This window comes from Dermacentor andersoni, chromosome 1 (assembly GCF_023375885.2).
Source record: "Dermacentor andersoni chromosome 1, qqDerAnde1_hic_scaffold, whole genome shotgun sequence".
NCBI classification, from domain to species: domain Eukaryota; kingdom Metazoa; phylum Arthropoda; class Arachnida; order Ixodida; family Ixodidae; genus Dermacentor; species Dermacentor andersoni.
This window is the reverse complement of record NC_092814.1, coordinates 106,856,779-106,928,867: the sequence shown is the minus strand read 5'-3', so window position 1 is coordinate 106,928,867 and position 72,089 is coordinate 106,856,779. Positions and strand designations below refer to the sequence as shown.

Here is a 72,089-nt window from a genome sequence, read left to right as displayed (position 1 = left end):
GTCCCTCTTATCTGAGGTCCTGCCCAAGCTTCTGCCTCTTCGCAGTTCAGCGCACAACTCGCTACACCCCCTGTGTTGGCTCACTTCGACGATTCTGCTCCCACGGAAGTCCGCACAGACGCCAGTGGCCATGGTATCGGCGCTGTTCTGGCTCAATCTCAACGGGGTCAGGACTGTTACTGCGTATTACAGCCGCCTCCTTTCCACCGCTGAGCGGAATTATTCCATTACAGAGAGAGAGTGTGTATGTGTGTTTGTGCCTCGCTCTTGTTTGTGCCGTCGCAATATCCTACGTTGACCATGGATACATTGGTGCATTCTTCCGCGTGCCCTTCTACCGAGTATGCTCGAGAGAATACATTGTCCGTGCTGATAATGCCCGTCAGGTTGCCTGCGCTCGATTCAACGAGCCGCAGATCCGCCAACTATATCGGTACAATAGTCACCACAGGACTACCCACCTGGGTCCCTTGTTCTCCTCTGGTACTCAGCGTGCCATGTCGGGCTTTCTGAAAAGCTGCTGTTCCCGTACACCGGCCCATATCGAGTATGCCGCCAAGTGACCGAGGTAACGTGCAAAATTGCTCAATTGTCTTCGTATCCATCGGATCAGCCCCGCGCCTACATCGGTCACGTCGTCCGCCTGAAGCCCTATCATGTCTAAGACACTGATCAACCCTATGTTGTGAACCTTTTCCGTGCTTTCATATTTCGCCTACAGCGAGTCGGTGCTTTCGGCACTGAAGGGTAACGTTATGAGCCAGCTATCCTGCGGACGAAGAAGTTGTATAGCAGACGAGAAAGAGGACGAGCTGGGCCCCGGCCCGCCATCATTGTTGTTGTGGCGTTACTGGCGGTCGCTTTGTAAATATTGTATATAAACCTTTTTGACATCTCCCCGTAACAATATTAAAGCATAACTTTCTTTGGGAACCCTCTCGGACTCTCCTTACCGTGGCTGCTGCTGCGTTCTTGCCGAATAGCTCATACTTAAAAAACGAAAATTGAATTACATGACCGATGGTGGAATCTAATCTGCCGTCGAGCACAGTAGCTCGGTGCTCTAGCCATTACGCTACGATCACATGCATACTCCTCTCGTTCCAAAGCCATCCAGCTCTTTGTACCTATGTGCTGTTACGGCTGCCACCAGTTGTTGCGGGGACGGGGTTTCGGCGACCTTCAACAGCGTCTGCTTGGAGCTCGAACCAGGTTGACCATCGGAGAACCAGGGAGAACGAGATGATGTAAAAACAAATAAAAAAGTTTAAGACATCATCATGAGTGAACGGTGCCCTCCCAGACAAAACGTACAGAAGCGCTCGGCGTGCGTGCTACCCTACACCATCCGGGCAACCTCATCCTCTCTTGCTGGTAGAGGGCCTTGTGAGCGCACTGGTCAGATTACACAGAGGAATTCAGAGGGAAACCACCCCAGGCCTAGAGGAGGTGAACGAAGGACAGAAGAGAGTAGGATTTGCCCTGGGGCATAATCCCGTCGCACACACCCGATGGACCAGTCTTTTCGTGTTGGCTTGCGTGACGATTAGGCACGTCGTCTCTCAGGCATTTGGCATCTGTACCATTCATGGCAGCACAAAGTGAACCGTAATAGTAGGTACGTACACGCGTACGTATTTATGCGTACCATCGTACGTACCTACGTTCGATGGTATAAGACGATGGTAGCGCTGTCTTGTGTCTCTGTCACGTTCCTGTTAACGCTGTCCTGTGTCTCTGTCACGTCCCTGTCTTTTTTGAATTGCACTAAAGGCTTTGCCATTATGAGTATGATACTTAGTTGCATATTATGTTACAATCGCGTTTCTCTCGCTGCGGCCTGTTGAATACATATATGTATAACCCAACTATCGGCATGTATGAATTTGCGTCGAACGGGCGCCGTAGAAATAGTGTCATTGACGCGATACGATCGTCGTCAACGTGGGCGCCGTCCTGCTGCTGTCGTCACACACTGAGGCTTTCGTGTCGCACACACACAACTGCTCGATTTGCACAAACACGGTGGTCCACGTTTCACGCTTTGCGGAACCCCAAACAATCTTGTGTAGCTAGGTATGTTCAAAATGTTTCGCGGAACACCGATTCCCTCAGTACGTGCGTGGGATCTGTACAATTCTTAATGCCTCCATATTTACTGTCCTTTTTAAATCAAAGGTTTTCCTAACTAAATCAGCCTCTTTAAAGTAGTCTGTTTCAATATTATTTATACAAATCCCGCCTTATCTTCGCTTTCTACCTCTCTTTTTAAAGCAAAGCTTTCTTTGCCTCTTCATTCGACTTTTCCGCTGCTGCTGTTGCTGTCTTGCACGTCGCGTCGAGGAGTGGTTCAAAGCGTGTACATACACGGTATCAGCGTGGCAGAGAGGAAAGACAACGTGAAAAACTTGTTCGAGCCTTTCCATCGCGTCGCATGTGCACAATGCCCTCTGTAGCTGCCTAGGCGTCGCGACATGTAGCCTCCTAACAGCAGAAATTATCCGTGAACCTCCGCAAAAGCATTGCGGAGCGCTTACCTTTCTACTAACGTGAAAGTCCAGAGGGTAGGTATGGTAGGTTGACAAAATGGTAGAGAGGAGGAGTGCGAGGAAGCAGAGAATGCGTAGAACCAACGCAGTCGCGAAACGAATGAATAACAGCCTAGCCACTCTTCGCTCGCAGTTCCGATATAGGAGCGGGGAGGGTGGCGAGGGAAAGGTAACGCGAGAAGGCAAGGGTACGCTAGTATACTATAGGCGTGACAGCAGTTGCGGACAAACTGAAGGCACGGTACGGTACGTTTCTGCTGCTTTTGAAAAATAGACACCACGCAAATTTGTCAAGCGGACAACTTACGCAGGGCGTGCAGACGCAAAGACGCACTAAATCCCCGCTGGTTCTAGGCGACATTACAAAAGCAGTCGCACGTCAAATCACCGCTTCTGTGCTCGCCGTAGTAGCATCGCGGCTATGGCATTGCTCGAAGTGGCGGGTTCGATCCCGACCGCGGCAGCCACATTTTGACAGGAGCTAAATACACAGACGCTCGTGCACTTATATTTAGGTGGGCGTTAAAGAATATCAGGGTGTCAGAATTTATCCCGAGTCCGCCACTATACGGTGTGCTTCATAATCCGAATGTGGCTTGGGAATGTACAGCCCCATAATTCAAATAAATTTTAACACTTCTGCCACGATGCAATGGGCCATGCGAAGCAGTGACAATGCCCAACCCTCTCAGAGCTTATGAACAATGGCGGACAACAACGCCTCAAGCAAACACGTCCCCCTGTGTTTTCTGTGTATTACGCAGACAAACAGCAGTGGTGCGCGTGCGTTTAGCGTCAAATCATCGCTCTCGTATTGGAATAAATGTTGAAGAAATTAAGCGTTCGCCGTCAACATCAGCGCCCATTATCGTCAATCAAAGCCAAAGCACAGAAACATTCGCTTACATTGATTTCCACAGTGCACGCAATCCGCATGTTTTTTAGTTATCTCCCCTCCTCAATTTAACTGTTGGTTTCTTGGCCAATATTTCATAGTGGGTAAGCGCCATGGTTGAAGGAGCGAGCGAGCGAGCAAGCAAGCAACCAAGCGAGCGAGCGAGCAAGCAAGCAAAATCAAGCAAGATCTAGCAGTCAAGGAAGGAAGCAAGCAAGCTAGGATGGAAGCGCAAGTAACAGCGAAACGCTTCAGCTATGCGCCGCGTCCATCGGCCACTCGCCGCAGAAGTCGCCGAACCGAAGATAAATCAGCAGCCGATACAAGGAAATGCTGGCGCGAGGTCTCCCCGGTAAACGCGACTAGAGACGTCGTAAGCAGATTCACGCTCATGTGTTGGGTGGACATTGTCCTCAAGCGCCGGACTGGCGAAAAGAAGGTAGAAGACATGGCGAGCGGCACTGAATATTGCCATTTGATGAACATGGCATTTCCGAAATGCCTGAACACCTCAAAAGTCAAGCTGAACGCCCAGAGTGAGCCCGACCGATTGCACAATTTCAAGCTATTGCAGCAAGGTTTCGAGAAAGTGGGTGTCCGAAAACACATCCCGGTGGACCGGTTGATAAAGGGGCGTTTCCAGGACAACTTGGAATTCTTACAGTGGTTCAAGAAGATGTTCGACCTCAACCACAGCGGTCATCATGAGGACTTTTCGGTTCCGCCACCGTGACACTTCAAAGCGGCTAAGCAGCCACAACAGGTTTTCGTCCCCTTACTCTGTTCTTCGATTACTTTTTACTTGACTCTCAGAGACCTCGCAATTACCGCTCTATTTTTATTTATCCTTCATTAAATAAATACATACATCCGCGCACTTAAATTTTGATGGGCATAACTTTGGTGGGAATTGTTTGTGAAAAGTAATTAGAAGCCCTCCCCCCCGCTATACGGCACATTTCGTAGCTGACGCGTCCTTATAGGTTTCGATTTAACGCCTGGGAAGCCACCTGTGTAAATATTTGCAACAGGATTGCGTCATCACTGACACACATTTGAAAAGTTCTCATTTAGCTGAAGACAGTCTATTTATGCCGAGCTACCGTAAAAATGCTCATCACGCTCAGAGAAGAGCGAAACGAGTTTTACCTGTTGTCCTCGTTGTTCCTATACACTGCCGCACTCTGTTCCTTGTCGTTGCATTACTTTAGCCTTTGTCATCTGTCATCTTATTTTCGTTCCTCTTACCTTCTTCCTATCTTCAACTTCTGTTTCTATCGCGTCCTTACTAAAGAGTTAAGGCTGTTTCACATGCTGCGACTGCAACGACGAAAATCGGTGCTGTCGCACGCGTCGCAATGCGATTTTTTGAGGGCTCATTTCACATGATTGCGATTTCAACAATGCGACTGGTGCGACGCCCAGGGTTGCTTACTGCCAGGCTTCGTGGCACACGCTGCATAATTCTTTTATTGTAGTGAATAAAACGTTTACACTATAATATTATTGACTTTTCTTGATTAGAAGCAAATAATATGTACGTTTACTAATTTAAAAACGTTAGTTAAGATTTGTCTTGGGGTGCGCGACGGCGGTTTCTGTAGTTCAGTGCGACATCGTGCACGTAAACAGCTGTTCGCAGGTGGTTCAGCGCTGTGTGTTGTCTTATCTACATTCTATGACCGTTTCGTTCTGCCTGCGCTACAACAATCTACAAGATGACCTATCGACAAGTTCATATATCTACCCTCACCGTATATGCAGTATTCGGTATTCGGCTGCCACGAAGTTGTCGTGTCAGCCCAACAAGATCCTCGCGCTACCCGTGCTCGGCGTCAGCTTCTGGAGAAATGATGCGTGTATATTGCCCGTCATTGCGCATATGTGGTGCCTGCTCCTAGCCATATTCTTACGCCAAACGCAACAAGAAGCACCAACCCGAACGCCCGCGTGTGCCCCTGAACGAAGCCTCAAACGATCTGTGTGATTACGACGTGGAATGAAAATCGTGTTGTGAAATTCAACCTTAGCGCTAGCCTGGTTCGTCCATCGCCGTGCTTGCGCTGCGAATATATATATGGGAGCCCTCTCAAAATATTTCTAAAGGCGCAAAAGCCGACGCATCAAATGTTTCGAGCAGTTACCGTCACTTTTGTAGAAACCTGTACGTTGTAACATAGCATTCTAAAAGACACGCTTCTCGTCCACTTTGTTGTCCCGTGTCTCGCGCTGGTAGTATACTCGGAACTTCTAACAAGAAGACCATATCAATACGCGCTATTCGTAATGCAGGATCGTAGGCCCACGGCAGGCGCACTTGCCGTAGAATTTTTCAGCTTTCTGCTCAGCCTCGCACGCCTCTCACGGTTAGCCTGTTTTGTGGAAATAAATATTATTATTATATTATTAATGTTATTAGATATTATAGTTTCTTCACTGTAATATATAGCAATCATCCAGATTTCTTAAGCTAGTCATGCATTTAACCTGTATTAGATCAACATTGTTACGACATGCTTATGGGAGTCATTTCAAACTAGATTGCTCAGCCAGAGAAAGTACAAATGCAAGCCTCAATGTTTATTCCAATTTGGTATTCCTAAACAGATTATATTGGCAGAATTTTATGCCTGCTTGCATTTCCTTCAATTCAATGTTCAGAGCTGGAAAAACTGATTCCTTTTCTAGCTGTCGAAAGGCTGCTTCAATGTCGATAGCAAGCTATAATTATTCATTTCGAAAGTGTGAAGCAATGACTATATGTCTAAGCTTATCAATGCGTTTTTGTTCCACGCACAAGATGAATGCATGACGTGCTTATGTACCTATTTATTTATATACCTCGCAGGCTGCAAGGTTGGAGTATTATGCAAGGGGGAATAAAAAAGTTGTTACAAAAGGAAGAAGGGCACAACATTAAGAAAAAAAACCAGCAAAGAAAGCAGTACCAATACATTGCACCAACTAGCCCAACGTGTTTTACTGGCACAACATTATACAATACTTAACAAACAATAACAGAAAAAGTTACTGCCCATGCACCCTGTAGAGACGGTGAACCAGCAAAGCTGAAATGTGCAGCCCCGGTGTTTATCACTGGGTTAATTCCAATGGTTTATTCAAGTCTTTCTATATTATTGGTTATGTCTGTGTTTCTTAATGAGGTTATGCACATGTTTGGCTTGGGTTTATCACATTCTTTATTTGGAATGCCACACATTGCACTTTGCAAGAACACCATCAGAGTAAGTGCAATGGAGTAACCAGGTTCATTGTGTTAATCCAGCGGGTCCATCAAAGTCTTTCTGAATTATGTTACGCACTTGTGTTTTGTAATGCATTAATCATAATGTTTATGACTCAGTTATGCACTGTAGTTACGAAGTGACACACTGGGGCTGCACATTTCATTTAATTAAATACAGGGACACATTTTCGAACCTATTGGGAAGTCGGAGGGACTGCTGCACGCGCGCTCTGCTGCTAGAGAGAAACGACGTCACTATCTGTCTAGCCAATGGCCCACCACACCTTTGCTGTGATAATAATGACATCATGATCTTGTCTTAACCCCATCCCCCTCTGTGTCCCTTCCCTGCAATAATACCCAGATATAATGTATGTTTGAAATGCATAAGCATTTCTATGTCTACCCGACAAGAAATGTCTCCGTCCATCATGCAAGACGAATGCAATGGCTCATACCCCTACACTAGGGTTTTTGGGATCGGACCATGAGTGTTTCGCCTAGGCATATACAGCTTCACTGTAAAAAGAATGAACGCCTTTCTGCTAGAGACCAAGACAATCATGAGGTGTATTAACAAATGAAAGTTTATTGAACATGCCGAGTAAATGCTGTTCGACAAGCAATAAATCGAATTTACACAAAAAGCAGAAGCAAGATCTGATGTGTGTCCATACAGATCCCAACAGGAAACGCATCCATCTCTGAAAGTGTAACAGCGGCCATGCTGACACAAGATTCTCCCAGTGTATTTGCATCTACAGCATCCATAATTTCTCTAGGCAGCCAATCTCCACAGAATGCCAGCTTCTTCCTCTACAATGCACACTCCACATCTGAGCGTGCATTGTAGAGGAAGAAGCTAGCATTCTGTGCAGATCGGCTGCCTAGAGAAATTACGGAAGCTGTAAATCTAAAAATGCTGGGTTAATCTTGTCAGCACGGCCTCCGTTAGAAATGGATGCATTTCCTGTCAGGAAACGCACATGAATTTTTGCTTCTCCTTTTTGTGTATGTTCAGTCTATTGCTTGTCAGCGAGCATTTACTCGGTGTGTACATTAAACTTTTGGTTGTTAGATCATCTCGATTTTCTTGTTTCTCCTATCTGTTCTCTGGTGCCATTTGCAGCCAGGCTATTCATTTTTTTTAGACTGCAACAAGTCACTTTAATGGCCCTCATGATACCTTATAAAATCTTTTATTTGGCCAATGTAGCAAGAATGTACAGTGTGAAGCAGTAAGAACAGGGTATGCTAACTTCTAATTAAAAGGTTTATTGTGAAAATGCAGTGATCTATAAAGGTTACACAAAGTAGTACAGCAATAAAACCTGATAAAGACTAGTGCTTGATGAAACCGAACATAAAAGCGGGAAAAGGAGAAAATACATATAGATATACAAGTCCAGGGGAAAAAAACATTGTGATCACCAAGTGTGCATGTGGCTACCTTCCAGGAAACTCATTTTTTTCCCAATGGCATGGAACTGGAAGAATGTGCTTGCATAAGCAAGCTGTCAGTCTGTCTATTAGAATAACAACAGTGTTTCTTGAAAGGTGCCGGCATGCAGGATTGGCAATTGTAATGATTTTTTCCTGCACTTGGAATTTTTCTCTATTTTCTTTCTGTAACATATTTATTTATGTTTGGCTGCATCAAGCACCAATTTTTATCTATCCTTCAAAGATGTCTTTCTTTTTCTGGGGAAAACTCGGGGAAGGCAGGAGATGGAAATTCAAGACGATGAGCAACATGAGAACAAGGTGAAAGTAGGAGCCAACGTTTCCACACGTGGACCTTGAAGAAGACAAGTCCACTTGTCGAAACGTTATATGGGGTTTAAGTTTATGTAGTGTCATACTACTGTTACACTGCTATTGCCAGATCAGTGTACTATATGTGCCTTATCTATGGCGTTAGGCTGCTGAGCACAAGGTCGCGGGATCGAATCCCGGCCACGGCGGCCGCATTTCGATGGGGGCGAAATGCGAAAACACCCGTGTACTTAGATTTAGGTGCACGTTAAAGAACCCCAGGTGGTCGAAATTTCCGGAGTCCTCCACTACGGCGTGCCTCATAATCAGAAAGTGGTTTTGGCACGTAAAACACCATAATTTTTTTTTATATGTGCCTTATGTTTGCTTGCATCTTCATGATTAGCAACCTCCTCTGTGTGTTTGGCAGTTGCATACAGCCTCCTGGCCTAATTGTTTGCCCCCATATTCCACGGTATGGGCCTGTTATGTTTCAAGTTCAGGTACTCCCGAGGTTGTGTTTCTGAAGGGAGGGGTAGTCGTCTTTGCATCTCATATGCTAGCTGGCATAGTATCTTGGGACGAGGTTCTGAGCTCTTGAGACAAAGAATTTGTGCTGCAGGCTGCAACTCTACTCTGTCTAGGTGCTTGTTCATTAGCTCTTTCTCATAGAGGTCTTCAAGCATGGTACAGTTGGAAAGACCTGTTATTACTACCCGATGCCTGTATTCGATGAGTTGTCTTTTTTGTGTGCTGCTGATAATGCATACCGTACCACACCTTGGACACAAGCACAGCATCTGCGATTTTCTATAGTATCCACTCGTCCACCCCCATTATTTCGAGATTATTCTTTTCACCAGGTGTGGAAGTTGCGCCCAGGCATTGCATAATTGTTTCACCCACGTGCTGGCTCTGCCGTCATGGGCTTACACTAGCTGAGGATTTGTGGATGTTGACTTGCGGGCATATTTGTCCAGCTATGTGGATCACAATGTGCAATCTGGGGTAGTTCTTGATTCTAGTCTTTCTTTTTTTTCCAACGTCGATATGAGCTGACTTATCAGAAAGCGAGAGGCCGGACTTGCCAAGAAAGTCTGCAGTGTTGTCGAGGGCTTGTTGCATCATTCTTGATTTCTGTATAAGATAGCTTTCCAATAGACTGTAATACACCATAGGCTGTAGTGTTTCTTGTAGTATGCCTGTGTTGTTGGTGTGTGTGGGCCTAATGTACCTCCAACTCTCACCTGGAATTTTCTGTCTTTCAGAAAGTTACTGTTTAAGTGTTCTACCAGAAATGTTTTTGCTCATTGTTCCTCTTATTAGAGCAGCATGAGCTACTGCTGTTAAAAGCCTCTTCACTCTCTTCATTCTTTCATAAGCGGTATTACACAATGTCCTGCAATAAAGTTTCTGCTGCTTATGGCCCACTCATATCTGCCAGAAGGGACAACTCTTGAAAAAGTTTTTTTTTGTGCTATGTGTGCGACGTAGTATGAGCATTCATGCCTTGACATTTATACATCTGTAGAACCAGCTTCCTGACAGAGTACTTGCTATACCTGATCATGCTTATTTGTGCAGTGCTGTTGAACAATACATATTGATGCAATGAATATTTACACACTCGAATTATCACGAAAGATGGTTGTTTTACAATTCTGCCCTTTGCTTTCTATTGGTGTTAGATATTGCATAAGCATGCCCCCCTATGCAATAGCATTTTGAAGTGTAAGGGTTCAATAAAAGGTGAACTAAACCTAAGTGCAAGAGCTTTTTTTCTCACCTACGACTCCCATCGAAATGCGACTTCCATGGCTGGCAAATCAACCCCTCGCCTTGTGTTAGCAGCAGATTGCTATAGCCACAGTGGCAGGTGAACAAATTGAAGAACAATATTTCTGTCTATAATTTTTTTTCTTCCCTATATGTAAGTAAAGTTTGGAATAAGTTTGTCATTGCAAAAAAAGCCCAGTTTGTGGTCTTTTATTGAATAAACAACATATTGTGTATAGTTGAAATGCAGAAATTTGTTCTAAAATCCTCGGGTGATGTATGTTCTTGCAAGTAGCATGGTATTTCATTACTTCTAAAGATAGTAATCGCAGCGGATATCGTTATATGGGTTTACACACTAATATATGTGATCACAAACTTATTGGAAACTTACTAGAAACATGTAAGGCATGAATGTTTCTGCACACTTGATCAGCTGTGAACATGCAAGAACTGCTTGTACTGGCTGACTTCACTGCACAGTTTTGATTTACTTTTCTTCAGCGTGTCGTTTTATACTGGTTTATCCCCACAAGAACAGGCCGTTTGCCTGCTTTTCGCATTGTTGCACGAGTTCTACATAATTGTGCAGGAGGGTACGTCGTCACTTTGCCACTATAGCAAGCAATTTAATTAATCTACTAGCTGTACAGTTAATTACCTTGCAGAGCAAGTGTTCATACAGATGCAGTAAGGATACAAAGTCCGCAACATAGTCTATGTTTATTGGTTTCTGTGCAAGAAAAAAAAATTCTCCAGAGAAGAGGTGCAACTTAACGTGCATGTAATATTTTATTCAAGCCACGGATTTAATGCTATCGTAGCAAATTCATTACGATAGCCTACACTTTTGCTCTGTCAAATTTAATAAGAGGCAAGATAAGCTTTCAAGATGCATCGGGAAATTCATGCTTGAAAACCGACAAGAAAATGCAACTGAACGGTACCGCGTTCAGCGCAACGTTGAAACTTCGGGTACTTTGCTGTCTTGTCATTTGCCCTTGCCGAGGTTGAAATAATTCAAGCTGCTCCGTAAGCGCGATTTTACAAAAGAACATTGTGACGACCTCGTCGTCTGCTGGGGATCGAACACCTCCTAGCACTGACAACTCTCAAAGGCGTCCGAAGCAAACGTGAAAATGCACTTCATTTGCTGTGTAGCGTGTCAACAAACGCATAGCAATCGGAGAATGCAATCTGCGGTACAAGTTTTTTTATTCTCCCTTCGCGTACGTACCGAATTCGACGATCCACGTCTCCGCGCATTGCACTTGTCGTACGAGACGCCATTTTCCAAAACAAACCGGCGAAATAGCTCCGTTGACAGCTCTCCGCGCAATTTCGACGGAAAATCGCAGCGATCGGTGCGACGGTGCGACTGTGCGACCAACCGGTTGGTCGCAGCCGAAAATCGGGGGGTCGGCATTGCGACTGCGATTTTCATCGCAAACGACGGAAATCGCACTTCCGGTGCGACGAAAATCGCATCATGTGAAACATTAGGCTAGTGTTCCTGTATATGCTCCCGCAGGGAGCAGAGTTGCGCATACCTTTTCCGGCGCCGCTCGCACCGCTATTCGCCGAGCGCTATCACGTGGTACAAAAATGACGTCAAATGATCAACTGCGCCGCTGCGAAGCCAACTTCACGGGCACGGCGCCTGCTCGTTTCTGTCAGTGACATCGAAATTGCAATCAGCGGACCGTCAAGCGTGCGTTGCACCGATCGGCTCCTGGTTGCAGGTACGGTGTTGGACGATATTAAATTAATAACTTTGGTGAAGTGGTAAGAAACACATCATTTTGAAACTTGCATTCCAGTATGACGGGGTGCAGCGCACCAAACCGAACAAATCGCACTTAAGGTGCAAAGCTTATTACGCGGTGCCGTGCGGACCGACGAGACCGGCCAGCTCCGAAAGGGACCAGGATATGCGAGGTGCGCTCGCCTTGTTTACAGAGGTGAGTTCGGCTTGTTTACACTAAAGCAGCATTTATCTCGAGTAACACTCCTGTACACGCTGAAATGCGTACGTCTGGCATGAGTGGTTGTTCACTTGTGCAATTTTTGGAGTATATGTGCAGCGCGACACAGACGCGGGACAAAGAATGGACGACACTTCTGTGTCGCGCTGCACATATACGCCAACAATGTTGGCTTACCAACTAGCCCAATTCGCTGTGTAGCTTGTACAATTGTTCTGACTATGCGGCTCCATAACAGTATGTTCAAAACAGAGTAAATACTAGCAGATACGATTTGCCCGCTGCATCCTGGCTTTTCTCTACTGTTTCTTTTTTTTTTGTCGGCGTTCTCATTTTTCATGTAAGGTCGATCAATGTACTAGCGTTCACTATTTTGTAGTGTGCGAAAACATCGTGCGCTCCCGCTGATGAGACAGCTGTGATAGCTTCAGCATTTACCGCCCGCAATATATGATGCTTGCTCGATCAGCCTTAGTCGACGCGAGGAATGTGAAATTATTCTTGTACGTTTAATAGGTGCTGTGTTATAGTAAATTAACCTGAGTAGTGTGAAGAGATAAAGAAAAATGTGTTGTCATATTACAGTCAGCAATGTGTGAATAATTACTTTGCAAGTTTGCCATCTTATGTGATTATAGTGCAATAAAAATAACCTGTTGTTACTCTTAATAACTTCTTACCTTTCCAGTGACCTTGAATTCTGCCCCCAAGGCTCCAGGAACCGGCACTCATCCCCTGCTGCCACGAGCCATTGCTAATCCATTCCCTTGTACGAAATAAATTTGATCCAGAAGCTCGTGCATTTTGAATATTTTTCTATTCATAAATTTGCTGCTACGAAGCAGCTGTTAAGTTTGCGGTATGATTCATAAAAATAAGCTCTGCATAAAATGTGCGCAGGTGAACATTTGAAATGCGTTTAAATATACGTGTCTGTACCGCATATATTGAAACCATGCAGCAACTGTGAATGACGGTTAGCGACGAATGACTGTCACGGTTAACGCTCACTGACATAACTTCAGGCGCGATAGTTCTCTTGGCCACGATCATTATTCGTCTGGTTTCGGCAGGCAAAATGTTCTCACATAATTGTCCAGCACACATGCGCGAAGTTTTCTTTTAACACCCTTTATATATTTCTTGCCTTCCGGCTTCCGCGAGAAAACTTCATATGCATGCTGAAAAACATTGCACCGCTTTTTTTTGCAGGTGATACGCGTTTACAAGTGAATTTTTGAGCTGTTCGAGTCATGGGCGCAATCACGATTTTATTTCGAGGGAGCGAGTGGGCTCCTATATGCATGTTCGTGGCGTGTGTTTGTATATGTATAAACAAACTAAAAATTTCGGGGGGTTGGCACCTCTCCGACTGCGCCAATCGTTCGAGAGTGGCCTGCATTAAAAAGTGTCATCTTGCTCACCACTTGCGAACATTTGGCGCATGTAGCTCACGACCAGCAGAAAAGAAAGCAAATGGAACAACGCGCTGCATTTGCCTCCTGCGCGCTCCAGGAGTTGCTTCACTGCAGAGCTGGAGCACAACGGCGGATCTATGCGCAACTCTGCTCCCTGCGGGAGCATATACAGGGACACTACTTTAGGCAGGCGTTGCACCCCTCCTGGTGGCAGTTGCCAGCCTGCTCCTTCCTTCCCTTAAGAACTTCCTTCTCTGTCTACTTATATATGGCTTAACAACAACAACAACAACAACAACAACGACGACGACGACGACAACAACAACAACAACAACAACAACAAAAACAGTAATAATAATAAAATTTCGAGAACACCTAAGCACTATGAGTTGTGAATGCGAATGCATTAATGTCCAATTGAACGCCGCTGAGTGGTCCTTCGAGTTTTGTGCTGCGACTAATGTACCATAGCGGTACGGGCTGCCCGAGCCAGCAAGCAGCAGCAGCAGCAGCAGCAGCCTGCGGTATCAACGCCGCATGCCACCGATGTCCTGCGCGACAAGAGACCCAGGAAGCAGCAGCGGTCACCAAGGCCGGCACATGCGCGCAGCAGCTAAGCCCAGTGGGGGTGAGAGAGAGAAAGATCCGGATCTCGTGCCCGTTTCCGAGAGCGAGACGGCGTCACCTTAACGTGATCTTCACGTCGCCGTATCTGTCCCGCCAAGGCGCGTTGGTGATGTGGCGTCACGGCAATGGCCTCTCCCCTAACGCAGGTTTTCTTTAAGAACTGTACAAAGGCACGGAAAACACGGACGAGAAAAGGCACACTACGCGCACACATAGAAGCAACTTCCAACAATTTAGTTTTGATCCCTACGCTACTTTTTATACATCACATGGCACCGAAGGCACCGAATCGACATTTCTACACCAGTGAGGATGGCACAGCCATAAAATAAAATTATTTCCTTGTCAGCGTGATCGACGCCGTATTTACGCACATTTCACCTATCTTTTATATTTTTTCTGCTTCTGTAATATATTTTGTAAGCTGGTTCCTATTTCGGCCAACAATTCTACAAGTGGGAAACATGGAAACGCAACCGCAACTCTTACACTGCATCGCCAGAAAGCCACCGCCCACGTGATTGACCTTCTGTGCTCGCGCAACCGATCGCTGCACAACCGAATTGCCGATGCTCGCAACCAATGCTTGCGCAACCGAACTGCCGTAGTGGTATGGTATATAGTGTCCATTTCAGTTGCGGCCGCTTCTACGTATGGCAGACAGGTCGTTGTGTTAATCGGAGATTAATGTAACATGAAAAGTCGTTAACCGGAGGATCGCCATCTAATCTTTCTTTGGAATGTGGATACTGTAAATACACGCCAAATTTCGATAAATGCGCTGTTTTATATACACGCACAAGAAAGAAGCAACGCGTCTGATAGTCGAGGCCTGGCATACCTATAGTAGTGGAAGCGCACTCGTGAGCCAGCCTTCGATTAAGCTGCATAAAGAAGGAATGAAATGCCTAAACAGTTATCTCTCGCGTAGACCCGCCAGTGTGCCTGACTGACAGGTGGCTCTAGCATACCTGAGCACGTGTAGATGTGTTTTGTATCTCTTTTTCGCCACTTTGCGCCCTTCATTTGATAGTCGGCGTTTGTGTTGTCTGCTTCTCTTCTCTTGTGTCCGTGTCTGCGCACCTTACTTTCTTTCACGATGAATCTCTACCAACTAGGTGAGTTTTCTCTGGTTGAAACTAAACCGTACATGCACCGGCGCAGTCGAAATATTGTTTAGGAAAACTCTGAAAATTAAATTATGGGGCTCAACATCCCGGAGCTGCACAATTAAGGTTATGAGGGACGCCGTATGCTGAAGATTCCGGATTAATTTCGATCACATGGAGGTTCAGCTAATTCGAAGGGCACAAGCGTTTTACAGCGAAGCTGTATATGGCTAGCCGATTCGTCCGTGCGTCTGTCGCCTGTACGCCGAAAACTCCTCCGGCGCAATCACATGCGCATATGCGAAAAAGAAAAATAGAGAGAGAAAGAGATGCGCGCTATTGGCTGCGCCAGTAGTGACGTCGTTGCTCTCCGTCGCAGCCGAGCGCGCGCACAGCAGTTTCTCTCCGGCTCCAAAATGGGTAGGCCACGCGACATAAGTATTCCTGAGGAGTAGGCAGCTTCCGATCTGCAACGCCGCGAGCAGAACCGGGACCGAGCTCGTCTACACCGTGCCGATGTTGCAGCCCGGGCAGACAGACAGGCTCGTGCAGCCGAGCGCAAGCAGCAACTGCGTACCGACGACCCGGCAGCATACCAACCCGTCGTTTAATGAACCGTCGGAATTAACTCAGTGATAAACACTGGGGCCGCACGTTTTAGCTTCGCTCTGTTAACCATCTGTAGAGTGCTTGGGCGATGATTTTTTTTGCATTTCGCCCCTCTGAATATGCTGCCACCGTGGCGGGATTATTTAGGGAATGGCGGCGCATAACACGCTCACGGTCAACTCAACACCACCTCAAAGATCGAATAATATTTAAAACATACATTGCAATGTCCGTGATGGACAAGAAACTTGGCCCACTGGTCAGAAGTCAGAGCGTTGTCTGGCTTATCGAGAAATAAATAAAGCGCTCGTCTGTGCTCGCAAAGCCGTGGTTAGTCACAGTCACAAATGCGATGTGCGACGTTCAGGCAAGCGCGAAAAGTACACTAGAGAAATTTTCAGCTTTCATGGTGTTCTCTGGTGTCTATAACTCACCACCTGACAGCCGTAGAAACCTTTTTTAGTCAACAATACACCCATAATGAAGGTTGTTTTGTTGGAATTGCCTTGTCGGAATTGCACCCTACTTTTCTCTTTTTATACAGTGATATCTGCAATTCTCTCACTCCCCTAGTGTTGTTTGGATGTCTGCCACTGGCGCCGGTGTCCATCTAAAGAATGTCAAAGTGTTTTGCAAGACGTTTGTATAAAAAAAGCGAAGAGGAACAGTTGCGCAACGTGCCACCTGAATTCGATCTCCAGCCCTGTCCTCTCAACCACTTAAGCTTTTTTTATATAACCAGTTCCTTAACATGTTACAAACACCAGCGATACACTCGCTCGTTACCTTAGAACAAAACGAGAAAACAAAGGAAAGGCAGACAGCCACCCGATGGCTAGTCACTTCGCAGATGCTACAGCAGAGAAGAATAAAGCGCTTGGAGAGATAAGTTGTGCCGCTTGGGGGGGGGGCTGTGATGAGTTGACACGTCGCTCGGCAGCTTATCGATAAATCAGCATCAATTTAGGTAAAATGATTTAAGTGAAGCTGGCGGTATGAACTGAAAGGTATAGGATAGGAAAAAGGAGTAAAGAATGGTCGTGTCTCCCCACTTTACGACCACGGAGCGCCACCTCCGCAATGAATGTGCTCTTCTTACTTGTATAGGAGATTGCTCCGCAAGCACCTGCGAATGTTACTCCAACCAGTACCGCATGAAGCAGTGCAAGGCTTGCTGCGCATAATATTGCGCCTCCGCCGATGCTACACCACAAAGAAGATGTGCCTGGAGAGCCATGATTGGCTGACGCTTGGTAGCGGATCTATAAAGCGAGCTGAAATAATTTAAACGAAGCCAGTGGTAAAAGGCGAACGGCAGGCTAGGAAATGAAGAAAAAACCCTGTCTATCCGCTTAACCACCGGGGTCGCCATACACAGTAAGCGGCAGGGTAACATCCGTATACTGTGACCATATAGCATGCTCAAACAATGACTTGGCAAAGCCGCTGAAAAAAAAAAAAAAAGAACAGCTGTTACAGCTTTTTACTTGATTGAAAAGTCTAACTGTCGAAGCACGCTAAACTCCGGAAGGTGTATGTTTCGCACATAACACCCTTTTATACCTTTCCGAGAGCGCAAAGATACAGCGAGGGCGTTCTACTAACGAATACACCTATTTTCGAAAATTTCAGACATAGTAAGGGTACAAGAAAGGGGTTCTGATAACCAACCCACCAACAAGGGAGCATTTTTTTGTGTGTAAAAAGGTGAAGTCCAATTGAGTTGCTCGGGCGATGTTACTGTCACGTGTATCAAGATATGCGTGGGAGCGCAGATGAGCCTCACTTAAGTGGGCCTTCATCAAAAGCGACAGCTGAGTACCTGCATCGTGTCCATTTCACTGAATCAGGGTCTCAGAGGCAAGGGGGCTAGGGCAACTGCGCATCTATGCGTCTTGCCTGCCAGCATTTTTCTAATTCCATTAGACGCAGTGGCCTCGAGTTTTCGCTCATCAGGGTTAAGTGGGTCGCATTGTGCAGCCGCGCCTCTCGTCACTTCTGAGCGACGAGTGCAATATGAGACCAACTTGTGGTCACGTGACAGCCATGAAAGCATGGGTACGCTTTCCTTCGTCAAGATTTTGCTCAGGAGTGTTGAAAAGGGCGAGCTTTTCAGAGAAGCGGTTTATTTCGCACTCGGCTTGATCAGCGCTCAAGAAGTGGTCTGGTTCTGTACGCATATTTTTTTTTTGTCACAAATTCCTACTATTTGAAAAGGCAACACGAGGAAAACATTTAGATGACCCATGCTATTGTGATGATCTTTACATGATTCATCAACCTGAAGTACGTAGCTGGTGGCTTGTCCATAATGTGTGGGAACGACGAGACATGTCTTTTTGGACTGATGAGTTGCTCTAGAGATATCTACTGATATTTAGTAGTCACTTTGATAGTTCTCTCTTTGTTTGTGATTTATCTTTTGCAAAGTAGAGTGGGGTGAAGAGTTGCGAATTGGGTCGTATTCTTCGCTGCTACATATATGAGAAAATATGCGAAGGAGCCGCTTGAACCTCGTGCAGAGAATATATTTGCGCGCTGCGGGTGTTACAGTCGCTGCACATGCCACAAAGAGATCGACTTGCTCAATGCCAGCCGATGTGAATATCTGCAGCTTCTGCTCCCCTTTTGGAGACTCGGACGTGCCTTTTCAAGCGCGCGCAAGGGCAATCTTGAAAGAGCGCGCGACGCGTACAGTGCCGCGGCAGGCGCGGGGAGAGCCGGCCGTGAGGCAGAGGCGATGAAAATGGCACTGCTGCGACTGCCGAGTAGGCGAGCCGTCAGAGCGCGTTACTCGCGCCTGTCCGGCCGCGGTGACGGCGGCGGCGGTTTGCCTGCGCAGGCCGATGTCGTCTTGAATAATTAATCAAGCAGGGATTTCAAAGTCTTAGACAGGAGGCACGCAGTGTGCCTCCCTCTTATACCCTTTTGCGCGGGAAGCGATAGGATGTCTCGCTTCTGGGACGACGCTTCTCCAACTTTTTCCGTCGAGCATTCTAATGAACTCGTGTGCCAGCAGTGTAAGGGAAAGGGCGAGTGGGCGAGGGCGTGCGTCAGCACGATTCTAGGTGGATTGCTTTTCGCCCTGATTGTCGCCTATGGCACAGTCGTCTTGGCGAAGCCGCGGGGGACGATGTTTCCCTCACCCATGCTCCGTCAGACCACCGAGGTCCCAGCAGCGGCCCGAGGCCCAGATGTATAAAAGGCAGTCACGTCGGCGATCGAGAGACCAGAACTAGCAGACAAACGGCGTGCACTGTGCCTTTCATAAGGGTCGCCTGCTGGGTATCGCTTGCACACCGCCAATCCTGAGGTAAGGGCTCACCTTGAGCTGTTACGTTACTACGTGTGATTCAAGTACTGTCGCAGGTCTACGTACATACATTATTTTGTGGTGTGTGACTTAGAATTAAAGTCTCGATGCGTTGACAGCAGAAATTAAATGGTTAAACCATAAATGCACATACGTTGTCAGAGACCTGTGCGTAAATTCACAAAGCGTTTTGTTTGTGAGTTCTCTTTGCCATTCGTTGACCGGCCGCCTACAATACGTCAAGCAATCAAATTAGCTTGCACCTTCTCTTACGAACAGCTCTAGCGTACGAACTGATATTGTGAAAATGGGGTCCGCTCTTTCGCCGTAAACAAGATAGAACAGTGAAAATTGGTGCTTGGAAAAAAGAGGTGTCATATCTTCGACACGCATATGTGCATGATAACTTATCAAAGTTTCAACAAATATCCTCGTGGTGGTGGCCCTCGGCGATGATGTCGATTTGCGCAGCGCACTTCACTTACTAGCTCGAGCAACGTACTGTACGACGTACTTACAGTACTGCTGAAACAGATTACCTTACTGACTGATTTAGAAAGTACGTTTGTCGTCCCAATCACGGTTAGCTTTAGCCGCCAAGCGCTGTTAATTAGTCATCGGACATTAGTGTTCCTGCAACACTTAACACCAAACGACGCCTCTGAGACCTATTTCACTAAAGATTTCGTTTGTAATGCTCCCTGCTATTGGCCCACTGCCTTCGCTAATGATCTCTCCGGCATCTTGATTGTCTTGCAGCTGCTTCTACACGAACAGGTTTAGCGTAAGAACATTTTTGTGAATACAGGTTCGTTTCCTTGGCTGATATTATGTGTGCTATCACGTTAGGCCTGCGTCTGTTAGGAACCGCTCAAGCGTACTACTTGTCTTGTGAATACGGACCTTGCTTTTTCTTTTTCTTTTTTTCCCCCTCTGCTTTAGTCATTGCAAGTGCATTGAATAGCGCCGACAGTACTTAGTCGGCTGTGTAACGCAACCACACGGCGCTCGTGTTGTTTTTCGCCGACGCGTTTGCAAATGTTCTCTGCTCACGTGGGGCTGAATTCACAAACCTTTTAGTTCGTAAGTGTTATTTGTCATTGGCAGGCCGCCTTTGCCAATAATATGTCCAGCATCAGGATTGGCTGAAAATTTCTCTTAACGAACAATTCTAGTGCATAATAGATTTTTGGGGGGAATATTGGTCCTGGGTCTGTATATACAAAAATGTTCTTACACCAGAGCAGTTCTTAACAACAGCTGCCACTCAATCGTGACTTTGGACGTATTATTAGCGAAGGCCCCAATTACAAAGACTTCTTACAAACAAATAGCTGTGTGAATTTCACCTCTGGGCTCGTATTCACAAAAGAAGCTCTTACGCTAGAATTGTTCGTAAGAGCAACTGCCAGCCAATACGTATGCTGGGCGTATTACTAGCGAATGCGTCCGGCCAGAGGGAGCTAGAGCACTTACGAACGCAAATCTTTGTGAATACTGGTTCAGGGCTCGCGTTCTCAAACAGTTACGTTCGTAAGTGCTCTTTGCCATTTGTCGGACGCCTTCGCTAGTAATACGCCCAGCATGCGCATTTGCTGGCAATTGCTCTTACAAACAATTTTAGCGTAAGAGCTTTTCGTGAATACGGGCCTAAGTCTGCAAAACTCGGCTAATTGTGGGACACGAAATGTTGCGAAGGAGGGGTGCTCAGGAAAGGAAGAATCATTCATGGTGCTGCAGGGTATCCAAGACCACTTTATGGAGAGGCACTCATGAGAAAAAAGACGTGTATTTTATTCACAACTCTGCATTTATATAACTTCAGGCGATGACTGGGCTTTGCGTGCTTATTGAAAACCAGTTATTTGTTTGTATGCATCTTCTAGAACACTTGCGTTGTACGCGTATGGGATACAACGGCGAAACGCTTTTGTTGTGCGCACTTTTCCATGTGCAAATATATCGCAATGATCATAGTACAATCGTTTGTTTAGCACTTTACCAGGTGTGAAATGGAAATAACTATCTAGATTTCGGCTATAATCGCTGTAATCTTAAAGAAATTTAAATCTTACAAAAGTTAATGTAGAATTTGTAGACCGGAGATATTTTGGTCACAAAAAGAGTTTTCAGGCACGTTGTGAACACGAATAGGCACTTGCACGCAACGCACGTTGGAACCTGTGGACGCGAAGTAGCATTATTAGAAAGCAATTTCAAGTAAAAGCAAAAATAAAAAAAGGAAACTGGCTTGTGTATAGCAGCAGAACAAGGCTAACACACATGTCTTTCCCACTGGAACGTGGAGACAGCCGCGCTTTGTTGTTAATATATTTCTTTACTTTATTTCGTTTTAGAACGCAGAATTTGCTTGAAGTATATTTCTTCAGTTGCGAGTTTTTTTTTTAATCTCTCCAAACAAGTTCCTTTGGCAGTTGATGCTTAGCGTCAAATGGTGGGCGTTGGAAATCACTCGAAATATTTCTTGTTTCTCGAGCCACGCAAATACATAAGATGCGTTTCAACCAAGTTTTGATTTTGTCCAAGCATAGTGTTGCAAATGACAGTTCATAACTGTAAGTTTTCTGGAAAACTCTGACTTTTTGGTACGCTCAAGGCACTTGAAGAACCTCGCAGCTGTTGGTGGCGTCGTAAATGCTGAGAAGTGGAGTCTCCAAATTGTTGTTTTGTGCCCTTTGGCCGCGAAGTGGCGAGTGTGCGAGTGGAAAAAAAGTGTGCTACAATGGTGGCTTGGGCGAGTTGATGATGCATGATTTTCTTGGTACAGCGTCCACAGAGACAAGACACAAAGGAAAAAATGGCACACGAACACCACGCTGACTCACGACTAATACATTTATTGGCATTACGCGCGATATAAATAACATGTGCAGTGAAATATTTAAAGCTAAGACCGTCTCCGCCGTGTTTCCTGGTCGTCGCCAAACAAGTCTCCATGTTGGCGCATGAGAGTGAACCGGACTGATGCGTGTGTGAGGGCGTCGGCGTTCTGGTGAAATGTAAGCCAGCTGCGAATTGTGTACCTGTAGGGAAGGTGGTGTCATATTTGAAGGAACATTCGCTTTTAGTGCTCCCTAGTGATAAAAAGGGGAGGTTCGTATACTCCCATATAATAAAAAAGCAAAAGAGACTGTCATAGCATCCTTAGACTGCCACAACGGTGTTTGCCTGACAAAGGTAAGAGCTGAAGTGTAGAGACTGTGCGCGATACTGAACCTTGCACAACTCGGTAGATCCTTTTAAATGAAAAGCAACCTCAACCTATAAGTGGTGCTCTCAGCGAAAACACTTCAGATTGAGTAAAACTTGAAGCAGCGCGAAGAATACGAAGACAGTAATCGAACGCAAACACAACTGGACGAGCGCTCGTCCTGTTGTGTTTGTTTTCGATTACCCGCTACTGGTAATTATCTCTGAGCGCAAAGCATGGCAAAAGGTTGTAGCCTTGTACCTTGAAGACATGTTGAAGTTGCTACGAGTCAAGGACCCTTTTCTAATCAAATATTCCGAACAGGTAGCTACTTTTCTAGAAGTCAATAGAAATAACGTGTTTTGGGCATGTTTATTTGATAATAAAAATTATATTATTCTCTCTCGTACACAGAACTGTTGCAGTGCATTGAAGAATGCATCGATATACGAAGTGTTTCAAAACCAATCTGGTTTGTCTGTTCAGGGCTTTGTGGAATTGCTCTCCCTTTATCTGAGATCATCATTCACAGTTTGGAATGATGACCCATCATCATCGTCATCATCATTATCATCATAATCATCACTATAACCACCACCACCACCATCATCATGAAGTACTAGCCAAGAACGAGACTATATATACCGGGTGCACCAAGATTTAAAAAAAAAGAGCAATTGCGTTACTCGAAGAAAACCTAGTGCATATTGTTTCCAGTACAGTGGAGTAGTTAGCAGTAATTTTTTCGTTACTGAGATTTAGTTAGGTAATTGTAATTAATTATCTAACTCGAGAAGTACTGTCCTAATTATCAAACTGTCAATGAAGCATTTGTAGGCACACCCAAGGGACATCTAACTACAATATTTGCTGCGGCGTACTAATTGCATACTATTATTTTCTGACTGATAAATAAACCCCGCGAAAAGAGCCTGGAATTGCATCTGTCAGTTATTTTTATATTTAACAGACATAGACCTATTCATCAGTCACACATGGTGAACCATGGAGGCCCGACAAATTGTTTGAATTTGCATTCATTTCTAGTAACTATATAAAATCTTAAAATGATACAGGGACAAAAGGTAATGAGTACCTGACAGAGGTTCCTGGTCCCGCCCAGTAACAGCCGCACAATGCACATAAAAAAATGCACATTTGCTACGAACAACTTAAATAATCAAAGAAAGAATTGTACTTGGCGTTTAAATCTACAGCAAAAACGTATCGCTAGTTTAGGTAATCGTATTATTGGGGATAGACACAACGAAGTACAATCAACATAAATGAGTTGCAATATTCGCACACATACAAAAAAAAAAATAAACAGCAGATGTGTGCGGCCTTAGAGAATTGCAATCCAATTCCCAGCTAAGCAATTTCTTTGGAACAGTTGCAATAAAAGTTTCACTTAACTGTAATTACATCGCACACCTTATAAGGTTGCCCCTATATGACTGTTCCATTTGAAACCTTGCCCGCATATAATCCTTTGGAGCACTTCTTGTTGAGAATTTTTAAGAAGCCAGTAATTCATCAACGCACATGTTACTTCACCATAACAGTTACCATAGTCTCCTCCATCCTCACCCCCCCCCCCCCAATTTGGCAATTCGGAAAGCCCCAATTACCCATATATTTTGAACTTAACCTACATATCACTCAATACCTTGTCCTTACAGTCACTACACAGAAATAAGCTGTCCCCTTTAGCTCAATGAGGACACCGGACGAATCTAGGGGAGGAAGATGAAGTGTCTGCGAGCCAGGACGCTATTTCTTTAGCCTCATCTGTTTGCATGGGTCATCATCATCATCAGCCTAGTTACGCCCACTGCAGGGCAAAGGCCTCTCCCATACTTCTCCAACTACCCCGGTCATGTATTAATTGTGGCCATGTTGTCCCTGCAAACGTCTTAATGTCATCCGCCCACCTAACTTTCTGCCGCCCCCTACTACGCTTCCCTTCCCTTGGAATCCAGTCCGTAACCCTTAATGACCATCGGTTATCTTCCCTCCTCATTACATGTCCGGCCCATGCCCATTTCTTTTTCTTGATTTCAACTAAGATGTCATTTACCCGCGTTTGTTCACTCACCCAATCTGCTCTTTTCTTATTCCTTAACGTTACACCTATCATTCTTCTTTCCATGGTTCGTTGCGTCGTCCTCAATTTCAGCAGAACCCTTTTCGTAAGCCTCCACGTTTCTGCCCCGTAGGTGAGTACTGGTAAGACACAGCTGTTATACACTTTCCTCTTGAGGGATAGTGGCAACCTGCTGTTCATGATTTGAGAGTGCCTGCCAAACGCACCCCAGCCCATTCTTATTCTTCTGGTTATTTCAGTCTCATGATCCGGATCCGTGGTCACTACCTGCCCTAAGTAGATGTATTCCCTTACCACTTCCAGTGCCTCGCTACCTATCGTAAACTGCTGTTCTCTTCCGAGACTGTTAAACATTACTTTAGTTTTCTGTAGATTAATTTTTAGACCCACCCTTCTGCTTTGCCTTTCCAGGTCAGTCAGCATGCATTGCAATTGGTCTCCTGAGTTACTAAGCAAGGCAATATCATCAGCGAATCGCAAGTTGCTAAGGTATTCTACATCAACTTTTATCCCCAATTCTTCCCACTCCAGGTCTCTGAATACCTCCTGTAAACATGCTGTGAATAGCATTGGAGATATCGTATCTCCCTGTCTGACGCCTTTCTTTATTGGGATTTTGTTGCTTTCTTTGTGGAGGATTACGGTGGCTGTGGAACCGCTATAGATATCTTCGAGTATCTTTACATATGGCTCATCTACACCCTGATTCCGTAGTGCCTTCATGACTGCTGAGGTTTCGACTGAATCAAATTCTTTTTCGTAATCAATGAAGGCTATATATAAGGGTTGGTTATATTCCGCACATTTCTCTATCACCTGATTGATAGTGTGAATATGGTCTATTGTTGAGTAGCCTTTACGGAATCCTGCCTGGTCCTTTGGTTGACAGAAGTCTAAGGTATTCCTGATTCTATTTGCGAATACCTTAGTAAATTCTTTGTAGGCAACGGACAGTAAGCTGATCGGTCTATAATTTTTCAAGTCTTTGGCGTCCCCTTTCTTATGGATTAGGATTATGTTAGCGTTCTTCCAAGATTCCGGTACGTTCGAGGTCATGAGGCATTGTGTATATAGGGCGGCCAATCTTTCTAGGACAGTGTTCCCACCATCCTTCAACAAATCTGCTGTTACCTGATCCTCCCCAGCTGCCTTCCCCCTTTGCATAGCTCCCAAGGCGTTCTTTACCTCTTCCGGTGTTACTTGTGGGATTTCAAGTTCCTCTAGCCTATTCTCTCTCACCTTATCGTCGTGGGTGTTACTGGTACTGTATAAATCTCTATAAAACTCTTCAGCCACTTGAACTATCTCATCCATATTAGTAACGATATTGCCAGCTTTGTCTCTTAACGCACACATCTGATTCTTGCCTATTCCTAGTTTCTTCTTCACTGCTTTTAGGCTTCCTCCGTTCCTGAGAGCCTGTTCAATTCTATCCATATTATAGTTCCTTATGTCCGCTGTCTTACGCTTGTTGATTAACTTAGAAAGTTCTGCCAGTTCTATTCTAGCTGTAGGGTTAGAGGCTTTCATACATTGGCGTTTCTTGATCAGATCTTTCGTCTCCTGCGATAGCTTACTGGTTTCTTGTTTAACGGCTTTACCACCGACTTCTATTGCGCACTCCTTAATGATGCCCATAAGATTGTCGTTCATTGCTTCAACACTATGGTCCTCTTCCTGGGTTAAAGCCGAATACCTGTTCTGTAGCTTGATCCGGAATTCCTCTAGTTTCCCTCTTAAAGCTAACTCATTGATTGGCTTCTTATGTACCACTTTCTTCCGTTCCCTCCTCAAGTCAAGGCTAATTCGAGTTCTTACCATCCTATGGTCACTGCAGCGCACCTTGCCTAGCACGTCTACATCTTGTATGATGCCAGGGTTCGCGCAGAGTATGAAGTCGATTTCATTTCTAGTCTGACCATTCGGGCTCCTCCACGTCCACTTTCGGCCAACCCGCTTGCGGAAAAAGGTATTCATTATCCGCATATTATTCTGTTCTGCAAACTCTACTGATAACTCTCCTCTGCTATTCCTAGAGCCTATGCCATATTCCCCCACTGACTTGTCTCCGGCCTGCTTCTTGCCTACCCTAGCATTGAAATCGCCCATCAGTATACTGTATTTTGTTTTGATATTACCCATCGCCGATTCCACGTCTTCATAGAAGCTTTCGACTTTCTTGTCATCATGACTAGATGTAGGGGCGTAGACCTGCACAACCTTCATTTTGTACCTCTTATTAAGTTTCACAACAAGACATGCCACCCTCTCGTTAATGCTATAGAATTCCTGTATGTTACCAGCTATGTTCTTATTGATCAGGAATCCGACTCCTAGTTCTCGTATCTCTGCTAAGCCCCGGTAGCACAGGACGTGCCCGCTTTTTAGCACTGTATATGCTTCTTTTGGCCTCCTAACTTCACTGAGCCCTATTATATCCCATTTACTGCCCTCTAATTCCTCCAATAGCACTGCTAGACTCGCCTCACTAGATAACGTTCTAGCGTTAAACGTTGCCAGCTTCATATTCCAATGGCGGCCTGTCCGGGTACTAGAACACATATGGGACTATGGGTACTAGAACACATATGGGACTCACTTTAACAGAGTCAGCAGACTCACTAGCGGCAGCATCTCTTAAAGGCCCGGTACTGAGGATCCCAAAACCTTCGGCATACATCACCTCTGCTAGTCTTAGAAAATTTTATGTTTAAGAAGAACATGGTAAATCATGTTTATTAAATAACGCTGATCTTCAGCACCTTAGATATTCCCGTGGCACAGCAGATGGTGTTCAACAAGAAAATTTGAAGTTTCATTCACGAGAATGCGTTGCCGAATACCAATTCTTAATCTTTATTCCCGCAGGTCTGGTTTGGCATCTTCCCTTCAATGTTTTATCGCAACTAACCTGAAACTATGGAAAATTTCTTTATAGAGTGTCGTAAGTTCGACGCGCGCAGAAAACGAATCTAGAAGGTCCCCTTCGCCAACTTTGATTGGTCATTACGCTTCCTGTGATACTGTCTCTTGGGTCGTCGGCACTAGGACACTGCAGTAGGAACGTATGATTTGCTATATTTAATTTTGAAGTGAAACAACCAGACTGCCAGGTTAATTGGAATGTTTTACTTTCCTCAATATGAACACAAAAATATTGTTACGGTGCAACCAAGAGAGGCGCCAGTCAGAAGAAGACGATGTGACGTGTGTATTTAATATTAAGTCCAAATCAAATAGGCTTCAGAGCTAATTGCTCAATATGGTGTGCCCATGCAGAGTTAGAGAGCCGCATCCAACTTGCCCGGAAAAGGAGACAATATTCTGCTTTAGTGAAATTAGATATAAGTAAAGCTTATGACAGCGTTGAACATTCCATTTTACTGGATATTCTGCAGCGTCGTAATTTCCCAAATTATATTATCGCGTAGTTGGCAGAATTTTTGCGATGAAGAGAATTTTATTGCTTCAAGGATGGATGTTCTTCGTCTAAATTCAGACAGACTCGCGGTGTTCCCCAAGGAGCAGTCCTGTCCCCACTATTATTTAATATATTAATGAGCTTCATCCCCACTCGTCAGGACGTGCACGTTTACGTGTAGGCAGATGACATTGCCTTCTTTGCGGCTGACAGTGACATTAACGCTTTATAAAAAAAAATTACAAAGATACATCAGATAGATCATTCAATATGTAGCACTTCATAAGAATAGGTAATCGTTCCAGCACGCAATTCTTGGCCGATCCCTCAGTGTGGGTATGAGCCGTAATATGAGGTCGTCGTCGTCGTCGTCGTCGTCGTCATCATCATCATCGTCGTCGTCGTCATCATCATCATCATCATCATCATCATCATCATCATCATCATCATCAGGTGGAATCGGTCTCGACAACCATCGTGTTTATGCATCGTTGTCTCTCTTGTAAATATTGTAAATATATGGTTATATGTGACTTCTACAGCGTAACAAATTGGTGATAGGTACGGGGTACTCATGAGAAACAACAACGGAACTCCGCACTGGTCGTCACCTCTGACTGGACAACATGACAGACGAAGCAGGACCCGACATGGCGCGGCCTACATCAACGCCTACAACCCCGACGGTTGTGCGGGCTCAGCCGGGGGATCCAGGAACGTTTTGCGGCACCGACCACCTCGACGTGGAAGACTGGATCGCCACGTATGAGCGTATAAGTGCCCACAACAAATGGGATCCGATGATCATGTTGGCTAACTTGGCCTTCTACCTACAAGGCGCGGCGAAGGTGTGGTATGACAACCACGAGGAAGAGCTTAATGACTGAGACACATCCAAACAGACGCTGAGTGACTTGTTCGGCCGTGCCGCCAGGCGGAAGGGCCCCGCTCTTAGACACTCTTAGATCCAGGACGTGCTGGCTCTGTGCCGTAAGGCCGACAGCGATATGACTGAGTCAGACAAGGTTGGACATGTACTGAAGGGAATCGCTGACGATGCTTTCAACCTGCTCACATGCAAGAAAGTGTGAAACAGTACAGGACATCATAGAAGAGTGTCAACGCTTTGAGTAGGCCAATAGCCGCCGCATTGCAGCGCCGTTCACACGTCTGCCGAACACAGCTGCGACATCCTCTTGTGACGACAGGCTGGTAGTGCAGCGACCATCATCAGATGACTTAACGCGGATAGTGCGGCGAGAACTTGAAGCCATGGCTCCTGCAGCCCTTTTTTCCCGCCCCAGTGAGCCGAACAACTTGCCTACAGCACTATTTGTGCAGGCAATAATCCGCGAAGAACTCGCTAATGTTGGACTTCATTCTGTATGTGCCGTTGCCGCTTCGCAGCTGTCTCATGCTTCAGGTCCATCGACTGGTCCGCGGTATCGTGCACGCTACCAAAATGAAGCCGAGTGGCGAACCGCAGACGATCGGCCAATCTGTTTTGCCTGCCGGCGTATCGGTCACATCGCTCGCCATTGTAACAACCGTTTTGTATCCTCCCCTCTGTAACCGCTATCAACCAGTTACTATCGCCCCGAACAGAGCGAACGTCGTTAACAGCCTCCACTGGCACTGCAATAACCAAACAATGAGGCTCGTGTTCCTTGGAACAGTCCCTCGTCGTTATTCCGACGTCACCAGTCCCGTTCGCCACCAGCTCGTCGACCATCGTCCCTATCGCCGCAGGCTTGTCGCCCACCGTCCCCGATGTAGCCCCGACGCCCTTTTCCGTGAAACTAAGCGATGCAGGTCCCGGAGGTGACTCTGCATTGACGACTCGACCGCAAAACCTTCTGGTCACTTTACCGACCAAACAGAACTTGATGGACGTTTTAGTTGATGGCGTCAGTTTCACAGCACTCATTGACACTGGCGCTCACGTATTCGTGATGAGTTCCCAATTGCGCCGACGCCTGCACAAAGTTCTCACACCCGCTGGATCACGCACCCTCCGCGTCGCCGACGGAGAAACGCCTACCGTGCTTTGTATGTGCACCGCTCGCATTGGCATCGCAGGGCGCCTAACGACTGTTTTGTTTGCCGTTTTGGAACAATGCTCTTACGACGTTATACTCGGCTTAGACTTTTGATCGTCCCATTCAGCCCTCTTTGATTGCGCGTCTAGTGTCATTCAGCTTGAACTGTCCCATGGCGGCTATAGTCCACTAGTCACGCAACCACGTTTATGCTCTCCCGAAGACATCCGCCTGTCGCCTAAAGCCACTACGTATGTCACTCTACTGTCGTTACCATCTGTTCCTGACGGCGTCTATGTATACTACGTCTCACCGCTGACATACTGCTTGAAAGAAATTTAGCCGTTCCCCATACCTGTCGACCTCCCTGAATATGATGCGCATGACACCGACTCTTGCGTCCTGGCCATTTCTGATCTGCACGACATCCACACTGAACAACAGCATGATGGCTGCTTACGTGTTCTCATCGATTGTCTCAATTCTGGAAATTCGGAGCCTACTCTGCGCATATTCGTGCTCCGCGACGACGTTCTCTACCGTCGCAGCTTATGCCTTGAAGGACCAGAATTTTTACTCGTTGTACCACGCCATCTCTGGACATCAGTTCTTGAGCAGTTGCATGACGCCCTTACGGCAGGCCACTTCGGCGTATCGTGTACTTACGACGACGTGCGGCGCCGCTTCTGCTGGCCAGGCCTGTACCGCTCTGTGCACCGCTACGCTGCAGCCTGTGCGCTCTGTCAGCACCGCAAAAAAACATGCTGTGCTGCCCGCTGGACACCTTCACCTCATCGATGTGCCCTTGGAACCATTCTTTCGTGTCGGTCTCTATCTTCTCGGCCCTTTTCCGATGTTGAAATCTGGCAATAAGTGGGTCGTTGGCGCGATTGATTACGCGACCCGGTACGCGATCAAGCGAGCTTTGCGCACAAGCTGTGCAACTGAGGGGGCAGATTTCCTTTTACATGACGTCATCCTCTATCACGGCGCAGCCCGGTAGCTCCTCAGTGATCGCCGCCGCACCTTCTTGTCCAGAGTAGTTGAAGTACCTACTTCGCTCCTGTTCTGCCGAACACAACTCCACTACTGGTCTCATCTACAATGTGGGCGTCTCCATCTCCAGCGCTGACTTGCCGATTCTAGTGAAGCCAGCCGTTGATAGCGTCGCCATAACCCAGGTGTCTCGCCTCGGCCACATCCCGCTGTGCGAAAATATTTTCATGGGCGAGTCTGTCCCTTCGTACATCAAGGTGGCCCGCGTTAGGCACCCTGTGTTACCATTTATCCCAAAGCCACTGCAACATGGCGCAATTGTATGAGGCTGGGACACGTGAGCACCATGTGCGAGAACACGAGAGTTTGCTCACTCTGCAGACTCCTGTGCAACCACGGTTCTCAAATGCGCCAATTGCCTTGGGTCCCATGATGCTCCCTCGAAGGACTGCTCCAAAATGAAGAAGGAAAAGGCGGTCTTAAGGCAGATGGCGAGAAACCGTTCGTCTCGTCGGGAAGCTGTTGTGGCCGCTAGAAAGCGACGCTCCCGACACCGTCGCACTTCAAAGAACGCCGATGCCTCTGTGGAGAGCACGCCACATCCGACAGCACCTCCTCGTTTTCCCCCTAAGACTGGTGGAATCTGATCTAAATCTGAGAACAAGGTCACGGCGGAGAAGAATAGAACTTGGTCCGCACTACTAAAGCTACAGCCAAAGCCAGAGCCGCAGTAGAATTCATAATGGTAACAGCGTGAACAAAATCACGATGGAATGAAATGACACAGGACAAGCGCTGGTCCTATGTCCTTTGGCTCCGTCGTCGTTTTATTCGCGCTGTTACCATTATGAATGTATACCAACTCGCCCAACTTTCCACTTTACCACAGCGGAAGTCGCAACCGAAGCCACAGCCGTTGCCACAGCCGGTGCCGGAGCCACGTCAAGTGATACAGCGCGCTGCTGTAGAGTGCACAGCGTGGGTTCCTGACAAATTTCCCGAAGAAGACCGGCAAGTGGTTATGATGCCCCACTCTCTGATGAATGCTTTTCGAATGCCTGTGAATAACCTGCATACTCCGTCAGCGTGACGTGTAGTGCAAATGATGGATGCTCTCAATTCAGTGCTTGCAAGTCTTATGTAAGCATCATGGCTCACCCGCAGCAATTTTTTTGTACTGAAGTAAAAAATAAAAATGCCGCGGTTTACTTTAACGATATACTGCCACGTACTGCAACGTACTGCTAACGACCACTGACCCCTTGGTCTTCCCAGGTGGCTTCAACGTGCATCACCAACTATGGGGAAGCACCAGGATAAGCTTCAGACAGCAGAATGACGGCGGCCCAATGTATCGGTGGGGCACTTACTTGGACTTGACTGATTTCAAGGCGCTTTGCTGCGTGCACACACAGTGTTCACTCTCTCCCGCTTTCCTCTTTCTAGTCCCCCTTTCTCTTCCCCCAGTGTAAGGTAGCAAACCGTACGCTCGTCTGGTTGACTTCTCTGCCAATCTTATCCATGTTCTCTCTCTCTCTCTCTCTCCAGACGAATCTAATATATCACGCATGAAAAAGTAAAAAGAAAGAAAATGAAGGTTCAATAATTATTTGTAACGCTTCTAAATAAGCCAGAAACATTAAAACGTGACACGTTGCACATAAAATGCTGCCTATTCCTTCAAAGTATAAAATATATGAAATGCAGAGTTCTCTTGGGACATTGGGAAACCTAGCTAATAACAGCAGTGTGATACTTTCGAATACTTGCTTATAATTTTTTAAAGCTGTATTTGATCAACACGCATATACCATGACCCACAGACTTGGCGTTCACCGCTATGTTCACAAAATTTGATCTCAGTTGTAGTTGTAATTATGCCAGCGCAGCCGTAATGCAGACTAATAACGCTATGGACCACTTGCATATATATTCTACTGGAAAAGGCGCATTTCACCCATACATTTGTAACATTGCCTACACATTGCCCATACCATGCCCTTAATTTTCCCCATATTCAGCTGCTTCAGCTGATTCCCCAGATTCTCAACCGCGCTTCGTGCGAAAGAACCGTGCGCGCTGACAGTGGCAAAGTGAGCGGCCGCGACTCTAGGCATCGGCTTCACAATTCGTTAGAATCTTTGGCGGTGGCACCGTAGAAAGGAAGTGCCGTCGTCCCAGTTAAGCGATATTCTCGGTGCACGATTGAGACCCCTGCAGTGCGATATCGCACGAGCGCAGTCACGTGGTTTTATTTCATATTTGGTGGGCTTTCTTTAGACGCCGACAATATATCTAGGCAGCATGTACGTAGCCCCAAAAAACTGGATCGGTCGTTTCTCAATCCCCTCTACAACGCAAAAAAACGCCACATGGCTGCAAAACATACGCCTTTGGTTTCATTCGGCTGCGGCCAACTACTTAAAATCTTTGGTTCAAGTAACGTGAAACACCCTGTATAGGCAAACTAAAAAGCAATCATTTAACATGAACTTACGTGCCCTATATAAATGATCCTGTAACACTCTGAACTGTACACTAAAATCAGCTAAATGATTGTATATCGAGCAGAAAATTCTACAGGCGGCTAATAATACTGAAAAAATGGCAGGTTGTCAACTCCTTTTTAAACAGGAACACGCGGCAAGACCAGACTCCTGATATAGCTGAGTCTTTCAGTAGTTTTTCTTTTCTAACAGTTTACCTTCTCCTACACAGATCTTCAAGATGAGCCGTCTACCTAAGGCATTCCTTTTATTTCGTGTAAGGTCGGAAGAAATAACTGTTGTTATAAATAACCGAAAAGTGACAAGCGCTGGACTTGATGAGGTCCACCTTGCTAACATTAAATTGCGAACTTAAGTTCAGATATACTTTCATTCAATGGTAATTTATTATTCAGGACTGGTATATTTGCTTGTGAACCTAAATGTGGCAAAGTCATCCCAGTTCTAAAAAAAGCGACAGGTTATTAATACATCACTTCCAACATATCTGCATTCTACCGTTCTTCGGGAAATTTATTGAGAAACTAGTTGAAATATGGCTAACGAAATACCTTTCTGAATTTAATATCTTCTTTTCATGCCAGTTTGGTTTTCGCCATGGATATTCCACAGAGCTGGCACTCATCAATCTTACTGACCAACTAAAAAATTTCAGTTGGTTAGTAAATTTCTCGCGGCCTCAGTTTTTGTTGATCTAACGCAAGTATTTGATAGCATAGATCATAATGTCCTATTCGCTAAGCTCGAGGCAATTAGCCTTTGAGGTCCTGCCTTTCCACTACTAAACACCTACTTATATAACAGAGTTCAAGTTGTTTCTATTTCAAATGTTTATTCTCTACAGTGAATCACTAAGATCAGTGTGCCCCAAAGCTCTATGCTGGTGCCACTTCTGTTTTTGATTTATCTTAATAATTTACCGAATTGTCTTCCACAAGATGCATTCTGTGCACTGATGATACCACCATGTTTACTCCTAAGGTGGTGGAATGTCAACATGTTGTCTATTAATGCAACTAAGACTAAATTTGTTCTATTCTCTTCACATCGGCGAAACTTAGCATCCATTCCACATTCACTTTTGGTCCCCACTGTCTTCCTTCAAGTTCATGCTCATATTTCCTTGGCATTCTACTTGATTGTAATTTAACGTATCAGAACCATATTGCTCACATAAAAAAGAAAACATCTTACGGTATAGGCATCTTAATTAAAGCACCCCCTAACTTTACACATATCACATTACTCTTACTTTACCACACTTTTGTCCACTCTCATATTACTTCTGGTATAATATGTTGAGGAAACGCTTAATTTATGATACTCATAATGCGTCTCTCCAGGTAGTTCAGAACCAAGCCATAAGGATAATTACTTACAGTTCACGCTTTTATAACGCCAAATCCCTACTATACGGGAATAACTTACCATTTATGCACTCACGAAATACAATCTAGGAATTTTTTTTACAGATTTGTGAATAATGAGCTACCACCGACCACCTTTTCACCATCTAACCTGATTATTTATTGTACCATCGGATGCGCGTTTAATAACAATTTTCATTCAAGAATCCGCATTAACTATGGTAAACAGGCTGTAGAATTCACAACCATGTATATATGGAACACTCTTCCATTCATAATCAAAAGCGCAAAATCTTTACATGAATTTAAAGGACAACGAAAAATCACTTATTTTGACAGACTAACGAGAAGATTTATTCTATCCGTTCTTTTCTCCGTATTTTTCTTGCTACCATGACATATGCTAAAACCTTGTTATTCTGTGTAATCAATTCTGTATATTGTTCTGTTCACGTTCTATTCTTTTTGTTTGTGTACTACCTTATTATGTGCGACCGTTGCTTTGAGTCGTTAACTAGCACAATTGCCTTTGTACAGGAGGTCCCGATACTGTCTTTGACCATGGGACAGCTTTCTGTATATTAAGTACCTGTAATATGACCGAACATTTAATAATAAATTATGATTTTGATAAGTCGTCATTACACAATGAAATTCGACAGTTATACCTGTAAGTGCTTTGATTAGATGTTCGATGGCTATAAAATACTGACACTGCAACGCTATGTGGTCTATCTCTGGACGGAGATTCACTAGTTCTGGTATTCGATAATCCAACTATTTCATGCCGCAAGGCACACCAGTCGTTGGACGCAGCTGGTTATAACTAGTACTCTATAAGGACCTTCCCCTCGCCCGCAGGTTAAATATAGAATGCTGATTGTGTTTTCAGATACTGATATAGCGGTCCCAAAGGACTGAGCATGATGCGCGCAAGCTGACATTTGTTAGGGCGGGAACTACCCAGCGCCAGGCCTTCTCCGCAACGCGAGCGTGTGTGGCGAGTCCCACACGTCCGCGACAGGGCGTCCCGAGGAGGCACACAAGACAGTGCTCGCTGCCCAAGCGAGGGATACGTAGTGAAGAAAAGCATTAGTTACCTGGCCACTCTGGATTAGAGTCCCTGCCCCGTATTCTATCTTATCTGGAAGACCTCTGTAGCAGAGGACGTGGCTGTTAGTCAGCACTGTATAAGCCTCGATCACCAGTACTTCTAACCTTACTAAGGCCAATAAAATTCCAGGCAACGCCTGATAATTCTTCAAATAGCCCTGCTAAGCTAGCCTCATTCGAGAGGGTTCGCGTGTTGAACGTTGTCAGCTTCAGTCTCCAGGGGTGGCCTGTCCGGATCCAGAGATTATTAGCACTCTCTGCCGCATCGAAGGTCTGACTGCCGCCTCGGTGAGGTGCTCCGCACGCGCTGGGGACTGAGGACTGTGGGTTAATAGCAGAAGTCATGAGGGAGGTAGTGGCCGAATACTGCACCGGCGTGGCCAATTCCTGATCTTGTGAGGGAGTGTCTTTTGAACGTGGCTTTCCTAATTTGGTTGCACCTGGACTAGCATAGCCCCACTGGCTCTAGGAATTTTTTTTGGCGGTGTCAGGCAGCACTTCAAGCCTCAAAATGTAGTGGACTGGAGAAGGATTCGAACTTGCGACCTTCAGGTTAGAGGCCCGGTGTGCTACCTTCGCTCCACGCCACCAGTTTTTAAAATACGGAAGGGCTAAACCAACTTTATAGTAGTTGGGTTACCCTAAAGCACGCAAGGTATGTATAAGAACAGCGTGGGAAGAAGCCCTTCATACACTTTGATTCCACGCCTTCAAATGTACTTACATTATTGTGAAGTCCTGCTGTAAGCATGAACTGCACAAGCCCTGCCGCACCACGCCATCCTTTCCATGTTTCCAGGAATGAACCGTTCGCCTCGTGGCTGCTGGTTTTCCGGCCTACGTGCTAGTTTCAGTGGCGGAATCTCTGCTCAGGGATTTAAGGACTGGTCACTCATTCCAAAATGAGATTGCTAAAGGCTAAAGGAAGCAACAAGAGAGTGCCTTGGGCCATGCATGCATGGGATTACTCATGGAATAATGATAGGGAGGCGAGGAAATATAAAGGGAGTTTTTCCAGCCCAGCAAAAATTTCGACGCATTTGTATGGTCAGGTAAGTCTGGTCTGCGCGGGTAAAGCAGGTTGTGACAAGAAGTATCGCAAAATGTTTGTCGCCTGTGGAGAACGTGTTGAGGACTCTGTCATTTTCATAAGGGAAAATATAAGTGAGATGAATGGGGTGATTCTTGAATGGTCGTTAAGAAAACACAATTGTGATGTTTCCCATGCTGTTAGCTGATATATTGGTATACATTGTCACGATTGTGGTTGCGAGCCGATGTCCGTACAGTGTTCTGTCATTAGCAGAAAAAGATTACCAGTTGGCGAGCAAAAATTTTTGAAGCCATAGAAACTTCGTGCGCTGGAAACTTACGTACTAGCACACCCTCAATTTCTCTCTTGCAAAAAAGAACGGATTTTCTCGCTGCGCGATCCTTTTATGATCTTTCCTGGCGTTGAGCCATCAAATATATTTTCTGTACCTGTTGTGCTATTTTTATGTATATTTTGTGCTGCTTCGTAGAATGCAATCGCAATGTGCTGGTGACCTTTTGCATTTTTGCCTCCCCTTCCTTGTTTTTACCGTCCAGCGCCGTCTCTGCTAACCGACATAACTATAGATCACTATTGAAAATGCCAATTCTCGTTTGTTTCCTTCGTTCCTTTTCCTTCTTATATTTAACTGCACATGTTATTTTGTCACGCGTAGTGCCAATAAATATTTTACTTCTGAGTCAACGCTGCGTGCGTGTGCCATTCTTTCGTGTTCTTTATTTGTGTGCGCTGTACGAAGAAGGAAAAAAGCGAGCGCCTTTCGCTTTTATGCTTGTCGCAAAGAGGTACGAGTAGTTGAGGAGCTTAAAAAAAAACCGCGTTTGTGACATTTCATTGCACAAAGCACCGCGGCTTTTGTTGTACGACGCGTGTGAAACGCCCACGGGATGGTCGCACTGACGTCGCAGTACTGGTCGGTTGCATATGACTCCTACTCTACTACTACTGTGGCGACTGCCATTTTCTTCAGCAGCCTTTGAAGCTACTAACTACGTACGACGGGAATGTGGGAAATGTCGCGACTGCGATGTTCTATTTCATTCTCAATGTTCTGCAAGCTCATGGAATGTGGGTCCGGATTCACAAAGCAGTTCGTCCTCTAGAGCGGTTCAAAGAACAGCCGCCGGCCAGTTCTGATCGCGAACAACAAACCCGGTAGGCTGATGGCACACCATATTTTTACAGAATAAAAGCTTTGTGAATTTGGCCCCAGTGCCCATACTGACAAAACTTTTGACTTGGAGCGTTTGCTTATTGCCTGGTGTTCGTTCCGTATTCACAAAGAAGCTCGTACGCTAGAGCAGTTCTTTAGAAAAGGTGTCGGGCGATGTTGCTGATAAAAACGTACTTCATCGAAGCGGCGGGTCAGTGACAAAGCATTCTTACAAATGGAAACCTTCGTGAATTTGACCCCTGGCCTTTATGACATCGTGACTAGCGTGGCCGACACACAAACTTTCTTTAAGTTATTCTTGTTTGGAATAGCCCTTCAGGTTCTCTCGGCTTCAAAAGTGTAGGTACCGAACGGGTGTGGCAAACGCTTTCAAGCTCTCTTGTCACACTCGAACGTAATGCTCGAACCGCCACTTGAAGTTCATGTTCAGGTTTAGACCTGCTTTTTTTATTTTTTGTTTAATGACAACAAGGCGCCAGTTTTCATGAAGAGATATCACGTCACATGCAACACTGGGGCAGTGTCTTTCGCGGCGAGTTTCACTGAGTGCCTGGGCAGCTGCAGTCATGAGCCGCACCGCTGCGACTTGCGGAGTGCTGCTTGTCTGCCTGGTGATGATCGCCTCCTGCCAGACGTTCCAGTACAGCCGAGGCTGGACCAACGGCAAGCGAAGGGATGGAGCCATCGTGGCCGGTCCTAGCCGAGTCACGGTCGAGCACCGCTTGCTGGAAGAGTTCCTTTCCAAATTTGTGAGTGTGCATCATTAAGTCATGCATTTATAGTATACGCGACAATGAAATGTTTTGTTTTAACCAAAGATGGGAGGTGTACACATGGGTTCATGGAAGTTATCAATACTGCAGTTACAGCACGCTTTGGCGGGCGATTGTTAGGTGGACGATTGTTAGGTGAACAATTCCTTCATGTTGACTCACCTACTGTATTGACAAGGTAGCCAGGTGCCGTGGTATGTGAGGGTTGTTCCCTTCTTTTCTATTTATGATTATCTGTCCCGCCAAGTGCCTAATCCTGGTGCGGCGAGACTTCGTGCGTGCTAATTATTACGGGCAAATTAAAAGAATAGTTATCCTATACGGTCCCAAATATAAAAACCGGACAGTACTGAAACTGGAATCAAGGTGTTACAAAGCGTTCATAAAGACGACAAAAAACAACAACTTCACAATGTAAAATAATCTGAAACGAATTGTGGGGCAAACGGCGCAAGGTACGCGCTCGATAGGAAGCTTAACGCTTTGCATTGCGATGTAAAAGCAAATCTTAATTGCTTCGTTGCAGATGTACACGTGCGGTCACTGCTGGCGGGAACACAGGAGCCCGTGGCAGCGCTTCGCGGAGCGCCACCACCGGCGCCTTGTGAAGTCTTGGCAGACGACTCACCATAACAGACGACTCGCCGGGCTTTTTGCCAATCGCTTTGATTGTGCCTGCGCCGTAAGGCTTCATGAGGCGCCGGTGGGTGGGCATCACACTGAGCGATGCCACAAGCCCCAATGCTACCGCTAGTAGGGGCCGCGCCTGCGCCTGATTTCGGACGGCGTGCCTTTACGCTGTCAGAATGGTTCATTTTCTTCTCCGATTGTGGAGCTTATTTGCAGTAACGTAATAGGAAAAGAATGCGTTTGAATTTGTCTTGTCTTTTTCGCCAAGTTTTGCTGCACTGCAAGTTCACGTGACCTTAAAATTTTTGTTGTAGTGTAAAAAAAAAAATTAAATCGTAAGGCTATCGTAGTTGGCAGTGAAACTGGTTATGTAAAATAAATTCCCAGCACTTCCCTCTTATGGCGTTTTATGTTGGTCGATCTGGAGTGGCCGACAAAATTCTTGAGCGAGCACTCAGATTTCGTCAATCCGAATCGTTAGCGGAGAACAAAAATTCTCCGCGTGGGATCATACCGGAAGTTGTTGCGCACATCTCACACAAACTGGTTACGAAAATGGTGCCTAACTTCCGCTCTATACGTTTACATGGCAACCAAAGTCGCCGCATCACAGCGGGCACAATGTTGCGTACTGATTTCTTACACGAAGACGGAAGTGACGTACGTTTCTTGTCCTATTTCCGCACGGATCCGCGCCTTGGCGGCAGAGCAAGTGAGGGCGATCCGGCGTGAGTGAGTGATCGTGAAGAGGGAGGAAGAGGCTTAAGAGTGAATTGCTCCAAAGCGAGCAGCTTAAAGCGCGAGCCTGCTCCACATCGACCAGTGGAAAACACCTTTAGCATTGGGTTAAAGAGAATACTTGAGTTAAACGGCCTCTTTATTCAAGTATAAACGCTTCCGAAAAATTGTCGTTTTTGGCGCCATCAGTGGTCGGAGATGATGATGATGATAAAAACATTTATTGAAAACCCCCCCAAAAAAGCTTAGGGTTATGGGAAGACTGGTCGTGTCCCTAGTCTGGAACACTGTTGGCAAAAGCCGCTGGCCGTCCTCTTTCAATGAGGGCTCGTTGCTGTTCAGGATCAAAGCTGGACCAGCTTTGATCCAGCCCACCCACGTTGCCTTATTTATTATGCCAATACTGCTATTGTGTTGACAAGCCCATGCCATATGGTATAAGTCTGCATTTTGACCACAAAACTTCTTTCCGCTTTCTGGAAATTTTTGTTGCCAGAAAGCGGTTGGAGAGAAAATAATATTGTTCGCGGGCTCACAGCGCTTGAAACCGCAAGTCAACGTGTGCCGACCGTGTGTTCGCGGTCACGTCTGCCCGTTCTGCGGCGTTTAACCAAGTTTGGTGTCCCGTTTTGAGCTGGCACAAAAATAGAAGTGTGTGAGACAACTAAGCTGACTTTTAATCAACGGAAGGGCTGAGCAGAAATAACCAGACGCATGTCTGGATTCGTGGCGAAGTACGCTAGAACAATAGACTCAAAGTTTGCTCTTTGTGTGCGTTTGTGTGGCCTTTCGTGCGATTGCGCGAGCGCGAGTTCGTCTGCATGTGTGTTTGCTTGGAGCGTGTGCCTGTTTGCAAAATATAACTTCGGACGCTCAGACGTGGCCCGTCCCAATCGAGAGGGCCATGTTTGAGGCCGCGAACACAACCATGACATAAGTACGTGCTAGAGTGATGAGAAGCACGAAGAGGGAGGAAGGGAGGAAGAGGGAGGAAGAGGCTTAAGAGTGAATTGTTCCAAAGCGAGCAGCTTAAAGCGCGAGCCTGCTCCAGATCGACCAGTGGAAAACACCTTTAGCATTGGGTTAAAGAGAATGCTTGAGTTAAACGGCCTCTTTATTCAAGTATAAACGCTTCCGAAAAATTGTCGTTTTTGGCGCCATCAGTGGTCAGAGATGATGATTACGCTGCTAAGCGAGTAGCTATAGCAGCGTGCCCTTTCATCTTTAGTTATTGCTCCTTACTCGTTGAGATATAACTGCTTCTCAAACAAATGAGTATACCTGAGGGTAGAGCCAATGCTGTTTGTAAATCTCGAGACACATGAAAAACATATAGCAAGAATTTCAGATACAGATAAACTTTTGGGCCCATATTCACAAAGCAGTTTAGATGATAGGTTGGTGTTTCTAAAAGAACTGTCGGCCAATGAGAACGGACGAATGGCAAACAATTCTTACGAAAGAAAGGTTTTGCAAATTGGGCCCCATGCAGCAGAACTCACAGTGGTTTTAAGTTCGCAAGAACCTTGTGGTATTGGCCAGGTACTCTTCGGTAATTTTATGTTCGTTATCACAATTGGCTCGTGGGTTTCCTTGCGAATCGCCCTGGTGGTCGAACTGCTCCGTGAACACGGGTTCTTATATAAGAATAAATTGAAGAACGCAAAACAAATATCGCGTATCGTTACTGACTCCAAGAAGTTGAGTTGTGCAATGCTTATGAAACGTAGAGAAGTAGCGAGCATACGATGCGTCGCCACGGATTTTGTTAATGTATACCTATGTAACGTACACTTCGATCACATGTTCAATTCATCACAAGACTCTTAGCCAAAGCGCAGACTTCAATCAATTCTTTATGAGAATATTACAGCGTGCACTCGATGAATTTTCATTTAGTAAAAATAATATTCCAGTAATTTTTTGATACGAGCCTTGACCCGTATATCACTAAACAATCTCTTATGTAACGGCGCTTCCTTATCGGTCTGCTTTTCTGCGTCCGTCAGTCGTGATAGGGAGTCTATCACGTTGAAGATGATCGTCGCGGGGATGGCGAATCACAGAAAAAAAAAATTAAATTATGGGGTTTTACGTGCCAAAACCACTTTCTGATTATGAGGCACGCCGTAGTGGAGGACTCCGGAAATTTCGACCACCTGTGGTTCTTTAACGTGCACCTAAATCTAAGTACACGGGTGTTTTCGCATTTCGCCCCCATAGAAATGCGGCCGCCGTGGCCGGGATTCGATCCCGCGACCTCGTGCTCAGCAGCCCAACACCATAGCCACTGAGCAACCACGGCGGGTGGCGAATCACAGAGGGCACTTACGAAAGACAATTTCTGTGAACACAGGCTCTGGGGCCGAATGCACTGCGCGTCTCCGGGGCCTTCTAAGCCACGTGCTCGGGCCACACATGCGCCGTCGGTTGCAGGATATAATACGGCGGCGCCAATGGCGACGGCACGCATGCACCTCTAGAGTCCATGTAATTGCTACCGCAATGAAAAAACTTTTCTTTCCTAACATCTTCGTGCGACCGGCTTGCTGCCTTCACAGGACGCGATTGGCCGCTGCCCGTTCTTACGAACCGCTCTTGCATATGAAGCGCCTTATGAATGTGTGCACTGGTTATTTAGCTGGTAACAGGTTGTTTGCGGAAACTGCGCGATAACATCTGCACATAGCATCACGGTATCTGCTTGCTGCTTCTCATGCTCGCAGGCCCCTAAGGATCGAGTGGTTCTGGAGCGACTGGGCCACCTGTTTAGAACCCTGGACCGCAGTGAGGACGATCAAGAATGTACGTGTGTTACGACGTTACATACTGCATCCAGTAGTATATTCTGAATAAGGTGGCCAATAGTCACGCTGTGTTTCATACGAAGTTCCCAGACTGCAATGCACGATTTCATTTTGGCTCGATGTTGCTCCCGTGCACACCACTGCTTTTTGGGGTCAAATCCGACGCATGCAGATCAAGTTTAAGTCATCACAGCTTTGAAGACTGCAAGCATCATACTGTGTCGGTGAAGCAGCGCACTGACAAGGACAAAGCGAAGGCACACAAGGATACACGACACTCGCTGCACTCGCAACTACTCTATTTCAGAAAAAACACTTCATATTTATATACCTGCGCACCCTCAGACGTCAAAGATAAGCAAGACAAGATTAAAAGCATTTTCAACTTCATTTCCTCGCGCATACTCGGGCGTCAAAGATAGGCAACATATCTATCATGATGTGCAATCCTATCGCATTTGTTGCACCTCTAACAAAATTTTTTATTACAGTTTTCTTCGAGTGTTCTTCCAAAAAGGCAACCGCACGATGGCTCGGAACAACAGATGGTTGACTAATACAACCCTCTCCTGTAGTGTCAGTGTAAAGTGGCCAGCTCCCATGTGTGAGCAATGCCTTTTGATGTGGGAATGACTGTTTCCCCCCAGTGACCTTTTGTGCTCCAAAAGTCTTCTGTTTACACACCGACCCGTTTGGCCGATTTATACTTTTCCACAATGTATGGGCAAACAGTATACAACGAACAACCTGCACTTGAGAAATTATTTGCCATGCTTGACCGTGAACCTATAACCATTTACTTTTATTTTTGTTGAAACTCTACGATCCAGTCTGGCACACATTTTACCGATTTTGTTAGGTGCACATGGTTGCTGGCCGCTTTACAATGACACTACAGTTCTATCGCACCATAAGGATCAGCTGACCAGGGAAATACCTGAAGCTTTTCACCATTTACAAGAGAAGAGAGGGTTGTATCTGCAAACCATCGGTTTTTCTGAGCCTTCGTGAGGTTGCCTTTTTGGAAGAACACTAGAAAAAATGTGTAATAAAGGATTTTGTTAGGGATGCAACAAATAGGATAGGATTGCAGACCATGATAGATATGTTGCCTATCTTTGACGCCGGAGTATGCGCGGGGAAATGAATTTGAAAATGCTTAATGCTTTTAACCTCGCCTTGCTTATCCTTGACGTTTGAGGGTGCGCAGGTATATAAATATGAAGTGTTTCTTCTGAAATAGAGTTGTTGCGAGTGCAGCGAGTGTTGTGTATTCTTGTGTGCCTTCGCCTTGGCCTTGTCAGTCCGCTGCTTCACCAACAAGGTAGGATGATTAATCACCAACTCGCCCAACTTCCCACTTTACTGAAGACTACAAGTGCTGGTATAGACAATATTGATCATTCTAGAGTAAAGTTAATTTCTAGAGAAATGTCGGTTTTATCTCTACTTGTAAACAAACAGCTCTCTGCCGGGGTGTTTCCAAGCTGTCTTAAAGATGTCAGAATAGTTCCTGTTTTTAAGGAAGGTGATCATACTTAGACCTGGAATATTAGGCCAATTTGCATCCTTCGTTTTCGTGGTAAAGTGATTGAAAAGCTATTCTACACTCGTTTAATGCGTGACTTGATAAAATATATGCTTTTGTCTCCTCTACAGTTCGGATTTCCTCAAGGATATTCTACATAACTGACGCTTATATACTCTAACTGAAGAAATTAAGCAAGCTATTGACAGATTCATAATTTTGGTATCTGTATCTGCCGATCTGATAAAAGCATTTGATATCATAAACCACCACATAGTGCTTGTTAAATTTGAATCATATGGCATATCTTGTCCTCCATTAAACTTTATTAGAAGCTATCATGAGTAACCGGTATCAGATGGTACATGTTAAAGGTAATATCTCATCTTCCAAGCTCATTAACGTAAGAGTCTCCCAGGCATAAATTTTAGGAACACTTACTTTCGCTGCTTTTTAATCACTTATCTACTGTTCTTATAGCTAGACAAAATGTAAAGCATATGCTGATGACACGACGATCTTTGCATCAGTAAAACAGTTGCCATGTTCCAGGCTAAACTTAACACAAAGTTAATACTATTTTATGGTGGAAAAAATAACCAGCTGCCCATCTATCCTACTAAAACAACAATCACGATGTTCCATTCCCCGCGAATTTCAGTCGACGTCCTATCTTTTGTTAAAATTGGTGGTTACGTCGTGCTTATTTCGAATGAAGCATGGTTTCTTGGCATCATGTTAGATACTGAACTAAAATTCCATGCACATACTCGTTCACTTACGAAAAAGATTGCAATTAATTGGTATCCACATTATTACCAAGACAATAACTCATTTCTGACCTCACATTGTACCATCTTTGAATTTTGCTAACATTCGAATTGAATTCTGGGGTTTTACGTGCCAAAACCACGATTTTATTATGAGGCACGCCGTAGAGGAGTACTCCGGATTAATTTTGACCATCTGGGGATATTTTGCTTACATTCATAGCCGACCTTTGTAGTATGTATCCTCTTAGGTCAGTACGTATTTTACACATACTGAACACTTGCAGCGCCTTCAGAGCCAAGCCATCAGACTGCTAACTTTCTGCCCACTTAATTTGTCGTGTAGATCGCTGTTTTAAAAACTTAACATTCTTCCGCTGCGACAAACATTTCGTCAGAAGCGATCTATAATTGCATATAGGCCCATCACGCATGGTGTTTACATTGAATGTAATAATTCCGAACACATTACTAACACCAATTATACCAGGTTTTCCCAGCGGAGTAAACTTCTTTTGCCTGCCGTAGAACTAATTAATGGAAGTTTACAGCTATATACGAAGAACATAGAATTCATTACACTTCGAAATAAAATGATCGCATAATATTTATTCATTTTTCGCTCACACCAAAAACTATTTTGTCAGGGAATTGAGCGATTCACTCGAATCTTCTAATAAACTGTCATTACGTATCTTTTTTACTTTTTAATATTGTTCTTTTTGTATAACTAATTGATGTTTTAGACAATGAATTTAGTTATGTTTTTTGTGTCAACTTCATTACTCTTATTACTGTTTGTTGTTAATCTGCTTCTTCGCATGCTTCTGTTAGATTACTTAGTATTACCATTATAGTATCTACCTAATTATTTTGTTAGATATAGTCAACTTGGTTATCATTATTTATATTGCTCACATGTCCGCGCTTTTATTACTCCTTGCTCGCTTTGTATAATTACCGTATTTGTGTAACCATAGGTCAGTTTTTTTAAACCCTGGGACTCCTGCAGTAATATTTTTTTTTTTTTTACCATAAAACTACAACATTACTTTTGAAAGGAATTTGACTTGGCTGTGGAAAAAAATCAACACCCTTCTTGTACGTAAAACTGGTGATGGTTGGCTGTGTACACTCGCCCGTAGCAAGATCGCCTGGCATATCTTCTTGCTAACCACTCTAGCCGTAGAGTTGCTTCATGAATACGAAGACTGAGTCCGTGTTCTGAAAGCAATTCAAACGCTGAAGCGGTTCGTAAGAACATGCTTTAAACCGAATTCTTTGCCAACATATATTAAGATGGGGGGTGGGGGGGGGGGGCGGACTATCACAAGCAGCTGTCACGAACGAAGGGATTTGTCATTTGGCTTTGTATTACGCATCTTACAAATGTCAGTTTTATCAGATATCCCTTTGTACTTCTTGATTGAGCCCACTGATCTGCGTTTCTTTCTTTCTTGTCCCCAGACTGAGAAGAGCCAGCAGCACAAGTTCCTTGAGGAGATAAACGAAGCGGGGACTACAACTTTGTACTTTGATGATTCGCTGCTTACACTTGCCTTGCCTGTCGTATTATTCATGCGTAATAAACGCTCGCGACCGAATACCGACTGATGGTCGCAGAAGTCTGCTTGAAAAGTACCAAACATCAGGAGTAGCGACCTTCTCATCATTTGCCTCTCCAGTTGCTTCTTTCTCTGTATCTCCATCTGTTTACAGGTCGCTCTAAAATGTTGCTGCTTCAGCAGCTCTAGTGGTAAGCGATGGCCATTGGAACGAACAACTGAATGTGACCGTTATGAAGTTTGTAGGATGTCATTTTCAGCGACAGGCTGTGCTTCGGACAAATTTATGAGACATTCATTCGCCTCAAGCACGAGCATGCGTCACTGTCGACAGCCCGTTTCGGTGACAAATATGTGGTTCGTGGCCTTGCCGTGGTGTAGACATTTTTCCCCATTGTAAAGCTAGCTTTTCTGAGAGCCGGATTGTCGAACTAATGGTGACGCAGTTGTTTTTGCGCAAACAGCGTGTACAAACAGTTTGCTTGCATCATGACAGTAAAAATGTAGACGCGTCTTTGTTGATGAAACCATGTGCAAGAGACAAGCCTTAGAATGTACAGTAGCACTTCATTTTCATTTGAATGATGACCGGTGCCGCCATTACTTGAACAAATATGCAGTGCAGAGAAGTGCACTTGCGAATCATTAAATGTTTTGACTTCCGCGGGTGCTCATTCACTGCTTATAGCTTTTTTTTCACAAGTACTCATAGGGAATAAAATTTGTGTGGGTTCTATCACCGAACCTCCATTCACGGCCACGCTACCATGGCCCTCCCGACTTGATGTTGTACTTTGATACCTTTCCATGCCCGAGAGGGCGCTCTACTAAATCTGCTTCGCCCAGGTAGATGCGTATACCGTGCAGCACAATAGCCGTACAGTGTTCAGCTGTAAAGTGACAAGCATATTGCCAAGTAGGCATTCGCTGCAATAAAACAGCCGTCAAAATTATTGTTTTCCTGGGCGCCCCACCTAAATTTTTACCGTCATCGGCCAGCGGCCACGGTGAATGACAAGGTTCAAATAGAACTGAACGATAAGAATTGTTCAGTTCGCCCGCTCTGCAGTATGGAGATCCTGAAAATGTGGCACGTAACACAGAAAGGTCTCACACTACCAGGCGCCCGCACAACAACAACGCTTTTGATGGATTTAGAGCGCCTGCGTCGAACTAAGTAACGGAATGACGTGTGCACAACATGGAGGACTGGCTGTCGCGCGTACGGGTGGGATATTCTCAGTGCTAGTGAGTTTGCCTAGGATTTCGCAGTTGATCTTTCACTGTTCAATTTAGTAAGGAAGTCAAGACACTTCTTTAGAATGTGCGAGGCGCGTTCTTCAAACTGCGCTGGCGACATTATAAACATAACATATGGCACGAAACTGGCTGGATGTGGCAATACACGGCTACCTTTACGTGATGCCTTGCCTTCTGTATCCCTGCTGGACGCCTAATACTTTGGCAGCTGTTTTGTTTGCCAGGAGCACGTTCTAGACAAATGTCTTGAGGTCTGGGCTACAGTGTTTTTCTTTTCGAGGCTGCGGAGCTTAAAGCTTCCAAAAACCCATCGCACACTGAAACTTTACAGGCCTTAGGTTTAAGAAAAGCATCCTCGTGAAAAATTATTTAGGCTGCAAAGAATCCCTCAATTAACTGTTCATATGAAACGATTCCACGTTCTGCTGTCTGAACACCAATGCTCTTTGCGCACAGATTGCAAAATATTTAAGTGGCATAACGCGTTTTTTTTTCATACCATGTTGAGGAAGAATGAATCCCGGTCACAGCACTCATACTAAACACACTTTATCAGTTATACCACATCGGCTGATCGAAACGTCTCAACGTGCTGCTTAAATTGACACATAAGGCAAATGTTAAGTCAAGCTAAAGTGATAGATTATAGCGGGGGCGAGAACGTCTAAGGCGTCAATATTACGGCGAACAAAGTTTTAGTAATCGACAAAATTCAGGTAGATGCAGGACATGATTTGCGACTCACCCGGGACATTCAAGTACTATCCAGATGACCTATGCACTCATTGTAATTCTGTCACTAGCACACAACCTCTCGTAATAAAAAAATAAAAAAGATCATTGCATTGCATACTAAGACGGAAGAAAATGCTACTTGTCCAGTTCTATTCGATGTTTAGGAAAAAGAATTCATTGACGTTACCCTTGACAACGACGCGTGTGGTCGAAAGGTTTTGTTTTCGCTCGACTATACGCCACCCGCGCTTTCGCGTTTCAGTAGTTTCGTTATCGTGTAGTGCTGCGCTGGTTTTTCTTGCTCGCGAAACTCACGCAAACTGCAAGTAGCAGAGAATTCCACGTCCATGTGATGTTGCGGGATGCCCGAACGGTGCACGCCACTTGGCTCAAAGCAGCTGCAACGGCGAATCCATCGCTCTGTCTTGGCTCGGTTTCTCCATGATCGCGCGTTTGCGTATTGCGCAGAAAACTATAGCGCAGTCTGTACTACGCCGTTTTATTCACCCACAGCAGTAAGGAACGGTGATGGCATATGCAACGTCACCACTCCCCCTCTCGAGGGCGGGCGATTCGCATTGCGCTAAAGGTATGCGGTACCTTCAGACGCAATTTTCTCTTAAACTGTCTTTTTATGGCACGAAAGAAGCGCTGCGAGGCTTCTGGGAAAGTATTTTAACAGTCCACTGTTACTTAATACTTAACTTTAGTGTACCTTTAAGGCCGTAAGGGTATTGTTCCTTAGTGGTATTTGTGATGGCACCATTTGTGCTTCCAAACACAAACGTTTAATGTCACTCACTTTTTGCGAGAATTCAGGTGTTCATAGGTCATGGGACTGTTTCAAGCTATCGATTAAGAGTTTACTAACGCTAATGACTGCGTTGATAGGTACACGCATAGAAAATTATGTTTCCGCCTGTTGTGAAATAAGTCCACGAAGTCAAGCAAAGGCATAGTTAGTATAACTAAGACATATGGTGTATGTTGAGATAAAGCGTAAGTTTTTGAAGCTATACGTACGCTATTGTTTGGCGGATTCTCTACTTCCAACCATGTTCGTCAGTGTTTGTTTAGCCAAACTATCAGTTTATATTTTCCTCTGTTATCTTGTAACTGTTCTTACCGGTACCGTAATCATAAACTTGGTCACATTCTGAAAGAACCAACTTTTGGCTGCGGCAGTATCTGCGTCTTCCTATGACGATTCGTGGTGGAACTTTCGTATACAATAGGTCTAAATTTCTGTTTCTGCATTATTGAAGCTGGCGGCGACTGCAGCAGCCTTCCTGCACCCCTCTATGCTGCCACCATCGTTTCCTTTGTATTAGAAGAGGAAGTTTTAGCTCGAGGCCAACTCCAATTTCCCTATTCAAATACATGCGACACGCAGAAATATTTTTATGAGACAACCGCTGGACTGATTTGAATGAACTGTTTTCACTTGACAGGAGAAAATTTTTTATCGCGAGCCTAGAGTTTGTAAAAAAAATCCCGGAAATTGGTGCGTTCTCAAAATTGGAGTACAAAGTTTACAAAGTTACGCGAAGTTAACTGCAACAAGAACATCTGTATCAGTTCTGTAAAGTGTATCTGTTAGGAAATCTATATCGAACAAACTTGATATATGAAGTTACAGTTTACGTGGAATTGGTACTATGTTTAGAAGGGTTTTGCAAATGTATTACTCACGCGTTACTGATATATTTCAGAGCAGTGTATGATACGTCAATTTTGTCCACTTTATATCCATCATTAAGTGTAATTTACAGAACGGTGAAATAGTTCTTTATTCCTGAGAGACAGAATTGTAAATTTTATAGTCGAGCTTTTTTTTTTATTTCGAAATTTTCAACAATTAAAGAAAATGACGGTATAAATCAAAAACCTGCTACCGTCAGTCACTGGACTTTAGCTTTATTTTTTTAAGGAAGATGAACACAATCAAAATCAGTACTGTGATTGCCGAGAAAAACAATTTCTCCGTTTCTGGGGTATTTAGACAGGAGCCCCCGAGCTATAGCTTCCTCTTACGAATGCAGGCGCCAAACTGTAAGAAGGAAAACTTCCTCCAGGAACACCGTGGGAACTGACGAAGACGAACGAGCAACAACAAACAAGCAAACAAACAAGTAGACAAACATAAATGACTAAGTAAAAATCAAACACCCGGAATTCGCGCCATGGTCATTATCCCCAAAGAAGTTCGTACACTACAACTGTTTGTAAGAAGAGGTGCCGGCCAAATCGGGTAAGGCAGCCGGCCAATGACAAATAGCTCTTGCGGACGAAAATTGTTGTGAATTCTTCTTCAGAGAGAGAGAGAGGGGGGGGATAGACTCCCGCGAAGCGCTAGGTCGTTCTTGTGGGAATCAGGTGTCGACTTCATAAAGCTCTTCCTTCGTAAGTGCCCTGCGCCGTTGGGTGGTAACCTTCGATAATAATATATCCAGCATCAGGATTGGCTGGAATATGCTCTTAGGAAAAATTCTAGCGTAGGAGCTTTTTGTGAATGCGAGCCCAGAAACAGAATGCACGAATCTTTTTGTTCGTAAATGCTGTCCGTCATTGGCCGGCCGCCTTCATTAATTATATGTCCAACATCGCGAGTGGCTGGCATCTGCTCTTACGAACAATTTTAGCCTATGATCTTGTTTGTGAATAAGGGCCCAGCTGCTTTTGTTCGCAGTACACAGCTCAAGAAGATCTACTGGAATGAATATCCTTATCGGACGCTTATAACTGCTTGTCTGGGTTTTGAGTATACATTTTTCGAGTTACCTTCACTTCTAGCACCGCTATTCTTTTCTTAGATTGGTGTTTACTCCCATGCAATAAACAAGGGCACGCACAATACCTTGGTTGTTAACGTATGCAGCTTCAGCTGAACTTGGCCGCAGTGGCATGAGTTCCATCCTCATTGGCTATTGTAGATGAAACGATTTTTTTTTTGCCACCTGGTAATAGTGAATAGCTGCTTAAGGGAGGAGATGGCATGACGGCGATGACGTAATAAAGAAGAGGGACGGACGCACAGATCAAACGCAATTTTAATTTTCTAACTGCTCTCGCATAAATTATTTCTGCTGTTGAAGTACGTGTTATCAGGATTTAGTGGCACGAAACGTCGTACAATCGCCGTGTATGCGAGGTAGGTGACCTTGCTGTTTTGGGTCGTAGAGCGAAGTTATGTATCGGAATTTACTGTTACGTGTGGAAAGACACAGACGAAAGAGGCTATTTACAGGCTATTTACACTGGAGCCAGACCGCCAGGCCGACACTCGCTCGCGCCAAGGTGACAGACCCACTTTGTCGTCGTTCTCGCGGCAGCTCGTCCCTTGAGCTTCGCTCGATGATATCGTAATACTACCCCCCGGCGGCGAAAGCGCCGTCGTGGTGCTGTTAAATATCCAAGGCGCGTGGAGAGTTGTAGGGTTTGAGTCGGGCGATGTGGACAATGTCACTGGTTGTCACAGCTGAGGACGTAGTGGGCGTGGCTAGAACAATTTCATAGGCGACATCGCTCACTTGGCGGAGCACGAGATATGGGCCTGTGTAACAGGAAAGCAGCTTTTCACCAAGGCCAACTTTACGCGATGGTGACCTAAGCAACACGAGGGTGCCGGGCACAAAATGACACCACGGTGACGGAGGTCGTAGCGTTGCTTCTGTTTGTCTTGAGACACTTGTAGACGAGCGTGCGCAAGTTGGCGAGCATGGTCAGCAAGGGCGATAGCATCACGGGCATAAGCGCCAGTTGAAGCTGTGGTAAACGGAAGCACAGTGTCCAGTGGTAGCGTCGGTTCACGGCCGTACAAGAGGTAAAACCGCGGAGAGCCAGCAGTTTCGAGACTGGAAGAGTTGTACGCAAAGGTAATGTAAGGTAGAGCCAGGTCCCAGTTACGGTGGTTGTCTGAAACGTATTTGGATAGCATGTCTGTAAGGGTGCGGTTCAAACACTCAGTGAGGCCGTTCGTTTGAGGGTGGTAGGAGGTGGTAAATTTATGCTGTATTGAGCAGGCACGCATGATGTCGTCAATGACTTTGGCCAAGAACGTACGGCCACGGTCTGTTAGCAATTGACGCGGAGCACCATGAATCAAGATGATATCATGCAGGAGGAAGTCCGAAACATCAGTTGCGCAACTGGTCGGAAGAGCGCGGGTTACGGCGTAGCGGGTCGCGTAGTCCGCCGCGACTGCAACCCACTTGTTTCCTGATGTAGATTCCGGAAATGGGCCAAGAAGGTCGAAGTCGACACGATGGAAGGGCTCGGCAGGGATGTCGAGCGGCTGCATGTAACCAGCGGGGAGCTGGGAAGGCTTCTTGCGTCGTTGGCAAAGTTCACAAGCGGCGACATAACGTCGTACGGAACGGGCAAGGCCCGGCCAGAAAAAACGGCGACGTACACGGTCATAGGTTTGAGATAGGCCGAGGTGTCCTGCCGTTGGTGCGTCGTGAGCTCTTCTAGAACGGTTGAGCGGAGGTGTTTAGGTATTACAAGTAGAAACTCAGAGCCGTCTAGGTGAAGGTTACGACGGTACAGAGTACCGTCGCTGACGACGAAGAGGCGTAGAGCAGTATCGGCCGGAGAGTGTTCAAAACGGTCAATGAGTGCTCTGATGTAAGCGTCACGACGTTGCTCGTCGGCGAAATGAAGCAGCTGTGATACAGAGGATACGCAAGCAGCATTGGAAATATTGGAGGAGTCAGAGTCGTCAACAGGGTAACGCGACAAGCTGTCAGCGTCTTGGTGCAGGCGGCCAGACTTGTACACCACGGAATATGAAAATTCTTGTTGCCTCAAAGCCCATCGACCAAGCCGGCCTGTAGGATCTTTTAGCGATGAGAGCCAGCAGAGAGAATGATGGTCAGTGACTACGGAAAAAGGGCGACCGTAAAGGTAAGGACGGAACTTCGCAACCGCCCAGACAACAGCAAGGCATTCTCGTTCGGTAATGGAATAGTTGCGCTCCGATGGTGCGAGGAGGCGGCTGGCATAAGCAATAACGCGATCCTGGCCACGCTGACGCTGGGCTAAGACGGCACCTACGCCATGAACGCTGTCATCGGTACGCAATTCTGTAGGGGCATCAGGATCGAAGTGGGCGAGAATGGGTGGTGAGGAGAGAAGAGTGACGAGACGAGAGAAGGCGGCGGCTTCTGAAGTACTCCACGAGAATTGTACGCCTTTCTTCAAAAGATTAGTGAGGGGTCTAGCAATTGCCGCAAAATCTTGAACAAAAATTGGAGGACGCATAAGCTTCGCCTTCAAGAATGGAACGCGATAGCGTTCCCGTCGACCCGCCAAGGGGTGTAAGACATTGCGCTACGGCGCAGCGATCACTCATGAGGCGCCCTGCATCGGACTTTGCACCCACCAATCACGCGCTGAGCGCCGAGCAACGCAGCGGTCGGCGCGGCAACGAAACGTGAGCCTCAGCAAGCGGAACGTACCAAAGAACTCGATGTCTCGGAGGGAGAAATGATCTACGCGAGCCAAACGTCGTGATCGGCACGGAAAGCCGGGCCGCGACGCGCCATGAAGGCCGACGCGACCATGGGGCTGACGCCTCGATGGGATCGTCCTCTATCTCGCTTGGGAGCACCACGCAGACGCATGACTCCTCGGCAGCAGCTCGGCACACATCGCAGGGGACGCTTTCCCACCAGACGCGCTACGGCGCAGCAATCACGTCAGAGGCGTCCCGCATCGGACGCTGCACCTAGGAATAGCGCTGTGAGCGGAAAGAGGAGCCACGTCGCCAAAATGCGAGGGTGCCAATGACAAGTGAAGTTGGAAGGGAAGAGAGCGAGAAAACTTATTAAACGCAAGGGTAGTGGGGCATCCTCGCACCGGTCCCCGCACGGCCCGAAGGGGAGAAGCGGGCGAGTGGCGCGCCAGGTGTCGGGGCAGCGCCGCACATTGCGAGGAGGGGGTCTTCTGTGGTTGCCGCAAGATGGCTCTGCGTGTGCGCAGAACGCAGAAGAAATGTGGCGGAAACGTACTTCGCTACTCTTGTAACTGCGACTTCTGTAAGTTACATGCTCATAATTTCCGATATACACCGCAGTATAACTTTCTACGGCACGTTTCTAAGGTAATACCGCATTCACTAGAGGCGCTTTTGTACCGCTTTGAAGCGTCGAACTTGTGGCTGAGTGGTAGCGTCTCCGTCTCACACTCCGGAGACCCTGGTTCGATTTCCACCCAGCCCACCTTGCAAGTTGTCATAAAGTGCCTCCCGGGATTTATCGCTCACGGCCAACGCCGCCGACACCGACGCAGACGACACCGGCTTTTCTGCGACACGAGCTCCTTAACGCTGTCGCGTTAAAACGACGAAAGTACGAGCATAGCCCTACACAACTTCGAACGTCTGCGGCTGTCTTCGGTACCGGAAAGTCCCGGACAGCGCGAGTTTTGTCGGGATCAGGCTGTACTTCGGAAGCGTCAACGAGGTCGCCCAGAACAGTAATTTGGCGGTGGCCGAAACGATATTTGGACGAGTTAAGTTGCAGCTTCGCCTTTCGAAATACATCAAGTATAGATGTTAGACGCTCAAGGCGAATGTCGAACGTGGTCGAGAAGACGATGACGTCGTCGAGGTAGCCGAGAAATGTGGGCCATTTGAAACCTCGGAGCAAGGAGTCCATCATACGCTCAAAGGTGGCAGGGGCATTGCATAATCCAAACGGCATTACTTTAAATTGATATAGGCCATCAGGTGTGATGAACGCGGTTTTTTCTCTGTCCATATCGTCAACAGAAATCTGCCAGTATCCAGAACGAAGATCAATAGAACAGAAATAGCTGGAACCGTGGAGGCAGTCAAGAGCGTCGTCTATACGTGGGAGCGGGTAGACGTCCTTCTTAGTAATGTTGTTCAGATGACGGTAGTCTACACAGTAGCGCCACGTACCATCCTTCTTCTTAACCAACACCACAGGTGACGCCCAGGGACTCGAAGAAGGCTCAATTATGTTTTTATCTAGCATTCTGTTCACTTCACTTTGAATTACTCGACCCTCACATGTCGACGTAGCAGCAGTGTTGGGTAGCCGCGTGATGTGGTGTGTGATACGGCAGCTCTTAGCTTGTTCAAGCCGACGGCATTCTTTGATGATGGCGTCGATAGTCGAAACGTTGCTGAAAACAAGCAAATTGAAAGCCTCGTCGGCGATGCCTTTTAGCACATGCGACACTTTATCTGCTTCAGGCATAGTATCCTCAGCTTTGCGGCATAGAGCCAAGACGTCGAGGATGTATGTAACGTACGGTTGTGTAGATGTCTGAACACGAGACACAAGAGCCTTTCTCGCGGCAACCTTGCGCCCAATGGGGTCGCCGAACAGTTCCCTGAGCTGTTCCAACTGTACCAACTGGTTATCTCGTCGTCATGCGTTTGGTGCCACACGCGTGGGGTGCCGCCGAGATAAAAGATGACATTGGCGAGAATGATCGTTGGGTCCCACCTGTTATTAGCACTGGCGTGTTCATAGAGGTTGATCCATTCGTCAACGTCCTCTCCCTCCAGGCCAGAGAACACACCAGTGTCGCGATGTTGGGCAACCGTGATGATTGGAGCAGTCGGACAAGCCGAAGCCGTTGCACAGGTGGTCTCGTCACCGGGAGGCATGGTGACAAGCTCGATGTACCGACCACTCCGGAGTTCCGTGGTGAGGACGGGGATCGCTAACCTCCACCAGAATGTTACGTGCGGAAAGACACAGACGAAAGAGGCTATTTACAGGCTATTTACACTGGAGCCAGATCACCAGGCCGACACTCGCTCGCGCCAAGGGCACAGACCCACTTCGTCGTCGTTCTCGTGGCGGCTCGTCCCTTGAGCGTCGCTCGATGATATCGTAATAATGCTTTCTGATATCTATAGAGTGAGCTGATCTCCTGTGAAGGTACGGCACTACACGGGACGTTACCTCTCATGTTCAACGACTTGTGTGAAGTGGAACCTGTTAGACCACAAGGATTGCTAGCTACTCTCACCCACTCATTCTCACTCTTTGAACATCCACTCCCTTGGAGATTCTCGACATGTCTCCACGCCTACGACTACGTGCTCCAGAGTGCTCTTATCGATAGCCTACATGGTTAGGTTTGAAAAATTGCCGGATAGCTCTTCTTCATACACGCGTTCCTCAGCGACCGGCGTGTGTTTTTTCAAACTAGGGGTGATATTAACTAAATAACGAACCACTTCGTGAGATGTGCCGCAGATTAATGCAATAAAGATGTGCTGTGGATTCCTTTGTTTCGGTACTCACATCACGTCTGAATGTGATCAGGAGAATCGCTTACAGCGGGGACGCTATCCACTTTCCATGATCAAACTGCACTCAGTGGTTGTAAGAAGAGTGTTTTTCCGGTTGCCTCTATACTTGTACCGTATGAGTCACAGTATGACAGCTGGATTTACAACGTCGAAAAAAAATGCCACAGAACACATCTCACGATGAATGCCCACGTTAATGCGATTAGCATTGAAGCATTGTAGCGATCCTGCAGATTGCCGCCGTAGAGACGCGTTATGTATGAAGCGTGTATGCAGCTGGATTCTTCTCTCGCGCTTCCCACCGAACACGCCGTGCCATGTAGCGGCGGCGCCGCGAAGTCCACGCGTGTAATGTGTGTGAATATATATTCAGACAAGGTTAACTGAGTATATATGACGCTGGTTCGATTCGGCCCAGCACCAGATGATTTATTAATGATTTTTTTATTACTGAAAAGCAGCACATACTCAATGGAACATACCCAGTGACCCAAGTTGAGGTGAAAAAGGTTCATTGAAGAGTGGCACGTACACAGTAACCGAAGTTCCCAAAGAAGTTGCCAGTGAAGTTCCCAAAGAATGCTAATCGAATTAAAAGCACTTGGCATATGGCTAACAACTGCAAACGACAAGTTTTTTGGACAAATGCCAATCGCGCTCTTTTCCCCTTATATCTTCTTCAAAAGCTTATCATGTTACTAAGTTACTACGAGACACTTAATCCGGTAGAACTCTACCACATTGTTTTCAAAGGTGGAACTAGTCTGGAGCTTTAACCGCGCACCGCATTCTTATACACCTTTATTAATACCCGAAAAGAAAGCAACAATTGGAGCCACCGCGAACCCACGAGAGTGTGCATTGAATTCCGCTTGAGCATCTCGTGCATGCACATCCGACGAGATATATCTATGCAGCAGGGCCGTTGCCTGTGGTCCATTACTTGATGATGATGTACACATGGTACATGCCTCCAAGCCTACTGAGAGAATGGTAGATAGGAAGTGGGGAGTCCAGCACAGCGCAGCGACGTTTGCCATATCATTAAACTTCTTGGGTTGCCAAATTGGATTGCGTTGATTAAATGTGAATGAAGGCGAAACGCATCAAAGCGGCCTAACGCAAACTCAAATGTTTCTAGAGGGAGCTAGGCGTCCTGCTTTCAGACTGAAAGTCAGCACCACCAGCATTGCAGTAGAATTGTCCCCTTTACATCACCTGGTGTGTTTCATTGCGCAGCGTCAAGCAGTTACAGAGCCGATGTTTGATTGTAAAGTTTCAGTGCATTCTCTCACGCGTAGGTATTATGAACCACGAATCTCTTCGCGGGATTCCTTTAGAAACTTTGGTGTTCATATCTATAGGGTGAAAGCTCCACACAGTCGGGCTACTTCTAAAGCTAGCGATCGTGAGCCATTCTTTATTAAGTCGGTCTCCGTCACGCCAGTTTTATATGACCAGGGCTCTCAGCAGGATGGACACCGAACTGCTGAGTCTCATTCTCTATTCTTCCCTTTCCCCCTCGCCAAGTGTGGGGTAGCTAACCGGGCACGTCCTTGGTTAACCTCCCTACCTTTCCCGCTTCGTTTCTCTCTCTTTCTCACTAACCTCTTGTCTAGGTAAAACACTCGAACACGTCATCCTCAACCGACTCAGTAAATACATGGAGGACAACAATCTTTATCCATCAGAAATGGTAGGTTTTCGAAAATCTCTCTCATGCCAAGATATCATGCTTCGAATGAAGTATGACATCATTACACCCAATAGCAGTCTAGATACGCAAGCAATTCTCAGTCTGGACCTCCACGGAGCCTTCAATAACGTTTCACATTCCGCCATCCTCCGAGAGCTTAATCTCATTGGGGTTGGCGGAAAGACATATGACTACATATGTACCTTCTTATCCAACCGTACCGCAACGATACACATAGGCACAGAGCAATCCCTTTCATACACTTTAGGTAGCTACGGCACGCCCCAAGGCCCAGTGCTGTCCCCTTTTCTTTTTAATCTTTCTATGGTGCCGATGGCGCAAGCATTGCGGTCTATTCCCGATCTCAAGTTTTCACTGTACGCCGATGACATCACTCTTTGGACGACTGGCGGCTCCGACGGAGAGATTCAAGACACTCTACAGGCCCCAGCAGACGCCGTCGTGGCTCATGCCGGGGCTATGAATCTCACATGCTCCCCTCAAAAATCCGAGCTGCTACTTCTGCCATCCCACCGGGGGGCCGGAAAACACATGTCTAGCATAGAGGTAATCCTAAACCACATCCCCGTTACTAGAGTGGACAGGCTCCGGGTGCTCGGTTTACACATTCAAAGCAACCGGCTCAACACATATACCCTACATACACTCCAGACCACAGTCGATCAAACCCTGCGTCTTCTAGGGCGAGTCTCCAATAAACATGGCGGACTAAAGGAGGCCGAACTTCTCCGCTTGATTCAGGCCTTCGTTATCAGTAAGATTACATTCGCAACACCATATCTACATTTCCTTAAATCAGAATCAGATAAGATCGACACTCTTTTACGCAAAATATATAAATTCGCTCTCGGGGTCCCCATACGTACCTCCACTGAAAGGCTAATGCTTACTGGAACTTTCAACACACTTTCTGAACTCACAGAAGCCCACCTCACATCCCAATATAGCAGACTTTCTAACACCGCAACAGGTCGACACATTCTACAAACTCTTTCTATCACTCCGGCACCCATCATCAAGACTAAATACACCATTCCACATCACATACACGAGAACCTCTGCATACCCTCACTTCCCAAAAACATGCACCCTGTGCATCACAAACAGCGCAGGAGGCAGCGAGCAAAGGCTCTCCAAAAACAATTCTCCACCTCTAAAGACGGGCTCTGTTGATGCCGCCGAATATGGGAACAGAAATCATTACGCAATATCAGTCATTAACTCTCACGGCCGCCTCCATTCCTGGCTCTTCCTCGGAGGAGGCGGAGGAAGCGGCCATAGCCCTGGCCCTCACAATTCCAAATTCATCAGTTATCGTTAGCGACTCCAAAGCAGCCATACATAACTTCGGAGCGGGTAGGGTCTCTAAGCCAGCTTTTTCTCTCCTCTTGGCCCATCCTTTCCATCAAACTGTGGCATTAATCTGGACTCCCGCGCATGCGGGCCTTGCCGGAAACGAGGCGGCTCATGCCAGTGCCCGAGGATTTACAGTCCGGGCTCAGGCATCAGATGCGTCGGACCTCGCCACGGAGGAGGCGCCGTTTACAGCGCGGGATCGACTTATTACTTACCACGAAATCTGCACACACTACCGATTAGACCGCTTAACCTTTCCGCCACTCATGGGCAAATCCCCGCGTAGGTGTGAAGTTCTGTGGCGACAGCTGCAGACTCGCACCTTTCCGTCCCCTTACCTCCTCCACCGCATTCATCCCGCCATTTACCTTTCTCCCTCTTGTAAATTCTGTGCCTCTCCCAGAGCAGACTTGAACCACATCATGTGTGGGTGCCCTAGGCACCCCCCTCCCCCTTTCCTCAAGCAATTATTATCTAGTGAGGAGCAGTGGGAGGCTGCCTTGCGCAGCTCGAGGCCCGATCTTCAGGAGGCCATCCTGGAGTGGGCTGAGAGGATAAAGGAGGCCTACTCCAAGTAGTTCCTCCCCCCACCCTCTATTCCATTGCCCCCTTCCCTTTAAAGAGGAATAGATAAAGTTTTTCATCATCATCATCATCTCGTCTGTATGGGGTTAGAACATTAGTGTGGTGTTGCAAGATAGAGCGTCCGCTTCGTCATTGTGCGCGTTCTGTTCTATACATAAGCTGACTAACAGCATTATTTATTATAATTATTTGCTCGATCACCCTGATGTTGCTGAAGGGTGAACAGGTCTAGCTGGCGCTCTAAAACATAGACGGCTTCGCAAGCTAACATAGATAACGTAATGTTCTAGCAGAGGCCACTGTTCATTCAGGGGAAAATGTCAAGGCTCTTGTTGAATTATTTTAGTGGGTGATGTTGAATATCTGACTGAGTGGTGGCTCACCATCGAGAATTTTGGGTGTTTGCTTGAGGAGACTACATGGACTCAACGGTGAGCAGACTTTCCAAGTCGGCTCGCTTCCGCGTGTTCTTTCTCTGTTTACGATGATGCGAACTGGATCCATAGGTTGATCATGCTATTTATTTATTTACCCCCAAGGCCAAGGACATTACAGAGGGGAGTGGGAAAAATACAATCGTAAATAGAAGAGCAAAATACAATGAGTTATAATAACAATTCCAAGCAGGCATGTACTTAAACAATGGTGGTTAGTGCCTCGCGAAAAGTTATACATTTGCGGAAGATGGCGTCGTGTGGAGCACTCGTCGGCAACCCATGAAAGATTGTGTGCCTGCACCAGCAAAATGCCCGGGCTGTTTTCACATAGCTTTTTCTTTGTATGCTGTGGTTGCCACTGGCCTGTATTCTTCACTAATATGCCCACCATCGCGATTCGCAAGCATCTGCTTTTACAAACAGCCCTATGGTAAGGTGCCTTTTATGAATACGAGCTCTAAGACTCAATAAATGAGTGCAGCGTTGCGGAAACTCCATGTCGCCCGCGTCTAATCAAAGGCCGAATTTACGAAGCCGCCGCTCCGTAAGAGTGGTATTTAGTTGGCTGGCTTCATATCACCTGCCGATAATTCTTAGTAACAGTACGGCCCAGGTCAACCGAAAATCGCAATTTCTTCTGAACAGCTTTGTGAATTCACTGACTCATCAGCTACTGCACGGTTTTAGTGAGCAAGAGTATTGTTCAGTGCCCAACCATAGCCAAGGTCACCGTGTCGTGAGGAGCTCTCTTCGCTCTTCTGAGAGGAGAATTTCTGTAAGTGGCGAATCGGCTGTCAAAAGGCATCTCCACTTAGTCTGCCGGCAATGGGCCCACGGCGGCGCCCGTTCTCGACAGCGTGGTAGCGGCGGCGTCTTTGGGCACGCCAAGCACGCGCCCCCACGCCGCACAACCCTGCTGTCCCGCGAGGGACAGCGCGCGTGTGCGTAGATGAAGTAATTCACAAAGACTAAAACTCTGAAAAAGAGGAAAATAAATACAGAAACACAGATATAAAACCGGAAATCGGTGCGTGAGCAAATACGCTCTCGGAATGCATCACTTTTGTCGGCATCTTTGTGCCATGTCCCAAACATTTCAAAAAAGGCTGCGTTGGCGCTTTTCATGCAAGTGTCCGGCCAGGCGCTTCTTCAAAGAAAGTGGAGTCACCGCTTCCTTTTTTAAGGTCTATGTCCTTCCTCTTCTCTTCAATTTTCTGTGCTGGTAGGTACAGCTTTCAGGGATATTTTTCATATCGGGAAATATTTCTCGCAATCTACACTTCCGTCGCTGATGTATGTATAAAGAAGAGAAAATTCTAACTGGCTAAGTTCAAAGAAGACTGGCATCTTGGCATCGCCAGGTCGCAAAGGCGGCTGCTGAATTTGTCTACGCTTTTGCTTTGCATAAGTTATAGGGTGTGAGAGGTTTGTACTTAAACTTGATGTCAGTGTGAAGAAATAAGACGCTGGTTTTTCTTTTTTTTTGAATTTGCAAGAATCATCGCTTGTTGTAGAACAGAGTCTGGTAATTAAGACGGAAAAAGGCCGGAACGCAAATGCATAAGGCGCCCACGTAACTTTTCCCATCCCTCAAAAGGTATAACCCCCGCTAGGACGGAGAGAGAGGCGATCATCATGTTAGCACTCATTACCAGGAACCACGCAGTTTGCTGAGCCGAGTTCAAAGCTTCGGCTTTGGTCTAGGGCGTTTCACCGCTTGTAGATTTTTTTTTTTTTTGCTCTAGGTTCAGACTTTCGTAGCGCCACTTCCCCAGATTCTTCAGATGTGCACCAGTACAAATCAAATCGAGAGCACTGAAGCCCAAGTGGCAGTCGCCTCGTCTCCTGAATAAGTGAGAAACTTCTTAATGAAATCTTCCCCGGATGTATTGAGGACGTTTGGGAGTTCTTTGACCATGTCTCTTCTCCCTAGGAGGCATTTCTCGGATTCCTGTGATCTTTATCTATACTGTTTCGCTTCTTTGTCGCCTTGGCGGCTCACACTTCATACGTACATTCCGCCCCCGCCGAAGCTGACGCTTTCTAGGCTCGTGACGTCATCTTTTGAAGAGCGCCCGCCCTACCAACGTCCAATGAGGATGCTGGACGTCTCCATGAGAACCGTATTTAAAGCACCATCGAGCGCTTGGAATCGACATCTTTCCCACTTTTCTCCGGTGCTCTTGAAGGCTGCACTGACCGTACACGTGGATCTAAGGTAAGCATCTACGAATGGCATGCTGCATGTTTGGCGGTCGAATGCTTCACCCTCTGTTATTATTTCATGCGCCACATTAAAACCATTACAGCTTCATGAATCGATATTATTCAGGTGACGCTGAGTGCGGGTCCTCGGGCTATCGTGAACGTTAGGCGTGTTAGGCGGCTTTGAGCACGAAATCCAAGTCGAGTGTTGCAATTAGGCTGATGAATCACAAAAACACATTACTTAAATATGCCAAAACACATTGAAACGACGTCGTGTTTTGTCTGTTTCTTTATTGTTTCTCTTGTACACATATACGTAAAAAATACCTGTTTTGTCTTGCTTCTTTGACAAACCGTGAAAGAATGCGCTTGAATGTGACGTTTATATTATTTGTGAAAGTTTTCAGCCATAGTTATGTGTGAAGAGCATGAAAACGTGTTATCACATCGTTAGTCGTTCGCCTATACTGGCGGTTAAGCCAGGTGACACTCCTTGCAGCTGAATTGTCATTTGATAATGGCTCGGCAGGCCACAAAGACACTGAGAAATGGAGACAATGTAAGGACTAGAGGTGAACGGATGAGTAGCCGTCGAGTGGTGCCACCGCTTTGGCAAGCGAAGCTGGATTCACCAAGGCCTTGACGAAGACAACTTCACTTTTCAGAACGTTGGCACAGGATTGAGAAGACTTTCATCCTTTTTCTTGCTCTCAACAAAGAAACATGTCATATTTTACGCCTGTGCTGATCATGTTCCATAAGATAGCAATGAATTTGCATTAGCGGAACGTAGGCAAAAACTTTATTCATGGGTCACATGCAATAAATCACACTCAAGCTCTGTTGCCGAAGCCTGCAGCTCTGACATCCTTCATCTTGACGATATCTAAGGAACATGCCACTTTCTTTGTGAGTTCATACCTGTATTTTTACATTAATCGAGGGATTACCCTATCCGGCACTTTTCTATCAATTTCTTGACAACTAACTGCTGGAAGCGAGTGTGCTTTAACTCACGAGCCGAGGAACAGGGTACCTTGTAGGTCTGTGTCACGTGTAGGGTCTCAAAAACATCTTTCTCGCTTTTTGTCATTGTGGTTCGCCGCTATTACAACTGAATAACAAAACTGGTTTTTTTCTTCAAATAGAACTTCAGTTGGAAAAATACGTGGAGTCCTGTCTTTTCTCGTGTGTGCGTAGCTGCCTGCATCCATTGTATAATGAACACGAAGGCGCGTAACCTTGCAATCCTGCTCCGGATAACCGTTTTGATGTCGAGACTCACAGCACAGTGCCGAAACTTCATTTACTCGATAGGTGATCGAGCGGCGTCTGCCATCGGCATGGCATCGGTGTCCGTCAAGCTCTCCCTGGTCTTGCTTCTCGCGACGCTGCTGGTGATGCAAGAGGCCTACTGCCAGATCACGTTCTCAAAAAACTGGCAACCAGGCAAGCGCTCCGAGATGTGTTCTCAGAAGGAGGCCCAAGCCATCATCAAGCTACGGCATTTCCTACTGGTACGTGGACCTCACTTCACATATTTCTTGTTTTGTCGATGGGAAAGGCCAGCGCGCGGGTGCTGTTTTATTCCTTAGAATCGGGGTGTCTAGAGTTGGCGCGTGGTAGAACTGATCGTGCGCTTTCGCAGTATTTTAGTTTAACAAGATTTGCCGAACTTCTAAGTCGAGCGAAAATATTGAACAAGAATAGACAACATGAGCGCAGACTAACTTTTATTTGAAAGAACATATATACTAGGTGAAGGTGGGCAGGAAGTTAAAATCAGTACAGTGGGACACCAAATAATAATAATTATAATAATAATAATACTTCATTCCACAAAGTCACAAAAAAAGCGGCGTACATAACAGGCCTGCCAAAGCCACACAGGGCTTGAGCGGCAGTGCCTGGCAGGCAGCGGAACAAGCAATTATTCAATTGACATGAACTTTTCACATTTAAAGTAGTATATGAAAAAAAAAGCAAAAAAAAAGCGAATGATTCCCTGAGGCGACTAGTCAATTTGCCTGAGTGCCTTTTTTAACTTGTATTTTGTTCGAGCGCGCAAGGCGGTTTGAGACAATTTGTTAAAATATACAGGAACATAGTAGTCTCGTATTCTCCTGCCATATCTTGTACAACGCCTGGGTACGAAGTAAAGATTCTTAGGCCGCAAACAACGTGAGGGAACGTACTTCACCCTGAAATTACTTTCCCAGAAGTGTTTTAGCACAACAGTTTCCAGCAGTAGTTTATTAAAGTCTGGCATAAATAAGGTTTTGAAAACGTCACTTTTCTCGTGAAGATTTAAATCATAGCTGATGTTCTTTAGTATAGAACGGAGAATAGAGTTGACCCTAGTTTGCCAACGAATTGCGCAATGACCATAAACAGTTATGCCGTACCTTAATACACTATAGCACAACGCATGTACCACAACTTTTCGAACAGAGAGGGGCATATAATATCTCAAACTGTAAAGCACACAAGATACCGCACGAAGTCGTTTGCATACATAATCTAAGTGGGAGTTCCAGGAAAGATCACTGTCAAAGTACAAACCGAGGTATTTTACAGAAGTCACCTAATCTAAAGGTTTACACAGACATGGAGAACACATTGAATTGTGTAGTACAAATGGGTAATCAGTGTCTATTTTTTTCAGAGGATTGTGAAAACAAATAAGTTTTGTCTTTGACGTATTAATATTGATTAGGTTAGCGCAAAACCAGTCCATAGCCTTAGTAGCCATTGCTTGTAAGGAAGTAATAGCATGCCTAAAGTTTGTTGATTGAGCTATAATGACAGTATCATCTGCATACTGATACAATCCTACAGGTACCATATCAGCAAGGTCATTCACATAAATATTATATAACAGTGGACTGAGTATAGACCCCTGGGGGACACCAGATTTTATTACAAGGAAATCACTTTTAGCCAGCCCTAGTGAAACCTGCTGGCGCCTGTGATGCAGATAGTTTTCCAGAAGCGTCAGGAATGTGCCACGAAATCCTAATATTGAAAGCTTGGTTAATAGAATACCATGACTCACGCTATCGAAAGCTTTGCTGACGTCAAGGAGGACGGCACATACGATCTGATTACGTTCGAAAGACAAGTTCAACACGTCAGAGAGATCTTCAAGAAGCGATTGGGTACCTTTTCCAGGGATGAAACCATACTGGGAAGAGGATAAAATCCCGTGTTTATCCAAGAAACTTGTCATTTTTAGTAATAGCAACGTAAAAGCCGGAGCACACAGTTAAGTCACCTTGTCAGACGACCAAACTATCTAGATACTTAACTCTTCATCAACCAGACTAAGCGATGGCACACTGACGCGACTGGGGCCTTTCCTATGAACGCTTCGATGTGTTCGCGCGTTATTTGGTCCTTTTATCGCCTCATAATTTGGTACTTCTCAAAATCACGGGTACAATCGCACGAGGCTGCATAAACAGGTAGGCGGCTACCGCGTACTGTCTAAAGATCGTGCATGTTCCCTAAGGCGTCCGTTGCCGTTGAGGTATCGTCCCGTCTGTCTTACGTAGCTCCGGCTGCAGGCCAGCGGGATTTCGCAGACAACACCAACCGCACAGCCGCAAACTATTGCGCGTGCTTCTTGACGCAAACTTTGTTTCTCGGCTTGGTCCAGTTGACCTTTCCGCACAAAGGACCCAGCTTGTTCGACGCGGAAAATACTACGCCAAGTTCAGCGCTTCTAGCTATTATTTTGAGGCAACGGCTGACTGCGTGTACTTACGGGATGATAGTGGTGGCACTCGGCTTGCTTGTGGTTCTCAGTCCTGAGGCACCATGCGCGCCCAACTCCACTAAAAGCTTGTCAATGATGCCCGCCAGAAGCCGGCGCGGGTATGCCGATGGAAGTAAACGTTGGAGTTGGGTCTCAAAACTTAGTTCCACTTGCTGCTGGGACGACCTGTTACACTGATACTGGCGCATCATGAAGGTGGAGTGCAGGTAGATGGTTAACAGGTCCATGAGGCCGCTAGTACTTGTGCCGCGAGAATTCTGGAAGCGGACGCCTCCAAACGCGTCGATTTCCTTTACGACCTCGCCGCTCACGCCAGGAACTGACAGGGAACGTTACAAGTCCTTTACATCTACCGAAAATGTTCTGACTGCCGCAAGACACTCCTCCTCCAGGAAGGTTGAAACCACAGCTAGATTTCTTAGAAGGAATGGGTCATCAGTTGGCAGTTCAGAGAGCGACCGCTGCAGAAAGTGACCTATTGGTCGTTTTCTGCAGCGATGGGCTCGGAACAACGGGAATAGAAGTATAACTTCGTCTAACAACCAGCGTTTCTCAATGGAAAGCTCCCACTGGCTCTTACATTCCACACATGCTATTGCTGTAAGAAACAACTATCAGACTGTTCATCGGATTATGTTTTGTATTTGTTAAATTATATGATTGACCAGAACCGGAAATATTTCCTGCTGTTAACAGCGCAAAATGTAGACGAGAGACGAGGCAAGAAGACGCCGTTGAAGAAAACGTTGTTGAAAGTCAGCGCTTGTGGTGTCTTCTTGTCTCGTCTCTCGTCTACATTTTGCGCTGTTAACAGCAGGATGGAAAACCAACAAGCCCAAGCTGCTATTCTAACGGAAATATTCGCTTTCGCACAAATCCACAAAATCTGCATGCAGTCCAAGACTTTTCGCACTTTCGCAAGTTGTTGCACTTTGTCGTCATCGCTTGGGTTTTGCATTGGAAACTAAAGTCACGCAGTTACATCGATGCGTGTGTTATTCGTACTGTGCTGATCACAGCGTGAAATTTCTCTCGTCATTTCAGGAGGAGGCCAAACACCTCGAAGAATGCCGCCTTTTTTACGGGAGCGAAGGTGCCAATGAAGACTGACAGAATGCCCTTGTGTCACGTTTATTATTCACGTTCATCACTGATCCTCAGAGCTCACGCATGTATTTGAGGTGTAAACAATAAATGCAGAAAATCACATCCCACAATATTTCTTGCGTGTACTTATTAACCACATAGTACCTATTGTTAGAGTTCCTTGCACGTAGTATGGCGAACAACAGCAACAACGACGATGACGACGACGACGACGACGACACTGTAGTTACTGGACTGTGCTTTCGGCGCTGGTGGCTGTAGATGATACAATCTTTGTGCACTTGTGTGCGTGTGTGTACGTGCTTTTTGATAGTTTCTTGTTTTCTTTTATTTTATTTTTATTTTTCATTGAGAACAAAGTTGAGACTTTGGGATAGCCTGCTATTACGCTGTCTGCCTTCCCATGCTTCTACATATCAATAAATAATAAAAAAAAACACTACGCACGATTCCTAGATAGAATTGTTATGCTGTGCAGGATTACCTATGCACTCCAAATTTCAGCTAAACTTCATTGTCTAAGGTTTTATTGCAGTAGCAACCATATGAACACTCCAGGCAAATTTCCGCCGTAGTCGTCACCGTGATGTTCCGTATAAAGCCCAAGTGCGATAACATCGCGGCCGCGCGCTGTATGCGGCAGACGCGAGCGAAAGCTTGCGAAGGTAAGCCAAGAAGTATGGTGGCTTGTTGCAGCAGTGTCTTCTCGAGCTAGAAAGGGAGGAAGGTGGGGAGGGAGCGCGCCGTCTTCTCACGTGCGCAAGGTGGAGGCTGGGGGCAGCAGGGAGACGTGCGCGCGTTTCGAGGGAGAGGGGGCAGGTTAGTGCGCATCTGCTCTTCTATTCCAGCTGTGGCGGCTGTTCGCGTCCGCGCGCGTCCTATCTTGGAGGCAGTCTGCGCTGCGTTCTAAGGCTACCCGACCGGATATAGCCGATGGCTCCGTGTGCGTTGTGTTTTCGCTTCTCCGGCGCTTATTTCGCGTTAAAGCGAGGGGCAGCACGACGGAGCATTCAGTCGCCGCTGCTGCCGCTCTTCATGACGCCAGCGTTCGGAGAGCGAAAGTCCGCGGTCATCAAGTGAGATGTGTTCTTGTTTGGCTGTGTGTGCGTGACAACGTGATTGTTAATTTAGTGAGTGAGCGAATGTTCACAGCAGTTTATGCAGCTCATAAAATTACTAACCTTACTTCGTATAGCTGTCTAAAAGTTTGCTATACCAATCAACGCTTCGCCTGTCGGGCGAAACTGCGACATCTATATATATATATATATATATATATATATATATATATATATATATATAGTGTGTCCCACGTAACTTGAGCCAAACTGTTAAAATATGCAAATGCCACGTAGCTAGACAGAACCAAAGTAACGTTATTTGCCGTCGCTTGGAGATGCTCAGATTATTTCTTGCATTCCATGTAATTGTATCATTAGTCGTAACTTTTCTTGCATTACATGAAAGATTTCAGCGCGACTGGCCGCTCGAGGCACTTTGCGTGTATTTGCGGGCTTCTCTCATGCTTGGAAAAACTTTTTTGTAGCACGTATTATGCAACAAAAAACTGTAACGGGAATTTCTCATGTTGCGCTACAATTTTCTAATCTACACTTTTCAGCTTATTATAATATTTGAGAAGTTAATTAATGAATTATGACTAATCATATAATTAACTGGAATACAAAAAGTAACCTCAGCATCTGCAAGCGACGCCAAAAAGCATTACTTTGGTTTTGTCCAGCTACGTGGCATTTGAATATTTTTAATGTTTGGCTCAAGCTACGTGGGACGCCAGGTATACTATTGCACAGTTGCAATTGCTTTAATATGGATCACACAAGATACGTCGAAACTGAGAAAGTGAGACAAACACGTCACACGCAGGATTTCAGACTTAAAGAATATTCGTGCAACAACAGCACATTTTATTATTTTATTATCCATACGAGAACGGAATGGTCTCAAGTTGCTTATAGTACAACAGTGCACAGTCGATCAATTGTTAAAGCTGGCACAAAAGGCAGTTATACCTGTCGTTTATTTCCTACGTCCTCATAACCTTGTAATTGTATCATGTTCACATTCCCCCATCTTCGCATATGTGTTCTGTTTTTCTGGCGCGTTGTTAATTATTATATTTGAATATTTGCTTTATTTCTCTAATTCGTTAAGTTGTTTATGTCTATATTATGTGAACTTCTACGCCTACACTAGCACTATGTCTTGCACGTGCCTTCTGTGCCCTCCCCCTCTTTTTTGTCACTTTAGGGTGAACTTATGTTAGCTCGTGCCAATTATTGTCTTTATTGTTTTATTTTCAGAACCCCACTCTTGTTATAACCCCTGCAAACGGTTGACACTATGGAAAAACACAACAACAACAACAACCACAACGGCGACGACTGTAGTATCTCTGTGTGTGCATTATTTAAATGTGTACCTTCACTTAGTGGGGTGCAAATTGTTCTCACCTTTTATCTCTGTGTGTTCGTGTCTGTATAGGACAGTATACTATATATCTTTCGATGCTATGACGTTGTTGGTTCTTATCACACAATGTATCTTTATTATTGGTGTTATTATTATGCGAAAAGGAGTAATCGTCGCCATTATAGGGTGACTACGTCTCTTTGATTTTCATTTCTATGAAACAACAAGAACAACTGAAGGGGCATTTATTCTCGCGCGAATATAAGCTGAAACATAGAATGTTTTTCTTCGGGACGAAAGCTGCGAGAGAAGATTTTTATGGTTGTGTTGAATGCACAGTGGCTGTCGTAACTACGCAAGAAGAACTTGTTTTGCAGCCTGCTCTCATGCACAATGTGGCGACCTTGCTTGTTTTCTCTTCTTCTTTCGTCGTAAACAGTCGAAAGTCATAACTTCTTTGAAAGTAAATAATAAGCATATCTGATATTGTAAAAAAAGGAAGCACGGTAACCTAGCTTCCCTTTTATGAGCGAATCACGTAGCGCACCCGCAACCACAAATATTTGCGGGGGAGAAATACTGAGAATCTTAGCAGGAACCATCGAAGATTATCGTCACAGTCAGCGATAGCTTTCTTGTGTGACCCGCTGCATATCCCGATGCCACTTGTGAGTCAGAAAGCCTTATGGGCACATCAGCAGGTACAGGAAGTGGCAATCTCGCTGCCAGCCACAACTCCAAATGATACCACGACACAGTATATCTTGTTGTAATACAGCGCCCCAGTTGAATTTCCGTAGCCACCTCGACTATCCTTAGTGTCCTGGCCGACTTCGTTGCAATGTCTATACATCAACCACCAACGCGGAGGTGTATGTTGCGGATGGCGCTCTTGCAACTGGCGCGCGCCCTCCTCCCGCCCCCTAGTGCGTGACGTCACTCGCACGAGCGCCAAACAGTTGCCTTGCTCTTCGCTCCTTGCTCTCCTCCCGGATTTTGCTGTGGGAGATCGGCCAACGTCAATCCGAAGTGGACGAAATGGCTAAAGAAAGTGATCGCTTTGCTTGTTTTAGTTTGGCACATGTCATTTGGGA

General features: G+C 45.9%; 2 protein-coding genes across 3 annotated transcripts; both read left to right on the top strand.

Annotated features, from left to right (window-relative positions):
* Positions 1-19,174: 19,174 nt before the first annotated feature.
* Positions 19,175-47,128, top strand: Crz (Corazonin). 2 transcript variants are annotated; one of them, XM_055078353.1, is made up of 4 exons: positions 19,175-19,283; positions 38,831-39,021; positions 43,140-43,218; positions 46,986-47,128. In XM_055078353.1, the coding sequence occupies exons 2-4, from the start codon at positions 38,839-38,841 to the stop codon at positions 46,988-46,990; spliced, it is 267 nt and encodes an 88-aa protein (XP_054934328.1). In that variant the 5' UTR covers positions 19,175-19,283; positions 38,831-38,838; the 3' UTR covers positions 46,991-47,128. The 2 variants fall into 2 exon arrangements, with proteins under 2 accessions (XP_054934328.1, XP_050049446.1); XM_050193489.3 differs by having other exon boundaries at positions 19,189-19,283; positions 38,837-39,021.
* A 16,459-nt stretch (positions 47,129-63,587) lies between these two features.
* LOC126545568 (uncharacterized) lies at positions 63,588-68,672 on the top strand. The gene is made up of 3 exons (XM_050193491.2): positions 63,588-63,687; positions 64,995-65,194; positions 68,500-68,672. The coding sequence occupies exons 2-3, from the start codon at positions 65,021-65,023 to the stop codon at positions 68,563-68,565; spliced, it is 240 nt and encodes a 79-aa protein (XP_050049448.1). The 5' UTR covers positions 63,588-63,687; positions 64,995-65,020; the 3' UTR covers positions 68,566-68,672.
* Positions 68,673-72,089: the final 3,417 nt, after the last annotated feature.

Coding starts and splice junctions, on each gene's coding strand:
- Crz (XM_055078353.1), top strand. CDS start 38,839: ATGAGCCGCACCGCTGCGACTTGCGGAGTGCTGCTTGTCTGCCTGGTG. Junction 39,022..43,139: donor AAGAGTTCCTTTCCAAATTT/GTGAGTGTGCAT, acceptor TCATGCTCGCAG/GCCCCTAAGGATCGAGTGGT.
- LOC126545568 (XM_050193491.2), top strand. CDS start 65,021: ATGGCATCGGTGTCCGTCAAGCTCTCCCTGGTCTTGCTTCTCGCGACG. Junction 65,195..68,499: donor AGCTACGGCATTTCCTACTG/GTACGTGGACCT, acceptor TCGTCATTTCAG/GAGGAGGCCAAACACCTCGA.